The sequence below is a fragment of the Stegodyphus dumicola genome, chromosome 6 (genome assembly GCF_044657685.1).
Source record: "Stegodyphus dumicola isolate Sdum_Otavi_A_Nest chromosome 6, ASM4465768v1".
In the NCBI taxonomy this organism is placed as follows: domain Eukaryota; kingdom Metazoa; phylum Arthropoda; class Arachnida; order Araneae; family Eresidae; genus Stegodyphus; species Stegodyphus dumicola.
The window spans coordinates 138,312,340-138,384,428 of NC_140773.1; the positions used below are offsets into that span (position 1 = coordinate 138,312,340).

At 34.0% G+C, this 72,089-nt stretch overlaps 2 protein-coding genes across 2 annotated transcripts; one reads left to right on the top strand and one right to left on the bottom strand.

The window, feature by feature from the left end:
* Positions 1 to 7,584: 7,584 nt before the first annotated feature.
* Positions 7,585 to 30,647, bottom strand: LOC118192478 (uncharacterized). The gene is made up of 2 exons (XM_035363466.2): positions 30,486 to 30,647; positions 7,585 to 8,313 (listed from the first exon to the last, which is right to left on the bottom strand). Exons 1-2 carry the CDS (start codon positions 30,616 to 30,618, stop codon positions 7,808 to 7,810), a joined length of 639 nt encoding a protein of 212 aa, XP_035219357.1. The 5' UTR covers positions 30,619 to 30,647; the 3' UTR covers positions 7,585 to 7,807.
* Positions 30,648 to 40,666: 10,019 nt separating this feature from the next.
* Positions 40,667 to 41,980, top strand: LOC146996848 (uncharacterized). Its single transcript, XM_085817912.1, has 3 exons — positions 40,667 to 40,777; positions 40,880 to 41,008; positions 41,115 to 41,980. The coding sequence occupies exons 1-3, from the start codon at positions 40,745 to 40,747 to the stop codon at positions 41,907 to 41,909; spliced, it is 957 nt and encodes a 318-aa protein (XP_085674038.1). The 5' UTR covers positions 40,667 to 40,744; the 3' UTR covers positions 41,910 to 41,980.
* The last annotated feature ends 30,109 nt before the right edge of the window (positions 41,981 to 72,089 follow it).

Here is a 72,089-nt window from a genome sequence, read left to right on the forward strand (position 1 = left end):
TCCAACCAGCTGCTGTTCTAGAGGATTTAAATTTCTTGCAGAGGTGACTGCTTTTGTGAAGTTTATTTGCATTCTAAAAGTACTTTCAGAAGTGGTCATCATAAAAAACTTCACCGCAATAATTTCCTAATGTGCTTAGTAGAAAATCATACTTTACATTTATATAAAATCTAATTTTTAATGAAAGCGTGTCAACTGGTATATGCTCATATTTGAGAACTATTGTTATATTTAATAAATAGATTATTTCTGCATCACGTTACTGTTGTCACTGTCATTTATTAAAAATTTCATTCATTACGACGAGTAATTCCTTAATTAATTCCGTAATTCAATTTTTGAAGCAAAAAACAATTACAATTACCTAAAGACAATGTCACAAAGCTATAACTATTCTTTATCATCTTTTCCATCAGCAAAATATGCCTTAAGGCTTGTTACACACCTGCAAATGATGACTACGGAGGGAAATAAAAAGGGCAGGGAAAGAACTTTTCTTCTTCCTGCCTGAGTGCTCTGCTCACTCAGCGAGAGTCCTTTCTGCTACATTTTTACTACAATGACCTGAGAGTACAGCGTGGAACACCAGTTGCAGAATGCACCGTAGGGGCTGTTGAACCAAACAGTTGCGTGCTCATGCTCGTGGAGCGTTAATCAGGACGTGACCGCCTCCTGATCACGCAAGTGACACGAGAAATTTACCCCATTAGGACCGAAAATGGCTGCAGAAAATGGACACTACTTGCATCGGTCAAGTGGTACTCCAGCCACAGTAAAGAACCTTAAGTGTAGTTATCACTTTGGTTTAAACGTATTCGACCACAGTAGGAATAGTTTTCTTAATGAGTTCCTCAATATTTATTTGTTTAAGACTGCTTGAATTTTGTACCATTGAGCCACTTTAAAAATTAAGTCCACTTTCTTAAAAAATGTAAATATTTATTTACAATATTCTTGAATCAGGAATAGATGGTGCTACCAAAAAATTTTCCGAGGAGTCGATGGCTATAGGTTCGCCTTGTCATTAAAGGTGCCGACACCTTTATGCAAATTAGCAGTTATTTGCTATCATAAAGGCGCTGCCACCTCAAAAAAGGTTTTTTTCTTCCAAGTTATAAATCAAATTTTATAATGGTGCCTGTTTCGCGATCACTCCCGATAACGATGCTCTGATATAAAGGTACCAGCACCTCGACGAAAGTTGCTTTCTTCAAGGCATAAATTGCACCCCTTATGCACGTCGGTTACTATTTACTAAAATAAAGACTTGACTATGGTGTTCTGGCATCTTGTTAAAGACTGCATTCTTCAAGGTGTCAACTGAAAGGGTGCCAGACCACCCTTATGTGTTGATTAATAACGGCTAACTTGCAAAAGAGGCCGCAGCTTTTACTCAACTCATGAACTTTTCATTTACATCTTTAAAGGAATGTTGACGAAAGTTGCATTCTTCATGGTATAAACTGATATTCGTATGGGTGCCAGCATCTTTGTTGAAGTAGGCGACTATTCACTTAAATCTTAACATGAATGTCTTAAATCTTAACATGAATGACCTGGACGAAATTTGGATTTTCATGAAACAAATTGAATTTCATTAGAGTGCCAACATTATTGGATTTTTGATAAATAATGGATGGATAACTTGCGAAGGATGCCGGCACCTTTATTGAAGTCCCCGAATGCTCACTTAAGTTTCCAAAGGAACGTTCCGTTCTGCCCAGACGTGTGCAGAACTTTTGCAATAAGTTCCAAGATACTGACCCGCGGATCTAGAAGACTTTGTTCTTTTGTACGCATGATCATTTTAACTTGATATTCCGTATGGATATTTATTTATTTTTAGAAATGGTTACTAGAGTATAAAAAAAAAAATATGATGTAGACACCACATAACCTCCTTGTCTTACGAAATAACACACACTTTTTACTTCATTTCATTTAAACTTATTTCCTCGAATTAGTCTTATTTAATTAAACGATCCCTGAAGGGAAGCTGAAAATGACTTCAAATTCTGCAAATTTTGAAATTAAATAAACAGCTAGAATTCTTTATTTGTCGGAAATTAATTTTTAAAAAAATTTGTCATTGCTGAAATTTGAATATTTTCGCATTTTAAAACACTTCTGAAATTAGAAACATATAGCTACTACGACTAGCGATTGCGAAGATAATTCCGGGTTTCGTTCTGTGCAATAAAAAAGGGAGCTGCCCATTTAGATATTATAATAGTCTCACATACATTTTGAATCCATTTTACAGTCCGTTTTGGAAAAAACAGTCTTTTATTCTGTCCGTACGTACAGGTGTTAAAAAAAAAGTCAAAAAGGGTTAGGGATGGTCAAAATGAATATTTCTGTTGAACTCTGATAGAGGAGAGTATTCATCGGATAAGTACTACTATGAGTGCTGTTCACCTCCTATAGAAGATCATCTATCAGTAGTCATTATTTATAAGAACATAATATCTATCACTGTTGAACCAAAAAGAAGACCAGAAGAAGAATCAGAAGACACAAAATCGTCAGGAACCGAGTTTAATTTTCTTTGGAAAGGTTATGTATTTCGAAATATTACTGTTTTAATAACTTGCAAGAACCTATTTTCTGTTTTTTGTTTGCTATCATATTACCAACATGGTCCTTCATCTTTTGAACCTCCGTTCCCCATGAAACCCAAGGCCTTTTAAACTCTAATGTCTTACTACGAAAATCATTTTCAGGACATGTGGAAACAAAATTTTCCGGATCTTGTTTCCGGACATGAAGGTGAAATTTCTGTAGCATTTCTATTCTTATTCCAACCATTATGAAGAGCTTCAACGATTTTTGTTCGATTGAGAAATGTTCGCTCTTTATTACCATGTTACGTTCAGACATAAAATCTTATTACTTATCTTTTGCCTAAAATGGAAAATGAAGTGTAAGAAAATAACATCCAGTGAAAGAGTCAACGATTTTCATCATATGGGCAAGAATAAGTGCAATAAAAATCTCTCGTGACGACTATCTTCCACAGTTAACCGCTTTTCACAGTAATATGTATACCTGAGGCAAAGAATATTGCCTGAGGCCCCATAGGAGTCGATTGGGGACAACCTTCGGCGTTCTGGTTAAGACGTGTACTTAGACAGACTCGACTTCTGGGGTACACAATTTGTCTTCACAGGACTATACCTACAGATAATTCGATGGTCCTTTCAGGCTCGGCAAGGGATCATAATGGTACTATCAAATCGGTCTCGCGCTGTGTGATCGCTACGTTTTTGATATTGTTAAGGTTGTCCTCGGAAATTCACCTTCGTCGATCAACTCAGGAAGACTGGCGTGTACTGTCTAACGTTGTATTAGTTTTTCGGTGACCGTTTGGTGTCTGGGCGCCCTGTCTTGTGCTCATAAAACTGATGTTGTTCATTGTAACCCAGGGTTGACTACTGGGGCTTGCACCCCCGTGGATCGCATCAAGACGTTTAGGCATCATTCCATGGTAAGAGGTATTTTAAAGCTCAGCGTAGGAAGTTTCTACCTTCTAGTGCATTGTATATCTGAGAACGTAAATAAACATCTGTGGTGAGCATTACTTTTTCAAGGCGACCATTTCTATGTGAGACAAAAATCATAAGGAAATTAATTGTCGTCACAGGAAGGTATTACTATATTGCAATAGCAAAGTAGATTTGGGAAGAATTAAAAGTGGTAAAACTTGCTCGAAATTACTCTGTACTGTGAACCCTCTCGTAACAACCACTCATCTAAGATGATTACTCCTGAAAATAATCTGTGTTTATAAGAACTAAATAAATATCCATACTGAATATAATTCTTCTAAGACAACCATCTCCACAGAAGACCAAAATCGTCTGGAACCTAGATGGTAGTTTAATTTCTTACAGCTTCATTGTCTGTTCAGCCAAAGGTGACCATAATGTGATATCCTAAAAATGTCTCCTTTATGTTGGAAAAATCGAATGGGGTCGCTTTTTCTCTCCCGACTTATGAAAGTAAAAAATAGTTCGTTCATCACTTCTAAATAAACTTTGAAATTTAATAGAAAATAAATGTTAAAACAGTGGTCTCAGACTCAAATTGCAGGCGGGCCTCATGCAGGTTCTAAGAACAGCTGAAGGGCCAAAAATGTTGCCGCTTTCATACCGTGAGTAGGTCGATAAAATGAGTACCAAGTTTGTTGTTGGCTTAACACCAGGGGATGTGCGACAGCTGATCACTTTGTCCAGGGTATATGCTCATGCACCTTGGAGCCCACGTTCAAGACAGCAGATATCAGGACACTGCAGGCTATGGCCCCAACTAAGGACTATTGCGGCATTTAGTTTAAATATTAAATACTTAGACTGCCATTTCTTTCAACTAATTCTTACATGTCTAATTAATAATTAACTTTAATTTAAACTAAAAATAAATAAATTACAAAATTTCCGAAGGTTTTTGTGAAAATTTATTATGTCGGAGAAAATTTGAAAATAAATAATGACAAATTAGTCTCTCTCTGTTATTTATGAAATTGTTCTTCGTTTAAATAAAAATATATATGTTTTATGTAAATAATTACAAAGCTCTTCAGTTCTTACACTCTTGACACTCGATGGCGTTTCGATTCTGATGAAGTTTATAGCCTTGGAGAGAAATTATCTTTATCATGGATTGTATATACTCATCGAACAATCGGGTTCTTTTTTAATTAATTTTCAACTGTGGTGAGGGAAAGCTATTTATTTATAAATTTATTCACAAACAAAGCGATTACTCTTAGTGAAAAAATTCGTAACTTATTTAGTTTTTTTGACTAGTAGGTATAAAATTTAATGAAATCTTCAAATCTTTGAATAAGATTTAGTACATCACACTGTAAGTTAATCATTATAGATTTTCGGATGCAATATTTACTTTTTTTTCCAACGGTAATGAAAATACTATAAACTCGAATTTAGAATAACTGCAATCTTAAAATCTTTGCAACAAATTTATAACTGAAATATCTTCACGGAGCGCATAACATTGCTTCAGAAATGGCATGCACCTTTGGGCCGTCAGTTTGACAGGCCTACACTATATTTTATATGTTACATATGAATATTCTTTTTATATAAAGACTATGTTAACACATTTTTAGAACGATTTCGATAAAGAATTAGAAAAAAGAAAATGTTTTGGAATAAAAATTTCTGGCAACAACTCATGGTTTAAGTGAAAAAACCGTATAGAATATATTATATTCTTTTAAACTTATTCTTCTCTCAAAATTTTAACTTCAAACAAAGTGTGGGTAAAAGGATAGGGAAGGAAAGAGAAATATTCCTAGACCGGAGAGAAATATCCTACTTCGAAGAAAAGAGATCGAGAGAAATATCTTAATCCGAAGAGAAGAGACCAAGAGAAATATTCTAGTCCGAAGAGATATATTCTTAGTCCATAGTTCAGAAACGTTCTAAAATGCATAGTATTAAAATTTCTGTACTGGAAAAAAAAAAAGCAACAGTATTGATCGTAAAAGGAAATATCCGAAATACCATACGAATACCCGAAAAATGGGTGCGTACTGTTTGTAATGTTTCTAAAGTTAAATCATTAATTAGTAACAAGATAAAATGACGCTAAATCATAAATAAATTAAAAAGTCTTGAAAGGCATCTGTAGAAGCAATAAATAAAATAATAAACGAAGATTTACAACTCAAAACAGCTAAAAACCATGATGTTCATCATATTCTGCCGAGGCAACAATGTTTTTATTCCTGTATGAGAGCAATTTAGCAGGAGAAAATTGGAAATATATTGTGACCCTTGATGCAGCATGGGTTTACTTAGATAACTGCAATAAACACATATGTTTGTAACTAAAACGTATGCTATTAATTATCGAAAAAGAAAGTTTACAGACCTAGCAGAGCCATGCCAAGATATTTTTTCACTTGAGACAAAAAAGTAAATGTGCGCCCCTATGTATATATATATATGAAATAATAGCAGCAAGGAAAAGCCGGAACATTGTTGATGCGTAATATCCAGATAAGATAGATCGTAGATCCATATTGAAGAGGAAGAATTCTGATTGCATAGTATGCTAATATGTTGTCTTCGTAATATCTAAAAAAAAAATTGGCAAGTCGAGGCAGTTTTAATTCTATTTTTATTTTCCAGTTGACGTTTGTGTCCACAATCACTTGACACCCTGGTCGAGCCTGTTCAAGAAAATTTACATTTTTGATATTGTTTGAGATAGAAAGCAAGCCAGAGAAATTACATCCAAGCAGAGCAGAGAGCGAAACTAAAGTGCGTAGTTATGCAATATGGAAGCACGGGAAGAGGAAAGTTTTGGTTCTCAATTATTACGTCGTCAGAGCTGCGCAGGCCATAGAATGATCTAGAAATCTAACCGGAGATTCTATTATGATTTTTAAAACAGAGAGGGAGAATTAATATTTTATCCTTTGTTTAAATTATAATTTTGATTTACATATTTTTTATCTTACATATATATATATCAAAATAGCTATATTTGTATTAAACAAAAGTAACTGTATTAAATCAAAATATCATAATTTTTATAGCATAATTATACTATAATTATTAAAGTATTTTTTAATCGTAGCTTCATAAATTCAGAAAAATAATATAGCCAATTATTTAACTTCCAAATGAAAATGTTAAAAATTTCTTTTTTGACAAATAAGAAATAACATCGAAATGCACATTGCATTAATTTTCAGATTTTCTTGAAATTGTTCCTATTGTTTTATTAATTTAAGTATGCCGAAGCATATTTACCCTAATAATAACTGACAAATTTAAAAACATAATTTAAGTAATTTTTGAATTCGTATAGCCAGTTTGGCGCCCCTTCTAGTGGTTCACCTGAGGCAACTGCCTCACTTGTCTCACCTTTGTCCCGGCTCTGAGACCTAGTTCCGTCGATGCAAAGCAAGTTCCTGGAAGGCGTTTATGGTGTCGCAGTTTTACCTTACAAATGGAAAATTTAAAATAAGAAAATTGGAAAGAAGTGTTAATATCAACTCAACATAAAATCAAGAGAATATTTTACACCCGATATTAGAAGAAGAAATTTCTTCATGACAAAGAGAGAAGATTCTTCATGACAAAGCAATAAGTACTTCGAAAAATATCCCTCTATTCCTTTGAAAAATGAAGAATTAAACAAGTATTACATACACACATTTTTAACATATTCCTGCGAAGTCTCTTGACGTTTCACGTGATGACTATTGTGCTTCTGATCTCTTGAAAAGAGCTCTTTAAGCGCAAATCCACCACAATGGATGGATTCTGGGAAGAGGAAGGGAAATCAATATCTTCGGAAATTTTATGAAAATTCCTTTGGAAACTTGTAGTCCCTAAAAATGGCTATCAGATGGAATAATTAGGAAAATACTCTCTACATTTCAATTATTAATTAAATGGCTCCGAAATTGTTCTAAAAATGTGTAAACACCCTCTGTAGCATTATATTGTCCGCAGTTTCTTGTATCCTTGAGAAGTTTTGGAATATATCACCTGCGAATAAACGGGCACTATTGTACATCTAAAGAAAGTTCTCGAGGTAGCTAACAAGGATTAAATTCATAAATTTATTTAAAAATAAGTTCTTTGAAGTAAAAAGTATACAGAAGGCAACTGAAAAATATAAATGATATATTCTTCGATTCAACAAACAATAATGTAAAGCATAACCATATTCAAGCTTTCGATGAAATTCCATCAGATATTAAAGGTCTACTAACAGTCTTTCACATTACTTAGCAAATAGCATAAATATGTTTTCTTATTCAAGTTCACTTAAAAGGGGCCACTGTGATATACTCTGGAGGTGGTGTTTCGAGTTTTTTACTATTAAAAACTTGAGGGTAGTGAGCATATCTTGAAGCTGAATCAGTTGAAGATGTTTTTGAAATGGCAGAATAGTCCGGGGGAACGTCATTTAATGGAGAACTGTTGTTAGTACTGGCCATTGCATAATGTTCTGTTTGACGATCATGGAACCGTGTCCATTGGTTACCATGGTACTCTCTCATCACCCTAGGATTGTAGACCACCACTGGAGGTGGATATACCATTCCAGCGTTTGAGGCCTGGCCACTGAACATTTTCTTCAAGAAAAACTTATAAATTAGAACACAACAGGTCAGGAGTAGAAAAACTGATGCAACTACTGAAACCACAGCTATCCAAATGGTGGCTGATCTATCTGATGTCTTTGGAACAACAGGAGTCCAAGTGTTTGCTTTTTCTTCCTTGTAGATGTGAACAAAGTCGTCATTATCTTCTACCAATTGAAATTCTGCAAACAAATGAATAAAGCAAATTTATTATTAAATACTTAAAGATTAATACTTGAAGCATTATAAGATTAATACCTGAAGCGTAAATACTTGGAGATTTCAAATTTTATTTCGGTAATATGGCGTCAACGCAAAGCATAAATTTACAATCCATACACTAATTTATAATTTTAAGGCTCATTTCTTTTAGCGTTCGAAATATGCGTTCCCTTCCCCCCTACTCAGGATTCCAGGAATTATTAATTGAATTTTGTAGCAGTTGATTAAAGATTAGGTAATCTGTAAGATGAAAAAAAAGGAGGGGACAGAATATTAAATCTCTTTATTTAGAGCTAATGTAAGCTTGTTAAAAATAATAAAAACATAAATTGAATCTGAAATTCTTCTGATGTCCCTAAAATTAAACTGCTGTTAAATCATGTTAGAAATATATGTTTTCCTATTTGCTGCGGTACTGAAGAATGGCATTATGGCGCTTATACAACTGGGAGTAGCCGTTGTAAGATGCTTGACTTCATCGTTATCCTTGGGCTTTGAGTTAACCTTGCGTTACTCTTCCGACACCCGCTTCGGTGCCTCTTTGACGTCGATCTCTGCAGTGTGCGTGCAGTTCTTCTGCCGGTCGACTAAAACTGATAATGTAAAAGAATGTGCTGTTACTGGATTCTTTTTGAGCAAAATGAAATAGTATAGAAGCTTTAAACCAATGATCTCAAATTCAAATAGCGTGCGACAAATGCACGACCGCAAAGTATCAGACGGGCCGCAATAATGATAATAATAAATAAATAAAAAGTTCATTTTCCCTTCTGTTGCTAACAAAATAAATTTTTCTAACTAAATTAAAAAATTTTTATCACATACTATAGTGTACAAATTAATCTCCAGTTCATTAATTGGCTACATACTACAGTATGCAAATTAAAGCGATTTTTTCACAGAATTTTAAATTGGTTGCCAGACACAGTTTCATTTGCTTTAATGCTGTCTGGATGTCTGCTTTCGACTATTTAGAACTGGTTTAGATAGTAAATTAGGATTATTGCACCATTTTTTAGCTTGTTTCTGTAAGAAGAGGAAGTTACTTTTGCATACCTTTTAAATACGTTTTTCATTTTAATGTACTAAAAATGGATATAACGCTTAGAGAGTAAAGGTAACCGCACTTAACAGTCACACATCGATGACTACAAGAAATATTGCTTTCGTGTTTAGTGTCGGAAAACAGAGGGTTTCTCACATTTCGAGGAGACACAATGAAACTGGATAATTTTTTTCCAGAAAGGAAGGGCAAATGTGAGAGAAAAAGAGAAACAGCTCTCAAATCTAATATATTCCTACTCCGAAGTAGCACTATTTATCTAACAAAAACCAGTAAAGACCTTAAAAGAGATCTATATTGTCTACTGGTATTAGTATTCATCTTTCAAACCTGTGGCGTACATTTCACTGCTGGTCATAAGGTGAGAAAAATAATTTAAGGGGAAAAAAAAAAAAAAAAAAAAAAAAAAGGACACGTCCAATGGAGCAAAAAAGATTATTGTGGGCCAAAAAATACAAATCTTAGGCCACAAATGACTGGGAAAAGGTCAATTTCAGCGATTAGACTCTTTATTTTATTTTATTTTATTTATTTATTTTAGTCCAAAGGGGCTTTGTCCTGAAGGACTATTGTTTTCGTTTTGCGATTTTGCGTTGAAAACTTTAAAAGGCTGTATCACTTTTCAAATCATCGCCACCAAATACTATTGCTCTGTATTATATTTGAAAAAATTAAATAATGAAGAATCTGCATAAATGTATGTATGTATGTTTCTCGCATTGTGATAAAACAACGTACCTAGAGCCATCCAATTTTGAATGATGTAATCCTACTGCGATTATGGGCAGCTGAAAGCACAAATTTGGAATTTGTTTTATTATCGATTTCATATTTTGTAAAACTTTAACGAATTTGTGATTAACAAACTCAACGATTTAAAAGCGAGCAATGGTTGTTGAGCTGAATTTTATGGTTTAGGTGCAAAGAACATGATATTTAATAAATAAAGGTAACGGTAGCGCATAAAACGTTAAAAAAAAAAAAAAAAAAAAAAAAAAAAAAAAAAAAAAAAAAAAACGACCCTTTGCACGTAATTTAAAATCCGAAACCTTTCAGATTTTATTATTGTTATTATTGTATATGTAGGTGTGTGTTCATGATTACAAATCTAATGTCAATTAGATAAAGCAAAGGTAAATGAATTTCAGATTGATACCCCAACATATCCAACAAACCGTGAAATATCCTCAAAAACAAATGTGTTAGGGTTTTTTCACTGAAGAGATGGCACTGGAAGTCTAGTTTCTATTGACGGAATAATGAATTTTCAAAGTATAAATACATTTTGAAACCTAGGATTGTTCCATTTTTGAAAACATTTGCATTAAGGGAAATTTTAACATGACTTGGCTCTATACCACAATTCGAAAAATGTGAGAAAGTTCATGGTTAAAAATACAATTATTGAGCTAGATCGGCCTGGAAATTCACCAGACTTAAATCCGATCGAAAACTCGTTGCACATTCTTAAGGAAAACCTTATCAAAATGAATTATATGACAAAAAAGGTGCATGATAGGAGAACGCTATAAGGGTATGTTTCATGATAAAAATGTATGCACAAGATTAGTAGATTCAGTGCCTAAGCACATTATAGAGGCCCTTTCTACTAAAGGAGCACATATTTCTTATTAATTTATTATCACTGTAAATGAAAGTAGGTACATAAATTATAAAAAAAAATCGCTTTGTCCCAATTTAATTTGCACGCTATAATATTTGCTAATGCGTACACATAAAAGTAATGCACAGAAAAATTCAAATTTATACTTATTTTCTGCCTGAAATCGTAAGGTTGGTATCTGAAAAGAAATTTTTATTTGTCACAATTTGTAGTGACAGCTAAATATTAAAGTTCAAAAGTGTTGACAATTAAATCTTTAAAATTTTCAGATTGATATTTATTCGAAGAATTGTAATGAAGTAACTCATCAGTAACTTTTTTTAACTTTATTTAAATAGACGTCTTAAGAATAAATGATCACAACTTATTATTATTATTATTATTATTTACTTCCTTGTACGAAGTAAAAAGGAAGTATTTTATTAGATTTTTCTATGAGCAAACAGAAAAAATAATATTGTACGTAAATAATTATAAGCCGCCCAAATGAGATAGTGGTTAGTGACGTTGACTGCCGTACCGAAGGACCCGAATTCGAATCCCGAAGAAGGCATGGATGTTTGTAAATGTATAGTGTCTGTGCGGCATGGGGAAACTCTAAAAATGCGGCGAGTTGAAAGTCCTCTCTAGAGGTTAGTAGGAAGAGAAGAAGGGGGAGACCCTCGGACCCGCCCCCCCTGCGTGCTCCCCATTAAAATTGGGGGGCGAAATTGGGCAAAGTATTACTGTCACCTGTATGGTACTCAAGGCTATTGCCAACGACAAGCGCAGTCTTTCACTCCTTGGCACGATGAATTTCGTGGGCTTGTTCTGATGTTACTGTCAGGCAAGTGAGATAAGTCACAACAACAAAAATATTTATAAACTAAATAGTTTCGTACTATACTTTTCAGTGGCAACGCCTCATGGCGTTTCAATTTTCATAAAGTTTGCAATCTTGGAGAAAGTATCTTTATCACAAACAATAAATACTCGTCGGCAGTCTGGTCCTTTTTGTAGACATTAATTTTCAGCTACGGGGAAAAAAAAAAAAAAAAAAAAAAAACTGTTCACATGTACTTCTAAAATTAAGAGATTATTTTTATTGCAAAAATTCGTAGCTGAAAATATTTATTTTTTGACAAGTACTAATAAAATTTAATCAGATTTGTATTTTCAAGTTTTTGACTAAGATTTATATCACAATGTAAATTAATCAGCTCCATATTTAGATCTTCCACAAAATTAACGTTCGTTTTTGGCAATGAAAATAATGTAAAATATGACTCCAAACCATTAAAGTCATACAATGTTTTCTTCAATTCTTGTCATAATAATGCTAATTACTTTACGGAAAATGTATTCGCAAGCCTCATAAAACAGGCCGCCAGTTTCGGACTACTGCTTTAGACCATCTACGGTACTAGACCTTGGTCTTCTATGAAGGTGGTCATCTTATAGAGAATTGATGCTCAGTACCGATGATTTTTATGTTCTCAAGAAGTACTAATAACTTTCAGCGGGATCGTGTTAGGTAAATAGTCACTAAAAGAGGATTTACTACAAAACCAACCCTACAAATGAAGTCATAAAATGCTTTGTCATGCCATAAATTGCCTGAATATTAGCATTTTGAGTATTAATTCACTTCTTTTTCAGTGACTTAAGATACCAGCTTCAAGGTAATCTAGATCAGGGACTCTCAGCCGTTGATCCAGCAGCATAGAACCGGTCTGCTGAAAAATTTGACCGGTCCTCGGAGGATTTTACGGAGATGTCCGCGTTAAAAAATTTCTTATTAATAATAAAATTTTATACGATATTTTTAATGCCATTAATTTTAGAAGTTAGAAGCCATAATTTTGTCTTTGAAGGTTGGCAACAATAGAATGTGCTCACAGCTCACATTTGCCACTTGTTACTTCTCTCTTTGTTGTTTTAACTGGACGGAGAGAATGGGTTGCCATAATGGTGGCTTGGCAAATGCGGTCAAGAGCAGGAGACTGACGTTAATTACGGAAGGGGAAAGTAAACGGCTGTGTCAAGGATCATAAGGGGAGATATATTTAAAAAAAAGTGTTTTTAGGTCTCATTCAGTATCAGTATATCAGAAATAAATGATGCACATGGTATCAGAATGGAGACAAATTACATACGATACGAAAAGTTATATTTATTTGTTTATTACCATTTCATTATTACATTGTTTTCGTTCAGGAATTTCCTTCCACCCCCCTCTGAGCAATACATACAGGTACATGTAAGTCGGCTGCTATAAACAAAAGCACTGCTATAGACAAATAATCCAACCCAATTCCAGTTGAACAGCGCTTATTAATACAAATTGTTTACGGAAAGCATCCTAGTTTTTGAAAAGCTTCGTATCATCTAACATAAAATTAATTAATTAATCATCTTAAGAATGATTTTGTGTTGAATATGGCAAAACATATGAGGGTTGGCTAGGCATGATTTCATGGAGAATTTTCTAAGGAAAATGGGCTCATATTTACATACTTTAAGGAAATCCATGAAAATGCTTACACAAAGTGGTACGTTGCAGTAGGGTTCCTTCAATCCATCTGTTAAATTTGCATCTAATTGTCAAGTGCTCCCATCTGTTAAATTTGCATCTAATTGTCAAGTGCTCAATTTTTTTGGCTAGTTTATACATTCAAAGGAAAATACAAGTTACTCACTGAACTTCGCACGTTAGTCTGAATAACCTTTACCCGATGAACAGTATATTTCTGTGACAAGGCGAGCTTTCTGACTGTACAATCTGTTTTACATTTAGCGAGCTTGTGCCGAATAAGTTTATTCGCTATTTTATGGAATTTCTGCAATATTTTGTAATTCTTTTATTTTTTTCATCTGTCCTGTGTCGACCACTTTAGTTTAGTGATCCGTATTGATGTGCGCTTTTTTTAAAAAAAAATTTAAATGCTTCAAGAATAATTAATTAGAAAAGGGCATAATTCTCTTCTTATCCTTAAATTCTTCAATAAAAAAACTGCATTTTCAGCTATAACCAAGTGAAATAATTTTCTAAATATAATTCAAAGCATGAAAAATAAGGTACATAAACAGCTTGGAAATGGAACTAGCATTGAGATTCTCTTTAAGAAATATGGTGAAGCTTAACAAAAAGTCTACGAAGCGAAGTAATTCCGTAGAATATTTTCTAACTCTTTATGATTAAATTGCACTCAATTATACTTTATAATGTAGATAATTATACTTTATAATGTAACATGTAAATACTATTTAATGTATATGTGTGGATGTGTGTGTGGCTCACTAGCGGCTGAGCTGTAAAGTCGTTGAACTCTGGCAGGTCGATCCGGGGTTCGAATCTGGATCGACGGGGATGGCTGTATTGGTGTTTTCGAGGTTTTCCCCACGTGTAACGTGCATAAGAGTCAGTTTTGCTTAGAAAGTTCTCCACGATGCACCCTTACCCTTAGGAAAATAACCGTCGAATGCTTTGCTATAATCAAACAAACCAGACCAAACAATAGATATATAAATAAGTAGCTTAAAAAACTGCTATATTTTATGTATACTCGTTAAGTAGTATTTCAATATATATAATGATTAAAAGAAAGGAAAAGTCGGATCCTAACTGATTGTATATAATGTAATCCCTATGAAGGCCCTAACAATTCTTTCTCACTTAAAGTCGTAACCCAAAAAGAGAACAAATTAAACTTCTGATACATATACAATACTGAATCTAATACAAAAAATACAAAATATAAAAATAAATTATATATGTACGAAACCTAACTAACTATTTACATTGATATTACGTAAATATACGTATGGTAATGAACATTGTATAATAAAGATATTTTATACCTTGTTCTATATTTGGTTCCATTTATATATATACCTATGCATAGATATATTGTATGATCTTAAATTCATTTAGTGCGAAAACAAGTTATTACTACTTGCGCAATTGCTGCAAAGTTAGTTAATAATAATTTATTTCCTAAACAGTATTGATTAATTGATTATATTATCTCCTAAGTTTAATTAAAGTAGAAATATTTTAAAAGAGTGAATCTATACTGGTAAGTTATATTTTGAAAGATGTTTTGAAGTAATTTGAAAGCAAAATGTTAATAATGTTTTAACGGGGACTGGAGTTAAATCATCAGGATGAATAAAATTTCAATTGTAAAAGGAAAAATTAAAAACATGTAATCATTGTCATTGATCGGAAATTAGTTGACTTTTCAAGGGGAACAAACCAACTCCCGTTCAATGAACAATAATTGAAAGAAAAAAAAAAAATACGTAAATACGAAAGTGTTTCGTCTTTACTCGAGTTATAAGTTAAAGCTTAACCGGCAATTCTAGTCAGGCCAAATATTTCCGCGAATAGAAGGGATTATGATCCAATGCTGATACTCAAAGATCTTATTCTTATGAAGCATTTTAGTCAATTCAATTTGGAGTAAAAAGCAATTACTGTAGAGAAATCCTAATTAACCCGAGTAACCATCCCCGACACTTTCATGTTTATGTATTTGAGTTCTATATTATTTGTAAAAATTAAACATTGGAAATTGTCATTATGAAATCGAATTCAAATTAAAGTTGAAATAAACATAGAAGATTACAAAATAAGATAAATAATGCAAACTTTGTAAAAACAAATCAAAGACAATATAAAAATAATATAAAAAATAATATATAATAAGAACAGTGAATGTACATGAAGATATAAAGGCCAGAAAAGGTATCAAGTAACTTACATTCTTTCTAGTGGGGGAGTTGGCAAAGTGTTCTCTTCGTGTCTGACTCATAAGTGTAGGGTGTCCGAAAATTCTTAGCGGCAGTGGGGGCTTTGAATAATATCAGTCAGTAAGACTTGGTTGAAGTAATTTATGGTAGTGGGTGGGACTTGGAATTCTTGAGGGATGTATTATGTGGAGTTCTTATTTGAGTGAGACTGTCTGTTAAGATTTTTTTGAAAATACCAGTGAATGGAAATTAATTAATTTCTGGCTAATTGTCGTGTCGTAATGATTAAGAATTTAAGAAAGGAAAAAGGAATTTTCACTGTTCAAGAGCTATTAGACAGACTAAAGTCATGAAATAAGCCCATTTTTTTAGTAACTGTATGGTAACAGTAAAGGTTTGAAGACAATTAGCTTTTTACAATATATGCAATTGAGTAATTACACTATATACAAATCCTTCAACTGACAGTCATCCAACTTATACCGCCTTCTCAGGTTTAGGAGCAAATTATCATATCCCTATCAGTTAAATGATTTAGAGTGAGTATTTAACGCCTGCTCTTTTAAGGCAATGGTTGATAAATTGAATGGGAATTAGATTATTTTTGAGAATTTTAATAAGGAGAAAAATTTCGTGTTGTAAATCTATTGTATCTGTGCATATAATTTTAATTCGTTGTATTTGATTAATTATAGTATTGTTAATTACTTTTTTGGATATGTTGGAGTTCCAATTTATTAATTTGTTAGTATTGAAATTGAAGTTTCTTGTTTTGTCAAAAAGTAAAATTTTTTTGTAGTTAATGATTTTGTGATACATAGCTATTTGTGATACATAGATATATATAATTTAAGGATTCCGTTTAAGGATTCTAGTAGTAGTTAATACTACTACATATAAAACACAAAAGTGCATCAATAATGTATTTCTCAGTATTATTTAACTTCATTCTTAGGAATTTTCTGCAGTCTAGTTTGCGTTATTTTATTTATAAGTCTCAAATAAAAACAATTGTTGTTTATATGCCATTAGAAAATTAACCAAAAAGCAGCGACCGCAATGTAATTGAGAAACAGTCCTTAGCCGTGAAAAGTTTGAAAGCCATTCGATTATGACTATTATCTCGCATACTCAGCTACTTCGCATACATGGAACATAGCATTCGAAATGAAAAACTCAATATTTACTACAAATTCATTCGTGTAACAAATACCTGTCTTTCTACACCTATGGCTTTAAAAAAAAGATGTTATTTATCTTACAGTTTGTCGTTAAGTAATACATTTTCATTGTACAAAATTGCATTCATTCGAAGAATTCAATTTGCATTTTCCTCTGTATAAAATTGAATGTAGAGAAGTTAGATGTTTAAACAACCCCCACAATTTCTTAAGATCCCGAGCGAGATTGTCCGCTCCTTGTCTGCTCTCCTCCTGAAAAAAGGGATTGTAAATTTACGACCTGACCGCATATGAGGGTATTTCGCCATAATTCCACTGCGCAAGAAAGTCAATTGCGCCCAGCTGTGTAAATGAGAGAGTCGCCAAATGTGTCAAACCTTCCACAGAACGTTCAGAGGTACTTTTCCCTCAGAGCGCTTTGCTTTCCGCTTTAAAGTTTGGTTTGATTAATTTGATTATGACAAAGCGCTCGAGAGCTATCTGCCTGAGGGAAAAGATACCTTCGTGAAGACTTTCTATAGGAACCTGGCTCGTATACACATTACATACGCGGAAAACCACAAAAACGCCCATGCACATCGCCCGTTCGCCTAGATTCGAATCCCGGACAGAACTACTAGTGATCAGCGACTATACCGCTCGACCGTTGGTGGGCTTTTCCGCTTTAAATTTATTAAAATTAATCATTGGGCAATACTTACAATCTTTAAATAATAGTTTCGAAAGTTAATTCCCATATGAAATAACCAAGTGTGAAAGAAATTTGTGGATAACAAACGCTTTCAAAACACATGATAGTAGCTAGAAAAATTTAAGCAACAGAGAATATGAGTCTGTCTTTGAGATTTCAGATGTTACTTTAGAAAGTAGTTTTTCAATAATATCTATAGATAACTTTCGGATCAAAATGAAAAATGAATATCCATCTCTGTCTCAGAAAGCGATGAAAATGTTAGTCACCTTCCAAACATCATATTTATATGAAGCGGGATTTTAACAAAAGAGGTTGTTAAGTGGTTCCCCCCTCCTCGCTCTGGCTGAGCTTGCAGTCAATAAGTCTGCTGTTAACTCATTCCTACTAACCTCCTTTTTTTTTTTTTTTTTTTCTTTTTCTTTTCTTTTTTTTTTTTTTTTTTTTTCTTTTTTTTTTTTAATCTTAACTTAGTTCATCAAATCAATATTCAGTTTTCTAACCAAAATATATTTACTTTTGTCTTTTTATTATTAACGTTATGTGGGTTTACTTTATGTGGATTTTTCCTATAGTGTTGCCACTGCCCGATTTGAAATCGTTGAGTTTATTGACGGAAAATTCGTTAAGTTTTACAGAATCTGAAATAGGTATAAAAAAAATTCGAACAAACTTCGGACTTCTAGATGCCTATATTTGGATACGTTAAAATTTAATGGCTGTAGGTGCCGTTGTTTTTTCACAGTGCGAGAATAATGCATACATTCATGCAGATTCTTCGTTATTTAATTTCTTTATAATACAGAGCGACAATATTTGATGACAAAAATTTGAAAAGTGATACGCCGCTTATAATGATTCAACGCAAAATGTGATTTTGAGACTAATTCGGGAATAACGACCCTTTTAGATTAAAAAAGCTCTTAATTAGGCACTAGTTTGTTGCCATTTAGTAAAACCTGAGGTATATGTGTTTCAAATCCAGGCTGTTATTGATTAATAAACCAGGCGATTTAAAAGCAATAAACGCAGTTCTTAATAATTTTTAATTTACATTTTAATCTGATTGATCTAAATGAAAATGCATTGAATTCACGTTGTATCTAACTGAAAACACTAATTATTTTTTATGAAATAGCTGAATTCATCAAAATCATCATGCATTTTTTCTTTTTTATAATAACTATTTAAGCGTCTAATTATACAAATAATAAACTCTACTAATTGAGGAAGGACGAAAAATTAATAAATAGCACTTGTTTTTCCTATTCCTTTAATTTTGTACTTTCATTAGAAATGTTTCTTAACGTAATCATAATTGTGCAATGTTAAGGCACAATTCTAGAACAAAATGCGATATCTAAACATCATCAGAATTTCCGAAGTGAAGAATAACCTGAAACACAAGTCACTATTCAAGATGTCAAAACTAAATCTTCTTTTTTATTTAGCTGGTAGACAGAAGTCGCACGTGCAATGAGGTTTGCCTCGCCAAGTTTCCTCTAACAATCAACGAGGAAAACAAAAAGGTCAATTTGCATTTTTGATGGATTTAAAAAAAACAAGAAAAAGCAGAAAAAAGAAACACAGACGAAAACTGGAAAGTTCTTTTATCGTGTTCATTATTTTTCTGTTGATGCTGAAAAGTTTATTTCCTTTATATATTTACAAGCACTAGAATGATGCTACTTGAAGCAGCTTGAAGGATTGTCTTGCTATTGTTGTTCATTTAAATAATATTTAAATAGTACTAAATGCGTAAAATAAGTTGTGGCGACCACATCACCAAGACAACAACGATTGAAAATGATTTCCGATTGCAAATTAATACCGCCATAATGTAATAAATCAAAATAAAAAATTGCTCTAAAGGAAAAATGATAAATTCCAAATAAAAATTTAATATACACCGGTTCTTCGGTATACGTTGTATCGGTATACATTAGGTATCTTTTTGGAAGCAAGAGAGATGAAAAATTAGCAAACGCCTTTACCGGGAATCGAACCACGGACTTCTGAAATACCGGCTCAGTGTGCTGAGCACTATACCATGAAGGCACGCTAGGAAAGCGGGAGAAATACCTTATATACTCCCCTTTTAAGGGGCGACTGGGGTTTTTAGGGGACCCAATAGCCAAATCCTGGGTGTGGAGAGTCATCATCTATCACCCTTTTAGTTCGGGCGCCAGTGTAGAGACATTAGGATTAATTGGAAAAGCCGGAGAGATGTAAAATTAGCAAACGCTTTCGCCGGGAATCGAACTACGGACTTCTGGAGTACCGGCCCAACGAGCAGAACTACTACACCACGAAGGTACGCTAGGAAGGCGGGAGAAATACCTTATAACGTCATTAATCTGTTTTCAGATTCCTAGACATTATCAAACTGGAGGTACACCATACGAAATTTTCCAATAAGAAACAAAGGAAAATGTGAATTTATTCTTATAAAAACAAATTCTGGTGTTATTATCAAAGCATTCTTTAACACTAAACTACGTGGTGAAATACGACGTGGCTCAAAAGTACTTTCACGATTTTAATTTCAGGAATCTTTCTAATTCAGGAATTCTTTCTGGAATTAACATTTATTGAGTTTCTTTTTTTAGGTTAAAATAAATACTTGGGAGTTTCGGTATGGAGCGATCCACGTCTGCAGAAAGGATAAAGATAGTAACTATTTTATTTGGGAAACAGATGAAGAGTTGTTTCTACTCAGAGAAACTTTCTACGATATATTAATGTCAGACGCGCTCATTCTAGCCAAATTTGAAGAGAAAGGATCAGCCGGAGACGCATGGAGGGCAAGAAGACCGTGAACAGTAAGATCCGTTGTGGTGAAAACAGCTTATAATTTGACATCGCGAAAGAGGACATCATTTGTTAGACATCATTTTTCATAAGTAAAAACATCAAGAAACACATGTTTTATTATGAGCTTCAAAATATAAAATTACTTACATTTCATATCCTTTTTTTAATTTAAAACCGTGAAGGTACATTTGTACATAAATGAAGCACTGCACATGATGCTGTACAACAGTGGTCTTCAAACATTGTTGACTCAGGGAACCCTTAAAACTGTAAGTTTTTTTTTTAACGGAACCTCATCCCACTCTTAGAAAAGGGCATCTTAAAGCAATATTTATATGTTATAGGTATTTTATGTAAAGAGAAATTAAACAGCAGTTTTGTGTTTTTTAATAAAAATACTTTAACATAAAATTAATGCAATTTACTCATTAATAGCATTAACTCGTGCTCCACGTGTCAACGTACTCTTGCGGTACAGTGTTTAGTGACTGGGGGTGTTGAGCTTGCTTTTTTACACACAAACTGTCGCAATCTAGTTGTACTGATGTTATCTGCAGTCTCATTTCATGTTCTGCATTTAATTCGTGTATATATTTTGTTTTGTTGCTACATATGTTGAGAAAGAATTTCCACTTAAATAAATATGTTGTTTCGAAGAGTATAAAAATGGTTATAGCTGTATGGAGAAATATTTTTTTATAGCTTTCTTCAATTTAAAATATTTTTTGGACAATTTTTAACACTGTCGTTTAAATTCAAATCATTTTCCATTAGAAAATTGTTTAAAAGCGATGAACATATTATGTTGACATATGATGGCCACATATTAAGTTTTAAAACTAATTTATAACTAACTGTATATTTTTAGTTGATAAATACTAATCAACTAGTTTTAGCGCTTTATAATTTTTTTTTTTCGAATTTTTCTTTTGGCTCGTGGAATTTTGGGATTTGATTTGCGGAGACCCGGGTTCCGCGGAACACAGTTTGAAGACCACTGCTGTACATAAAAGATATTTCAGCTATCCACTTCAAAAGTAATTTTTCAACTTGATGTTACTTCTCTGATCTTTGTTCTGATCTAATCCCTTTCCACAATGTTAGGCGATTTAATAGCGTCTTTGAATTTTCCCATCGTAGACACTATCATCCTGGGCATACAGTACGTAATAGACCAAGTACCGGGTACGCATGCAATCTTCACACCTTTCAACAACCTTTTTTAACTTTAATGGTCTGATAGCAAAGCAAAAATTAAGACGCTAATCGACATGTCCTCTAGTGCTTATATCTTTGAAACTACAAATGTTACAATCAATCTAAATTGGTCATTAGATAGATGGAAGAGCCCATTAGCAAACACAACAAATGTTTAAAATCGGACAAAGGTATATGCATAGTAACGTGTCAAAAACAGCGAAAATTTAGTGAAGCTTCGTGCGCATGCGTTACCGCGCATAAGTGGCTAGATCGTCTGGTACATAGCCGCGCATCCTCAGTCAGTGTGTTCGGGTGGTGCTTTCTGTATTTTATTTTATTTTGCCAAGTTAATGGTGTTGCGATTTACAGAAATTTGATGAGTGTAGCAGATTGTGTACCAACAGAATTTGCCGTTAAGCAACGTAAGAGAATACAGGATTCAGAGGCAAGCGGTATTTATATAGTTGCTGTAATTTTTAATGGATAGTCAAGATTTATGACATTAGGTATTTTTGGAAGAAGGCAATATGAAAATTAAGCAAGCGCCTTCGCCGGGATTCGAACCACGGACCTCTGAAATACCAGATCAGTGTGCTGACCACTACACCACGAAGGCACGATAGGAAGGTGGGAGAAATACCTTATAATATATATTCATTCAACTCTTAATTCAGAAGATCTGAAGATGTTCTCGTTTAGTGTATTGATGAAATAATCTGAGACTACTTTATTGATAGATGAAGAGTATTCTGTAGATACAGATGGTCCTATTATTACGATGGGAGATTTCAGTGTAGACATCAAACGAAATGACAAAGCATCTGATTTTATGAAACCTTATTTTTAATCTCAGTAGGGTGCCAAATTTACTAGGAATATAACTGCAGATATCTTAAATTATGTATCAGATTTCTCATATCATCAAATAATTTTACATAGGTTCATTCTGAATGAACAAATGTAATAAAAAATAAAATAAAATAATGTGTGAGTGTGTAAAACCTTTTGCTTGTTTTATTTGTTCTACAGCATCTCCACACTTCCGTTAGTAATCAACGCATTAAAGAGCTTGACCCTTTAAACTAAAAGAGAGGGCTTACCGTCAATTGTTTTTCGCCTCCATGGTGATCCTAACAATTTTCTTCATTGCTTGACTCATCTCATTATCTTTTTTAAAATTAACTGATAATGAATTTACAAACAAATTAAGCGAAAATGAGAAACATTACTCGAAATGCAGTATTACAGCGCGGGTTATTTATTGAATGATAACAACAGGTGTAATGACGATCATGGGCAGTCGTAGCATTGTCTCGAAAGAGGCTGAGAAGTATAGCAACAGCACGCGTAGCCGCGACTCATCGAACACGAGTCACATTTCAAACAAAAAATTTCGCCTCCCAACAGGATGTATACCAAGTTGGACATACTCAAACGCTGATGCATACGGAAATAGACACTGTATTTTGCCCCATCTAATATTCTTTTTGCATACGTTATTACAAAATATTATTTACTGACTAATCCCTCTGCACTGGGCTTATACTTACAGCAGAACTCCAGTCACCGGAATTCGAGTGTCTACTAGTCATTTTCAGAAGTGGTCAGCTTAAGCCGGTGGTCGTCACGAAGTGTTTCACTGTACATGATGCATATTTTTGCTCACCAATTACTCTATATTAAGCTTATATGTACAACAGATTCCGAATTTCTAACCATACGAATATTCATTAGAATACTCAGAATGCCAGTCATTTTTAGAGGTAGTCATTTGAAGGAGGTGGTCACCACGAAATGTCCCATTCATACGTGATATTTTGGATTGTTTGTAAAAAGCTTAGAAGGCTTTAGTCATATTACGTATCTAAAAATGCGTTATTAAACCTGAATTTAAATTAATTAAATTTCTGTAACTACCATTCAAATGTAAAATTGCTTGGAGCAAAATATGAAACTTATTCTCCATTTGAAACAACGTGGGTAGAAAGGCATAAAGCCTAACAGGACGTTGTGATTGGATGTACGGCATAGTTGCAAGTTCCGCCTGTAGAGTATTCGCTTTTAAATGTCAACGATAAGACCATAATGATGGGAGACCGGATGCCCTGTTTAAAATTTCGTTTTCTCAGATTCTAGCTCGCGCTCTAAACATCCGGCTGGGTAGAAACAATTGCCATTTTACGACGGCAAGCGGAGGAAATCGCAGAATGACTCGAAACTAATCAGGAAGGGAAAGACAGAGAGTAAAGTTCAACGTAGTTGACATTTTCTAACTTTCTAGTTTAAATCCAGTTCCAAGTGCGTGTATGTGTTTGTTTACCTTCGTTTACACTCATCAGTTACGTGTTTCATAATTAATACATCCGCGCAATGTTTTATAATTAATTGCAGATTTCCTAAGCCCAATGTTTTATAACTAATTTCAACTTCCTTCTGAAAGTTTACCGGTATTTATGATAAGAAAACTGAAAAATCTTCTAAAAGATAGAACACCCGGATCCTCAATCCTATAAATCTTTAAAAAGATCTGAAGATTCGAATGCAGAGATTTTCGTGGTTTATTTTATTTTATTATTATTATTTTTTTTTATTTAATCATTTGAATACTATATTTCCTCTCGCATTCCGATCTCTTCTTTTTACTAATTTTATCGTCCGAAAATTATACGAATTATTTAATCTTCGAAAGACGCAGTTTCAGAGCATAACCAATGAAACGCAGTCATAAATAAAATGCAGGTAACTATCACAATATTATTTCTTTGAGAGAATCCTACATTCCAATAAAAATACATAGTAATATTAACATTACAATATCTCATGCGATATCTTCATTTCACCTTTTCTGCAACTTGAATTTCGCCCGTCTTTTTGTTATCTCTGTTACTTCTCAGGCCTCAAATCTTACATAAGTAATTAGAGAAAGCGAATGGGCAGACAATGTGGCTAAATCGTAGACTGAATGTCAGTTCTTGTTTGCTTCGCTGGGACGGGTCGGTTCTTGTATTAGGTTGGCGTAAAATTCAGCAGCTAGAAAGGAAAGGTTTGGCATGATCATTACAGGTAGTTTGCGAAGGTTTATCTTTTGTTTAAATTATACGTAATTCTTCATATGAAATATAAACACTTTTTTTTTTTTTTTTCACTAGAAAATTAACTTTGCAGATCGCGATTCTGAGGTACGCGCAGTGTGTTAATGATATAACACCCGCGTTCGGGAAGGATTTATTGTTCGGCTGCCAAACTGGTAAACCGAAGGTAATTTTTTGTGGGTCACGATACTCAGAAATAAAAAGAAAAAAGAACAATATGTTACAACGAAAATATCACGTAGGGAAAATCGAAGCAACAGCGTGCGGCTCTCGGTACATCTTAATAAAATAGCAAAAAGGATGTAATTATAGCATTGTTGCGAATTTTGTATATTGTAAATAATTTTAGTGGAATTATATGTAAATTGTAGTATTTATTGCATAATGTAACATGAAAGGCCTCAACAATGCGAAGCTTCGCTGGAAAAATAAGGTTACAGGAGCAAATCCATAAATGGCTTTGGCGAAAGCGCCAAGTTTGGCGAGGGTTTTGGCAACTATTGTTTGTCGCCAAGGCGAGAATTCTTTAGAAATCGGCAGAACTGGCGACTGTTCGGTCCGATTCCTTAATTGATGTAATCCCTATATGTAACTGTAACTGTATCTGGCCCTATATATCACTTTAACTATATATACCTAGCAATAATTTCGCGAAATCGAAGATATTGGAAATTTCTGGGCGGGTGGTGGAAAATTACATAAGACCAGTGAGAACATCCGTTTACAGCTCAATTGAGGGTTTAGCTCAGAGTCATGAGGGTACTAAGAAATCACTGTGCGAGCTTTGATGCTTTTTTTATTGTGTTGTGTTCAACATTCTTAGTAGTTTGAAGTGGTAACTACTGACTATGCTTTGTCATATTGGGAAGAGCTGCACGAGTACTTTTGTGAAAAGTTCCCAAACTGTAAAGATTTTCTTTAGGAAAAATAAATTTCACCAAGCTGTCATCGGTTCTGTGTGCATTCAAACAACAACCCTTGCGCACGTAACAGAAAATTCACCCCCTCACACACACACACACACACACACAAAAAAAAAAAAAAAATCCAACAATTCTGTGCTATATTGACGTGTATATCGGTTACTTAAAAAGGACCTCGGGTACTTAAAAAGGGCTCTTGCGATGGTCTCTTTCCAAGAATAATTTCTCAGTTTGCGTTGAGGAAGTTCCAATCCATTTATAGAAGGAAGTAGTGGAAACTTAATGCGACTCCAAAGCAAAAATTTAGTGCAGTGCATATTCCCGAATTTTACAAATACATCCCTGCGTGGTTCTCAGAAAGTCGCAGATTTTTCACCATTATTATTAGTAGTAAGTCAGTATGAACAGCCTATCTTATGCAGGAAAAACAACAAATCCTCAAAGAAACGGTTACCAAATTAACATTCATTTGATTTCTGAAAATCGCTGGTATCTCCAGACATACTTGAAAACTAATTGCAGGGAAAGATTCCAACTATCAAGAAACAAACAATAGGTTTCTTCTGCCAGGGTTTCCTTCTGTTCTTCTAATTTTATGAAGAGAACTACGTTAGATAAGATTTTGTGCGTTCACTGACCTTTTAATGCATGCTTTATATATAAAAGTGGCTTTTCCTCCTTTTGGCCTTCATTAATGTAAAATTGTAACTATCTGGCCTTCTTAAGTTGTTGAGTTTGGCACGCCTGCTTTAGTGTATTAAACAAGTGAAATTTAATATTTAAGTACTTTAATTTTGTATTGCATTTATTAACTTTTATTTGGTTCTTGTTAACAAATGTTAATCTATTCTTTAAAAAAATATATCTTTAATCCGGTTCTCGTTAAATACAGATTTTAAACTGTATTAAAATATTCAGTAAAGTTTTCCCCCACTTCTTTTCTTATTATATCCTAATTATTTGAAACAGGTCGCTACTAATTGCAAATCTACCGCATGAAATTAAAAGCGAAAGTAAATAGCAAATTAATCATACCGCTGTGTTAATGCTGTCGATTCTAAACAAACAATTTGTTTTTAATCCCGGGAGGGAGAAATAACAACAACAATAGTACTACTACTACTAATAATAATATTTGTTAATCAAAAATTCGTTAAAGTTTTATAAAATATGAAATATATAGTAACACTAATTCGAAATTCAAAATTCGGGCTTTCAAATGCCCATGTTCGGGTGCAGGACTACGTTATTCATAATACCATGGCTCTAGGTACCGTTGTTTTTTCCCAATGCGAAGAACATGCATAAATTCATGGAGATTCTTAATTATTTAATTTTTTAAATATAATACAGGGCGATAATATTTCGGGGCAACAATTTGATAAGTGATATGCCGTTCATAGTAAACAAATGTAAAATCTCAGAACAATAGCTCCTTTTGGACTAATAATATCAAAAGTAATTGGATAGATTTGAGAAACTTTTAATCTTCTGATTCGGGAAAATCTAGACTTCTTCTTACCTCTATAATTTCTGAGATTATGAATAAACATCGGTATTGAACATCACTTTTCTAAAACTATCTCCTCCACAAAAGACCAATATCAACTGCAAGTATAATGGAAAAATTCATGCTTCTCTTTGCTTACTTAATTGCTGACGGTACACGAATTTCGGACTTTTTTATTAACCTCTAAATTTTTAAAGAGTATTCAGAAATCCTTCTTTTTATTTAAAAAAGCTCTTTTTTATATTTTAATTAAAAGGCAGGCAGTAATTATTTTAAGTCTCGACACTTATGTGTCGAGACTTAATTCTTTACAGCTACATTTACGACAGTTAACATATAGGGTTACATATAGGGTCTGTACATATAGGGTTTAGTTTAAGATTCTGGTTAAAACATGAGTCTTATAAAGAATAATTCGAGGAATAATAAAACGAATCATTTGAAGATTCACTGAGCTTTCTAGTGGTGACCATTCTCTAAGACGACCTAACGCCATTATTTTTTAGAACTTAAATAAATATCAGTATCATTTATCAGCTCTGTAAGATTTCCAGATACTTCCAGAATCGCATCCACAGCAGAGCAAAATCATCTGGAAACTTATAGGTCAGTGGTCTCAAACTGGCAGTCCCCGGAGTAATTTTATACGGCTTCGAATACATTTCAGTTATGCATTTGTTGCAAATATTTCAAGATTTTAGTTATTTGAAGTCTTAGTTTGCAATATTCTCATTACCATTAAAACCGAACATGAATAATGTATCAGAAAATCTATAAATGGAGTTAGTTAATTTGTAGTGAGCTTAAATCTCGTTCAAAGATTTGAAGATACAGATTTGATTAATTTTTATTCCTAATGAAAAAATAAATAAGCTCAGATACGAATTTTTGAGTTAAAAACAGTTGCTTTGTTTGGAAATGCGTTCATAATACATCCTTGTCGAAAACTCAGATCTCATAAAGTGTTTGGTCTAGCCAACGTTAAGGAATAATTCGAGGAATAATTAAACGAATTATTTCAAGATTCAGAGACTCCCATCACCCCAGGACAACCCCCTTTTAAACACCATTAGTTTTGAGAACATAAATAACTATCGGTATCGTACGTCCAGATAATAATCATCATTTCACTATAATCTTGGGTGATCTTCTTAGAGAAGATTCACTGTATTATTTACATTTCTTTAAATTATCTTTTGTAAATAATTTTGCAAATAAAAACCGAGACCAAATGTAAGATTACATACATAAAAGATTCACATTTCGTTTAGATGTTTCGAAATATCATTTTGTCGTAAAATCATTTTATAATTAAAATGTAACCTAAGTTTAAAGAAAAAATAATTAAAAAAAAAAAAAAATGAACACTCGTGTGAAGCAAAATTAATGCAGAAAAATTAATTTTCAGCATTAGCCTATCAGAAATTTTCACATGAACTGTGGATTCACATTTTGTGTATCTGTATATTCTACATGAATAAAAAAATTTCGAAAATAGCGTATGTTAGGAAGTCTACAGTTAATAATAACATTTTTTTTCTTTTAACATCTGAAAGGGTTTAGATGTTAACGGTCACTCAAAAGACATCTTTCTAAGTTTAATATGGTTTATGAGCAGTGATTATCGATAGGAATGGCCCGGGTGGAATATCGAAACATTTTATAGGATATTATACGAATATGCATTTAGACTAATAAGAAAACGTTACATAACTTTTGTCTGTTTGATAAGTGAAAAAATATATAATGTCATTCTATAAAAATATTGAGCTTTTTTAATTAGAGTTATCACAAATTAAATACATTTTTATTAAATCCATCAGATTAAGAAGAAACAAGTAATATAAAAAAATTTTTTTGAAGTCAATTCCTACTTAGATCAACAAAGAAACATTACTAATTTACTTTTCTTCTTTTGTTTCATTTGCAAGCTTTTCTTGGCGCTTATGTTTTTCTTTCTCTAATCGTCGCTTGCGTTATGTTGTAGTTCCTTTTCGCATTCTCAGTTTGTGAAGCAAGGGGCATTTTAAAGGGTTATATTTTAAACATATATTATTATCACGTTAACATAGAAATATGGGGAGAATTTTTGCTACATAATGGGACATTACATCCGCTTCATCCAACTCTGTAAAACTACCAGTCTTTAATTCCATGCACTTTAAAAATCTTTAGAACTCTGTCTTACTGTTTCCACTTATTTTTGTTAAATATTACAATCCCATTTGTCACAGTCATGTACTATTATTTATAAGTTGTTATAAAACTAATTTTTACAGCACGTGAGAATTCCTAATAAACGGTCATCATTTGTAAGTCTTATAATATATTAAAAAAACAGCATATCTTTAATTCGGATAAACAGGAGTCAATAAGTAGGAATTGACTTTAATATGTATTAACATCAAGTGTCATCACCTACAAGTTTAAAAAAATGTATTTGAACTTGAGTGGATGAATAAAATTTATTTTATTAACGACTGAAAATTTGAATAAGGAGTGTGAGCTAATACTAGGAATTTAAAAAGTATTCTTAAGACCTGATAATTGCTTTTAAATAGCTCAGTTTGTTAATAAATCGCAGACAGATTCAATTTGAAAGTTACATATTTTGCATTTTCTGAATGACAACAGAATGAAAATGGAAACAACGCATTTGAGTGAATTAACGCAAAATCGTGCTTCGAGACTAATAACACTATTGAAAAAATAACAATCTTTTGTTGACTGTAAGCGTCGGCCCCCAGCTTCCTATGATCTAAATTTAACATTCGCTTCTACTGCTCTCGCGATTAACTAGGGACACAACTACAATGAAACCTGCCACAATCACCAAGTATCATTGTAATTTTCAACGGCTATTATCATTTAAAAAATGATTGGCAATAATACCCTATTAGGATAATACAATGTAATGATAATACTTACCTATTATAATACATGTTTTTAGCAATTCTTTCTCTGATTACATTTGTAAATATTTCGTTATAGTAAGAATACATTAACATTTTGACTTCTGGTCACTTCATAGCGACAAAATCTTCATATGACTGCCTCGAAAGTGACCAGTATCTTGAAAATGCAGATAAACATCGGTACTGCCTATCACCTGTTTCAAGCAATCATCTTCAAGGAACTCCGAAAGGATACGAAATGTAGCTGATCAATTTAGATTTATTTCTGCATAGATTCTTATACATTCAATTCTTCAAAGTTCTAACATTCGTAAATGCGCCAAAATACTAGCGCTTATTATGAATTATTAAGCTCAATTTTTTAAAATAAAAGAATATAATTTACCTGGATTTTTGTCTGCACGACAATGCAATCCGAACACAGTCGAATACATGGCAATTTTGAACATATTTATCAATAAAGATATCTGATTTTTGAACAACATTTGCCTCTGGGTTAAAATATGCAGTGACTTCATCGTTGGGAGGAATATTTTAAACTACAGGTGCTTGGAGCTACGGGAATGCTTTTTTCATTCTATGCGCGCGGGAAGAGATAACGTTATCTTGCAGGGAAATTAATATTTGATTATAACCCTCCTTCGACCGTTCCTGTACAAAGCCGTCATTCTCAATATCCTCTTGGGAAAAAGTACATTGCAAACAGCATGCAAAACACACGTAAAGGAATTGCGAAGCCCGAAAGAAATGGAAACATTTAAACAAGTGACACAATAAATATCCAAACAAAATAGGACCAAAATCCATCGGGATATTCGTAAAACGAGAATATTTGTTTCCTTATACATTTTACTGTAATGCAAATGCAATATTTTTTTTTCTTTTTGTTAAACGTATTTTAAAAAAAACTTTTTAATTAGCAAAGTACATTAATACCCGGCCTTTATTTTGTCAGCCATTGGTTTCAATACAATAACTGGCTTTTATTTTCTTAATCATTGGGTCTCAGTATAATACCCAGCCTTTATTTTCTCAACAAGTTTCTCAGTATAATACTCAGTCTTTGTTTTCTCAACCATTTGCCGCAATTTAATACCCGGCCTTTATTTCCTCAACCATTGGGTCTGAATATAATACCCGGCCTTTATTTTCTCATCCATTGGTCTTAATATCATATTATCAGTGTCGGATTTCTGCCTAGGCCTACAAGGCCCGGTGGCGGAATCTTTACATAAGCTCAAAAACCTGGCTTGCATTATCAAACAGCTTTATCGAAAATAATATTACATTAAATATTTTTACTACACTTTGCCAAAACAGGGCGCTCATAATATAACTTACAGCCCTGCGCTCAACAAAGCTAGAATTAGGACTCTTTCTTGTTCTTTTGCACAGAAGAAAGATTCTATGATTCTATAAATTTTATAGAATAATGTAACTATAGTAAAATAGACTGTATTATTCTGAATTCTGATGTTTGTTAAAGTCATCAAAGTCGATTAAAAATTATATGTTCTATACTAGTGCATTTAATTTGATAAATTTCCAAAATAGCTTCGAGATGTTGGGGGGCCCAAATGTCAAGTGCCTAGGGATCCTGGGTCTCTAAGTCCGGGCCTGAATACCATCATTCATATTCTCAACCACTGGTCTTAATATAATACCATCCTTTAGTTTCTCAATCATTGGCCTCAATTTAACGCCCTGCCTTCATTTCCTCAACTATTTGAACTGAATATAATGCCCGGCTTTTATTTTCTCACGGTCTTTATTTTTCGGGCTTGATTTTAATAGCATCCTTTATTTTCTCAATCATTGGTCTTAATATAATACCATCCTTTAGTTTCTCAATCATTGCTCGTATACATAAACTTCGAATCACAAAAATGTTTTAAATGGCGCAAAGATTCATGATTTTGAATATTTTGATATATCTAACTTTTAACTATCTTATAAGATATATCTAACTTTTTACATATTCCTCCGGTCCCTATACCTATATTTAGGAAAATTTGGTACTGCTTATAAAAAAATAAATATAATTATAGGAGAAAAAGCCGTTCACCTCCTTCCTTCATGGGTGCTCTCTCTCTTTAAATTGGGGGGGGGGGGATGGAACTGTGCTAAAGCTCGGCCTGTCACCTATATGGTGCCCAAGGCTCTTTGCCATCGACAGGCGCATTTGTCTCCTTGTCACGCTGAATGTGGTGGGCACGCTTTGACCATTGTCAGACAAATGAAATTTCTAACAACAATATATTTGTTGTAAATATGTGATTTGCTGCAAAGAATTCGAGATTTTAGTTATTTGAAGTCCGAATTGACATCTTCCATTAAAAACGAACATGAATAACCACTAGAAAATCTACAAATGGTGGTAATGAATTTACAGAGTGATTTAAATCTTTACATTTAAAATCGTTTACATCAAGCATTTAAAAAGACAGATTTCATTAATTCTATTCGTACATGTCAAAAAATAAATAAGCTCAATTATCAACAACGAATAATTATTACGCTTTATTTGGGAATAAAAATACCATCAAGTGTCAAGCTTTAGTAAGAAATAAAAAAGTTTATAATTATTTGCATATAAATATTTGTAATTTTATGTATGCTTCGAAGAAAAATTTCATAAATAAAAGAAAGAGACTAAGTGCTCATTTATTCTCAAGTTTTGTACTTGGTAAATTTTCTCTGAAAACTTAGAAAGTTTTGTAATTTGTTTAATTTTTAGTTTAAATAAAAGTGAGTTATTTAATGATTAATTAAACATGTAAGAATTGTTTGAAAGAGATGTTATTCTAAGAATTTAATATTTAGCTTTCAATACATCTGAATTACAAAATGTAATCAACAGAAATGCCTTGCAAGTAACAAATAGCAAATAAATATAAATTTGAATTTTTTTCTTATGCGATGTTATTAGTGTTATTTATGTATAATTTGACGAATATTTAGTAAGTTTAACAAGTAGTTAAAATTTATTTAAAATATTTTTTATTTTTATACTAAAGTTTTCATTTTATTAAAAAAAAAAATTCTGGTCCATCGTTTGTTTTTAGATCCTGTATTTTAGATCCTGTATCCTGTATTGCAATTTGAGTATGAGACCATTGAAAATAGTTAATGATTTATAATTGGAATGTACTTATTTTTTATTACTGATATTTATTTATGCTCTAATAAATCTAGTCACTTTCAGAGATTGTCATTTTAGGGGTATAGTCAGCACTAAAAGATTTTCTTGATTCTTGTACAATGAATCTTCTACAAAATGATCAGCCACAGTTACAGATGATAATTTAGGTCTTCTGTGGAAGTTGTTGCTTGAAAAGAAGCAATAATCAGTATTGGTATTTATTTACGGTTTTTGAAATACACCTTCAGAAAGGGTCACCACGAAAAGGTTCACCATAAACTTCTTACAGACATATTTCTTTCCTTTCATACATTTTAAAATTAATAAAAATTATTTCTTTATTTATATTTTAAATTTAATCATTTTTCCCGACATGCAGTTTTACACTCGCGTGTGTAATTTACCTTAAGTTATGCTTTTTGTGAAAATTTTCTGACAGCATTAGATAGTCTAATACTGATTATATGTCTTCGTGATATGTTGCTGTATCGTATCACGTTGTTTAAATGACAGAGGGTGTTTGCACATTTTTACATTGATTTCGATAAAGAATTAAAAAAGAAAATGCTTTGAAATAAAAATTTCCTGCCAATTTCTTATTATTTGAAAGGAGAAATATCGTCTGCTACTTTTAAATTCATTCTTCTTTCTAAATGTCGCACGTAAATTAATTGTGGATGCAAGGATATGTTCTTTCGCTTTCCCAAGAGAGATATACTATTTCATAATTCAATAAAGTTATGAACTGCATCTTATTAAAATTCTAAGTGCAAAATAAGCAACATTTTTAATCGGAAAGCGAAAAACCGCAAGTCATTATTTCTACAGGGGAAGAAGATTCCAAACGTATACCCGTAAAAGATACGTACTGTTTCTAATGTCTCTAAAGTTAAATTGTTGTTAAAATAGATGATCCACCGACTAAAAAATCAACTTAAGTCTTTAAAAACATCAGTAGTAACAATAAATAAAATAATAAACCAAGATTTACAACTTAAAAAAACTAAACTTTAGATTTTTCCGAGGCATGTGGCTCAACGCACAACAATTTTCAGAACTCTGTATAAATATTATTTCTCAAGAGATAAATGGAAATATATTGTGACCGTTGACGAAACATGGGATTAACTATATGACAACAAGGATTTTACTTGCTACTTATTATCGACTACTTATTAACGAAAACAAAGAACAAAAAAAACAAAACAAAACAAAAAAAAAAAACAAAAAAAAAAAGTACAAACCTGGTTCCGTCGATGCAAAGAAAATTTCTGTAAGGGGTTTATGCTTGTCGCAGGATTCTCATCAATGGAAGACTGAAAATAAGAAGACTGCAAAAAAATAGTAAAAATCAACGTCAATCAAGGAAAAATGTTACGATCAATATTTGCGAAAGAAATTTCATTTCTTTACCCCGATGACTATCAAAGAGTGAAACTTGATTAAGACAAAGCAACAAGTTATGCTTAGAAAAGTACCACTCTTTCCTTGACAAAAAGAAGATTGATGCAGATACTGCATATGTACCTTTTCAACGTATTCCTGCAAAGTCACCTGGCTTTTCACCTATGGACTCTAAATGTCTTTGGTCTCTGGAAAACAGTACTTTCTAAGCGCAGACCCACCACGATAAATGGCCGCTGGAAAGGAATAAAAAGAGGAATAAAAGTCGATACATCTGGAAATTTAAGAAAGGAAATTTTACTTTTATCCTAGAAATTACGATGCGGTTTTATAGTCCGTAAAAAAAGTTATCAGACCGAACATTTAAAAAACATTCTTTACATTTCAACGATCAATTAAACGGCCCCGAAATCTTTCTAAAATGTGTAAAAACTCTCTGTAATTTCCTAAGAAGTGAGTCAAAAAGGTCGTTACTTAATTGAGAATACGCAGCAGATAATATAGTAGAATAAGCAGTTCTATAGGGCAGAAACATTGTCAGGCATTCTAACTTTTAGGAAACACCCACTTTCTTCCATGAGGAGAACGTAAGATTTTGAACAAACTAGAGTTGTGAAATTGCTATGAATGCACCCCTTTTGAACCTGCGCGCAAAGCTCCATGCATAATTAATCTCATTGAATTTAATTCTCTCATTCTGAACTGTTTCACCTTCGTTAAACAAAGTCCTTTATCTTTGGCTACGTAGAATACGAAGTTTTCACCTCAGTCAATAAATTCAATTAGTAAAAGCTTTTAATTATTTGCTGCAGAAAATAACTCAGCGTAATTGATTTAAGAAGGGAAAGAGAGAGATTTTCAGATAGCTATTATTTAATTTCTTAATGGCGTATTTTAATAAATTAAATGTATTTCCATCGCAACCTCTTATTAAACACTAATTGCAGACACGTGATTAAAACTACGCATTAATCTTTCACTCGACTAATAAAAGATTAACGCAGAGAGACGACAGGCACGAGGCTGAAGTTTTACAGAATATTTCCTTTCTCGAATTCGAATTCTAATGTTTCCGCTCCCCATTTTTAGCGGGTTTCCATATTTTTTTATCTCTCGCCAACCTATACTATACAGGTAAGGGAGGAAATGTTTTCAGTCCCCAAACTCGATAGAGAATTTTGAGTGAATAATCACAAATTAGGGTTTCCACAACACGTTCTTAGTATTTTTACAATCATGTCTGTCTGTCTGTAGGTTTTTCCGTCAACGATAACACTTATAAGAAACTTTATACCATATTACATTCATATAAACAGTTGATTAGATTTTGTGTAAAACTGAACAACCTGAAGTTCATAACAGGTTTTAATGAAAAACTATATTAAAATATAAGCCAAAACTTTTCAATTTTAGTATTTAAGAGTTTTATATCAATGAGAATAACATATCAGATCTAGGGAAAATCGATAAACCGGAAGTAATACTTTGCTTGAAGGTCCGAACAGATTTCCGTGGTAAAAATATACATCTCGCATGCCTTCGTGGTGTAATACTCGACTCGTATTCGAGAAGTCCAGGCTTCGAGAGTTCCGGCAAGGGTACTGCATATATTTCACGTCTCCGGCCTTAAAAAAATAAAATAAATAAATAAATAAATATATTAAAAAAAAAAAACCACTAATGACAAGTAGCACCCGAACTAAAAGGTGATGAACGGTAATTCATCACCACCAGGATTATTGGGTTACCTCATTCCCAGTTGCCTTTAAGAATGGGAATATATAACGCATTTTCTCTCTCCTTTCCTTCGCGGTGTAATTGGAAGCATACTCGATGCGTATTCGAAAGATCCAGGGTTCGAGTCCAGGGGAGGGCATTGCTCATCTTTTATATCTCCGTCATTAAAAAAAAAAAAAAAAAAAAAAAAAAAAAAACTCTAATGTCTTCATACCTTTATTAGCAAATCCTTTGATTTATCGCAATATTCGGTTGGATTTTTTAGCAAATTTTGCAGTTAATAAACACTAGTCAGCTGGGGTAAAGCTTATAATTTTCTTTTCGAAATTTTGTTTTAGCTCGCAAAACCTCGGAGGAGTTTGATTCGCTTAACCCAAGCGTTCTGTGAAACACAGTTTGAAGACCACTGGGTTAAGTTACCTGAGTAAGTTTTCTTCTGCTTCAAGTTTTATAAATCTTGGGATCTGAAAAACGCCTATAAATTTGACATATGTTAAGTATTATGCAAAGTGTTTCCAAGCGTAGCCTTGAAAGTATGGGCTAGGGCAAATGCCACAACTGGCCTTTGCATAAATTAGGCCTTGTTCGAATTTCCCATACGAAAAGCGTGTATTTTGCTTACAAAGTTGGGAAAATCACCAGCTACTGTTTAATTTTCTCATGAAAAGAGAATTAGAGAACAATGAGGAAAAATGAGGAACAATTAACTTTTTTTACCTTAATTTAATTTCTTGGAAAGATAAATGAATTTTAATATTTTATTTCATTATTCTTAATATGATAGTCTAGAATTGAATTACTAGCTATCAAGTAACACATTTATTTTTTAATGTTTTATTTTTTAAAACACTTTTTCTCTCCCTTTCCTTTTTCTTCATTTACAAAGTTTAAAACATTGGAGCTTATTTAAGAGTTAATAATATTAAACGAAAAAGTGAATTTTCGTTAAATGTTTATAGTGCTTAATTAAGCATAAAATTTCAAATTTTTGGAGTTGCAGTAGACACAACACATACGCACACATACCAAATGGGGGGGGGGAGGAAAGAAAAGAATTTAAAAAAAAAGATCGTCCAAAAAGACTAAGTTTTATATTGTTTATTAATAGAGATTTTCGATAGATATTGCTCAAGCGGAATAGCGAATTTTTTTAAAGGATATTAGTTGAATATGCTTTTAGACTAACATGGGAACGTTGTATATCTTCCGCATAGTTGAAAAGCGAAAAGTGTTAAATATCATTTCATAAAACTACTGAATATTTTTAACTAGATATATCACAAATTAAATGCATTTTTGTTTAAATCGATCAGATTAAAAAGTAAAATAAGTCTTAAGAACAACTGCATATATTCCTTTTAAACAGTTTAATATGGTAATTAATAACAGGCTGGTTAAATATGAAAGAATGATTTTTTTACGTTTTTCCGAATGGCAACAGACTCGATTTACTTTAAATATTATTTTAAGATAGATTTTTTTTGAGTGGGATTCCCTGAAAAAACCTGATAGTTTTAAGAGTTGAGTCGACAACATTTGAAGACCACTGATACAGAGTTAATTACGTGATATTTGATAAAATTCCGAAAATAGCTCGCTGTCTCTTCAAATAACAAAAATGGTGAAATTGTATAAAGATCTTTAGATGTTTTTCGAAACGTAAAAATAGGGATTCGTTTGGTCATGTTACTTAATTAAAGGACACAGAACACTATCTTCTTCCTTGCGTAATGCATTATTATTAACAACTGTTGAAGATACATCGGAAAGTCTTTCTTTTGCAAAAGAGTATTTTTGTTTAACGGAAAGGAAATGCTAAAGGTCACATGAAAGTCTCAGGCAGGCGCTGCAAAAAATATTGTTGAAAGTAATAATAATAATAAACTAGCTTGTTACCAAAAATATATATGTTATAATTTAGAAATGAAAACTGAGATATTTGCAGTCACGGCCGGAAGAGCAATCTTTTTATTTCTTGACAAAAAAGAAGTTTTTTGTCGTAAAATTTTTTTTATCAAGATACAGATAAATTTGGCGCTATGAGTGTGCTCATTGTTGAAGAACTATGTCGGTAACTTTTAGATTTTTGAAATGTATTCGAAGGCAGACAAAGCAACAACCGTTAGCGAGTTGATAAAAGCGAAGCTAGAACGAGAATGCGACGTGTCCGGAATGAAATCACGACTTCGAGTGATTTAGTTTGAGCTCAGATTTGTCCCATTGGTTTCGGTTACCAGACTGGAAGTCAATATTGGCTGAAGCATTATATAAGCATCTTTGGTATAATAACACCAATTAATTTTGAAATGCGGAAGTTTTAGAGAGGTTTATTATAAATAATTACTGTTTTAGGATGGAAAAATGAACTAACGAAATTAAAATGCAAGGCAAGGAAATATTGCACATTAAATTTAAAATTCTGAATGTTCAAATCCGACCTCTTTCAGTTCTTCAGTGTTATACGCTTTCCAACAGTCTAAGTACCATCAATATTTTCTTCAATAACTTTAAGCAAAGTTCTGACAAAGCGATTAGGCACAGCAACTAAAAAACATTCTTCTGTTTCTGGAACCAAGGAGCAAGGCGCTTTGTTACGGAGTACCTTTGCAATTAAATGCAATTACCTCCACATCTTCGTTAATAAAAATTGAATTGGATAAGAGGGAGATTTTTGGCAAATCTCTGCCGCATACCCATTGGGGGCGGATGGATGCAATCAATGTTGTTTTTCAACACGAAAACAGGCTTTCGTCAACTTCGACATTACCAGTGCCGTCTATTTTCACTGACGGTCTTGCTGGACAAAAATGCATGGTCACAGACTTCCCGCATATAACTGTTACATTCAACAACTGTACAATGATTCATATCAAATTGATGTTGACCAAATTCAAGGGGAGTTAGTTCTAAACACCATGCATAAATAAAACGAAGTGCCGTTGAGAAACTGACTCTGGATCCTTCAAACCAGTTTTAAGTTTTCATTTTTTCCCTCGGCTCGTCATATCTTCACATCTCCATCTCGGTGCTTCTTTTGAACTAGGTACAAGTATGCGTATGGTTTTTCGTGAACTTTCTTTCAGAGTCAATTATTCCTCGTTCCTGAAAATATTTTGGCAGATGTTTCATCTTTAGGCAAATCCCAAATTCTTATATCCAAGGTAAATAGAACAGTAGTAACAGAAGTGACTCTTACATCTTTAGAATTTGTATTCTCGTTGCCAAATTTGAAAAAGCATACTTTTAATTAAAAAAAAAAAAAAAAAAGAACGCGAAAACGGTTTAGTTTTTTAATGACTTTAAAACTAAATTTTGGCGACTTAATATGAACCAATCTCTTGGCGAGTTTAGTAAAACATTTGGTGGCGATTCCGGTCCCGATAACAGGGAGCAGTACCAAAAGTAGTTGTCCTAGTTAATAATTTGCACAATGTTCAACAGTATTTACTATAACTCGCTCCATAATTTCTGTTGCTTTGAAGTTTAGAATCATTCGACTTTAATAACTTGCAAGGAATATGGAAATTTTTGTAAAAGCCATCACTAATATTATTTCCTTCCAGATATGGAAGGACCAAGACTAAAATAGCAGAATTAAACGGAAGAAGAAGAAGATGATTGTATCAAAATCAAATTTTACCAATTTCTAGCTTTAGTCTAGTTTTAGATTTTCTGTAAAGTTGGCTCTAAGAACAGAAGTTTGAAATGAAATCTAGTTAATGAAAGAGTTAGAAGTGTATAAGTAGTAACCGGAGGTACTCGTGCTACGGAAGTGACGTCACAGAAAAGGGGCGTAGCTTGGATCACGTGACCGGAAGTGCCGCCATGTTGTCGAGTGGAGTTGAGTGGTTTCGAAGTGGAAGTGTTTGTTTGAAAGTGGAAGTAGGAGTGAATGGAAATTTCAGAATTTAAGTTTTTTGGAAGTTTCGTTTTATGGTGTGGCAACGATTATTTTTTATTTTTTGTGGCAACGAGCTCTTACACCATGTGTTTGGAATGACATCATCAGTTTAGGTGTGCTTTTACAAAATGGCATCGGGAGGATGACATCACCTATTCCTGTTTGGGCATGTTATTTTTCAAAATGGCGTCTGCCTTATTACATCTTTATGTGCTTCCGCTTAGGCGAACGAATACATTTTTCTGTGGACCAATCAGATTCTCTGAATAATGGACCAACCGCCTCTTAGCCAATCAGCATTCAGATGAAATAAAGAGTTCCTACCTGATATAGAGTTGTCACGAGAAACGTTCAGCATTTCTTTCCCTGCTCTCTCCTTGAGTGTACGCACATTTTTTGCTTGGACGATCCTTGTTATTTTCTTCATCGGACTTTTATCTGTTTCTTCTCCGCTTCGAATATGGATCAGCTAGGAAACAACAACGCTGCAGAGGTAAGTTACTTTTCGAAAACATACTATTTTTTAGAGTGTTAATCTTTTAAAAATTTATTTGTGAAAGTGCAATGTGGGCTTAATTTGCCTTTTATTTTTCAGATGGAAAATCTATTGGAGAAAGAATCCATGCCTTTGAATGATAAAGTGTTGAGCCATGATGTTCCAAGAGAATCAGATAGCTCTTGTGCCAAAAGAAAAGCAGAAGAAACATCCCATTTCGAGAAAAAAGTACGTATTTACGAAAAGCTTATAAATTTTTTTTATTTTTATGTTACCTCATTTTTATGTATGTTCTTTTATCTGCCAACCGACTTACCATTTTTTTCCTTTTCAGCGCAAAGGACTTTTTACTGAAGACACTATTCCAGAGGAGCTTACTCACATGGGAAACAATGTCTTTGTGGGACCCAGCATTTACAAGGGAAAAGTGACTGTGCACATCCGAGAGTATGCCAAATATGGCAAATCGTACTATCCGACAAGACGAGGAGTAAACTTTGAGCCATGGTGTTTGAATGTTCTCGCAACCAACATGACAGTGGAGGAACCAGACCTGCTGACACTCAATCTGGAGTTACCCAAGAATTTTGTAGTTACATATAAAGATGACCACTTCACTTTGAAGCAACTCTCTTCGACAGGAGAGGCAAAATGTAGCCTCAGCATTTCGACTGCGCAGTGGGAAGAACTGCTAACAAACTTTAGCCGTATCAGTGACATTGTCACCAACCTCGTTTATCAAAACATGAACTTTTGTGCAGCTTATGAAAGCGTATCTGACGAATCTATTAGTGAGGAAAGTCTTCCAGAATCCTTCGATCTTTCTATGGGGAAAGCATGCCTTCAAACGATTCTAAAAACATCGCTTGAAGAGCTCCTTCAGCAGCAAGGAGAACTAAAACATCCAAAGCTCATAGACTGTGAAGAACTCACTGTTCATAAAACAGAAACTGTGAATTCACTTGCTGTGAGATTACATCCTATAGACATTGCCAGACAATTTTATGGAAATATTTGGGGTGAAGAACCCTATTTAATGTTATTGAAACCTGCTCACTATATCACCAAGGACTTTTTAAAATCTGTATGTTTAACTGATGTATTAAACGAAGTAAGAGAAACTTTTTGACCAACAAACTTAGAACAGTATGGTGTCTTTGGTACTGAATATTATGAATATTTGTAAAAATAGATGCTCAATAAAATGTTATTTTATTTTACAATGGCCTCATTCTTTGATTCAGACAATCTTTAAATGAAAAAAAAAAAGGTATATTATTGTATTTGTTACATATAGTTTTTATTTAGTACGAACCTATCAATTAGAGAGAATATAAATATGGTTGTTCGTAAACATATATATCATTACTTGTTCAACCTTTAAGTTGTTATGTTCATTTTCTTTCTTGTTTATGTCATATTTATAAAATCTTTATATAGGCGAGTTATTATTTTCCTGTTAAACATATATAAATGAATATCAATGCACGTTTTGATCATGATAATTGTTGCAATGAACTCAGCTCTAGCTCAGACCTATTGGAATCCTCAGATCCCCGCGAGTTTCGGGGGTGTTGCTGCTTTACATCGTGCTTTAAAAGATCCCGTAAAAACAAAAGACATACAGAAATGGTTGCAAACCAAAGATTCTTATACTTTACACAAACCCGTGCGACACAAATTTCCCAGAAACAGAGTCATCGTCGGAGGCTTAAACGAGCAATTTCAATCTGATTTAGTAGATATGCAATCGTTAGCCTCATTTAATAATGGGTACAAATATTTACTGACTTGTATAGATATCCTTTCTAAATATGCCTGGGCTATTCCTCTCAAAGATAAAACATCGGTGTCTATCCAATCCGCTTCCGAAAAGATATTTTCGGAACGTACACCCGAATCTTTGCAAACAGATGCCGGGAAACAGTTCACCAATAAGCAAGTTCAAGACTTTTTGTAAAAGAAAAACATTCACTTTTTCACGACACATAATGCAACCAAAGCTTCTGTCGTGGAAAGATTTAATCGCACCCTTAAAACTAAAATGTGGAAATACTTTACTGAAATGAATACACGAAAATATATTGATGTTATAGATCAATTGATATCCAGTTATAACAATACATGGCATCGAAGTATTAAGACGGAACCCTCATCGGTTACATTACAAAATCAAGAAAACATTTGGAAAACATTGTACGATCAGAAATCAGTAAAAAAACATGTTCCTACCGATTTAAAGATTGGAGACACGGTGCGCATCAGCCGAGCAAAAATGCTGTTCGAGAAAGGATATGAACAAAACTGGACAAGAGAAATTTTTACAATCTATAAAATTATTCGGAGGACTCCTGTCGTCTTTAAACTGAAAGATTTAGCAGGAGAAGTCATACAAGGGACCTTTTAAAACAAGAACTTCAAAAGGTTTCCGACTCTGGTTATTACCCCGTAGAAAAAGTTTTGAAAAAGAGGAAACGTCGAGGGAAAGTGGAATATTTTGTGAAATTTCAGGGGTACCCTGAAAGCTTCAATGCTTGGGTAGAAGATGTTAGAATGCTATAAAAGGCCTGTACATTCTGCTTACTTCTCATTTGAAGAAACATGTCTTCCTTTATCACACTGATCAGCGACAGCTCCATGCGCTTTTTCTCAGACAACAAAATATCGCAATTTACCACTCAGCTTCTTACGCCGATTGATTTAAATAATCAGTGGGAATTATCTCTTGTGGACTTTATTTACCCTCACACGTGGTATAACGTCCGAAAAGACAATAATTTATTTGGATTTGATTTAGGAGATGGAAAACTGGAAGGGAGAAGAGTTCCTCCAGGATGTTATGAAACGATACCAGATTTATTAAAAGCCATGAAAATACCCTCCCATAAAAATAAGATTGAATTCAGTTATCATTCTGTAACGAAAAAAGTGACCATTAAGACGGACGAAAAATGCAGTGTCATTCTTCATGAAGGATTAGCTGAACTTTTAGGATTCGAGCCTGGTGTTTACAAAGGATTGGAGCAAAGTCCTTTTGTAGCCGATCCAAAAGCCTCTTTTCCTGTCATGTATGTATATTGTGATCTCGTAGAGCCTCAAATCATTGGAGATGTACAAGCTCCAAATCATTGGAGATGTACAAGCTTATAAAGCTTGTACATCTCCAATGATTTGGAGCTTAAAAAAAATGATTACATGCTTAAAAAAGTTTATAAGCTTTTCGTAAATACGTACTTTTACAAGGCGAGAGCAGGGAAAGAAATGCTGAACGTTTCTCGTGACAACTCTATATCAGGTAGGAACTCTTTATTTCATCTGAATGCTGATTGGCTAAGAGGCGGTTGGTCCATTATTCAGAGAATCTGATTGGTCCACAGAAAAATGTATTCGTTCGCCTAAGCGGAAGCACATAAAGATGTAATAAGGCAGACGCCATTTTGAAAAATAACATGCCCAAACAGGAATAGGTGATGTCATCCTCCCGATGCCATTTTGTAAAAGCACGCCTAAACTGATGATGTCATTCCAAACACGTGGTGTAAGAGCTCGTTGCCACAAAAAATAAAAAACAATCGTTGCCACACCATAAAACGAAACTTCCAAAAAACTTAAATTCTGAAATTTCCATTCACTCCTACTTCCACTTTCAAACAAACATTTCCACTTCGAAACCACTCAACTCCACTCGACAACATGGTGGCACTTCCGGTCACGTGATCCAAGCTACGCCCCTTTTCTGTGACGTTACTTCCGTAGCACGAGTACCTCCGGTTACTACTTGTATAGTTTAACTTAAGAAAGATTTTAGACTTTAAAGTCATAAACAAGGTCTTTTAGAGACCTTTAATTTTCGACTATTTAAAGTGTGGTCGAGAGTTATGTAAGGATTATGTTAATTTTATTAACAGTTAAATTTTGAGTTAAACTTCCTTTCCTATCGCTTCTTAATTTCAACTTACCACTTCCGGCCAGAACTTAGTTTTAGAATCACATTTGAATGCAAATTAAGGAAGAGCGGTAGTTAACCGCGAAGTTTTACTGTCTTAGTCAAAGAGAACCAGAGATTCTGGCTAGCACGCCTTTTTAGGCTACTCTCTCTTAAGCTATTCTCCTAAGCTCTACGCTCGGCCATACTTTAGACCCTTGATAGCTTCGCAGTTAGTTAGCGTTAAGGAGCCAACTTCCTTAGAATCTTGATAGCTTCGGCTATATCTTTTTTAGTTAAAAGATTAGTTTAGTTTAGTTCTTAGTCTCATAAGTTCAAGCCCGAGTGTCAGCTTTACTGTACAACTCCAAGACGGAGTTCTGTTACACCTGATTGGAATAATAAAGGGTTATTTCACCCTTCTATCTTGTTGTTTCCTGTCACACGAACTCAACTGCAGAGTGTGAAAATGTGCATTCTCCTGTACTAACATTGCCGCATCATATGCATCACTACAACCACAGCCAGCTGCACCCTCCTGTTTCCTCCATCAAAATTCTCGCAACGATCTGTGAACAGCGAGCTCATAAGTGCACGTACACAAACAGAGACCTCAAGCAACTGTAAACTATGTGCAAATTATGAACAACACACGCAAACAGCGAATTATTTGCGACTATACACATGTGCAAACTGTTTACCTATGTGAACTACGCAACCGTTGACAACCTTATGTGCAAATCCTCATGTAATCTATGCCCTACGAACTCCTAGCGCAGAACTCAACATATTGTGCACCACATGCCAATTGAGGACATTATCCTAGCAGCTTAGTTCATCACATGCCTTAATTATATTTCTTTGCGTGCTTTAATTCTTGCTCTTGCCCTCTTTGTTCTTTGTTCTTTTTTTTTTTTTTTTTTTTTTTTTTAAATTCTGCAACATTTTTGTTTCCTTGCCTTTTCTATTCAGTCAAAGTCTCTCCAAATCTGTAAAACAAAACACGAGCGCCCTTGTTTGGTCATATACAACCTTTTTCATGTCTCAATTAACTCCCGACGCAGCCTCTTGGGGATCCAGGGAGTTGTTGCCGCTAGATAGGGGAGGACGTGGGACATACGCCTGTTTACCTATGTTAGACACCAGGCGTCTCCGTCCTCCATAACCTGTAACCTGTCACATGAACTCAAGCGATTATTCGCTTATCAGTTCTTAAGATTCTTCACATTCAACTGGTACTTAAAGTAAATAGAACAGAAACTTTATAAACTGATTGAATTAGTATAATTAAAAGATCAATATTTTTGGTTTGTTATTAAAATCATTTCTTCAATAATTTTTATTAAATTATGCTAAGTGGGCTTCTTAAAATCATTGCATACTTTTTTATAATAACTATTTCAGGCAACTACAAAATGAGAGCAAACCAAGCTTAATAAAAAATCGAAATGTTACATTTCTCGTAACATCTTCTTCAGGGGGTTGGTGCCACGAGAAATACAGCCATGAGTCTTGATATATTAAACAATCAAATAAAGTCAAAAGAAATTTTTAATAATAAATAAATATGTAAATTGTTAGTCAAATGAAGTTAAACTTATAACTTCATTTAACTAACCATTTACGTCTACCTCTTCGCATGCCTTCGTGGTGTAAATGAAGCACACTCGACGCGTATTCGGAAGGCCCAGCGTTCGAATCCCGGCCAGAGCACTGCACATTTTTCGCGTCTTCGACATCGATATAATCTAATGACTTTGTAGTAGCGCCCAAACTAGAAGGTGGTAGACAGTAATTTGTCACCACCAGGATTTGGGGGATTGGGTCCCCTCGTTACTAGTAGCCCCTTGAAAGGGGGAGTATATAAGATATTTTCTCCTCGCTTTCAGCATGCCTTCGTGGTGTAATTGAGAGCACTCCGTACATATTCGAGAAGTAATTCGAAAATATGGATTTTTTTCATTTTGTGTGAGTTTTATTTTAAACTGACACTCCCTAAGACGACTACTTTTAAAAGGAATCAGTACGTCTAAGGAGATAAATCAACATCAGTCATAAAGTTCAGCTGTCAAAAAGAAGAAATCCTAAATCATCTCGAATCGTGGGTAGTCATCATAGAGAAAGTTCCCAATATTTAATAAACACTATTACTGAAAATTTACTATCCTGTAAATACTTAATCTCGACTTCTCATTATTATGCCCCTTTAACCTCGTCATACGCAATTTTATTTCTCTCCTTTATTTTCCTTCTTTGTTCGAAAGAAACACTGAAGTGAACTCTAACTAATTGATCCCGTCTAGACTATTACTTATCTGTATCATTTGTATGCGTGTCTTCTAACTTTTTAGGTCTCCATAGCAACAGAAAGCTTCTTATTTATATTCCTGGGTAATGCTCCAGTTTTTGGATAGGTTTTACCTTTGTTTTCCAAACCACGTATTATTACAGCATAAAACTCTCCGAACAATATTACGTAGCTTAGAGGGTATGTGCTTAGTTGTGACTGCTGACATTTAATGATAAAATATATTTAAATTTTTGCATTATAGCATTAGTAACAATGTTTTAAATCAGTGCTTCTTTAACGTTTTACATTCAGGACGCCTTTTTATCAACGAGATTTTTTTGCCCGACAGCTAGCTATTAAATACAGAATAAAGATGTAAAAATGAATATTTTTCTGTAAATAATTTATTTCTTTGGCAAACACTATACATACGAAAAGAAGTTTCAGGATTTGTTTTAAATAAACAAAAATTGATGAAAAAAATTCACGTTTTAAATAAAACGAAAATGCTTGTTTTTTGTTGCATAACAAATTAAATCCTTGTGCAATATTTGGGGCTTCTAGACATGAAGCATCTTCAATTTTTTTAAAGCTTTGAACGATATTTGGATTCAGTAAGCATTAAAGATGAATACGTCGTTTCACGTAAGTATGTCATTCTAAATGACACAAAAGCATTTAATGTAATTTCAGAAATTGTAAGAAATTCAGTTCAAGCTCCGATCTAGAATTCATTCAAGGATTTTGCGGAAATTCTGTAAGGTATCTTCTCTTTCATTTGCGCATGGCTTCGTGGTGTAATAGGAAGCATAATCGACGCGTATTCAGGAGGTCCGGAGTTCAAATCTCGGCGAGGGCATTCCATATTTTTCATCTCTCCTGGGGAAGAAAAAAAAAAAAACTAAAGGGTTTCATATTTTAAATTACGTCCAAAGGGGCGTTTTTTTAACATTCTGTGTGTTCTGTGTTTATTTATTAAATATCATGTTCTTTGCACTTAAATCATAAAATTCAGTTCAATAGCAATGTCGCAAAATAATTTTAAAATGAGCATACCTTTAGAATTTCCGATACACAGTTCCGCGCGCTGGAGATAAAAAGGTTTTTTTTCCCTCCGTAGAGTTTTGCGATTGCTCACTTTTAAATCGTTGAGTTTGTTACTCAAAAATTCCTTAAAAGTTTTACAAAATATGAAATTGGTAATAAAACAAATTCCAAATTTCAAATTTGGTCTTCCACATGCTCATATTCGTAGGAGGACGTCATTCAAAATTCGATAGCTCTAGGTACTGTTGTTTTATCACAATGCGAGATTTTATACATATATTTATGAAAATTTTTCATTATTTAATTTCTTCAAATAAAATGCAGGACTCTTAAGATTTGGTAGCAACAGTTTGAAAAGTGATTCGCCGTTTATAGTGATTCAACGCAAAATCGCAAAGCGAAAACAATAGCCCTTCAGGGTCAAAGCCCCTTTGGACTAAAAAACCTAATGACTCTAGAATTTGAGTGAATCGGTAGCTCAATTCCTTTTGAGCTTTATATGACGCATGATTGATATCATTAATGTCAATTAATGTAATTTCTTTCAATCCATGTATCTGAATATAGTTTTTGCGACTCCATCATTTGGCTCTGCTATCCCATTTGAGATCGTGACCCACAGTTAATTAATTGAACCACAGTTTTATTAAATGAAGAAAAGAGAGTAAACTCTTTCTTAGAAGACCGTCAATGCTTTCAGATGATTTCCCAACGGGGTCGGTATTGACCCCTTGGTTTCGATGAAATTTTAGGGGTGCTAATGATGATCAAAGTGTCGATAGCCGAATATGCATCAGCAATTGATCGGCATAATCAAGATCCCATTGATTATAATAAATAAATAAAAATATTATTGATAATTTATTATTTGTTGATAAAAAGTTAAGTCTTATTCAAAACGCTTTATTATGCTAAATGTTAGAATTTAAAAATCATTCGAAAGGAATATGCTGATATAAAAGTTATCACAGAACCAACGTTAATGACTTTTCTCAAAGTAGGTTTTTATTAAGTCAGTAATTTACTCGGGAGCAATAAACAGGCTGAATATTTTTGATTTAAAAATTAAGTTAAACAATTTTATGCCAAATATTAAAAAACTGCATCCATCACATTAATTAAAAGCGAATTTTTTTTGCAATTAGAATGTGAGATTTTACTCCTAAAAACTTGTTTACGTTTCTAAAATTTAAAATAATAATAATACAAAAAAATAATGAAACATAAATGTAATAAAGTATTTTTCCAAACTTTTGTTCATACTCTTTAATAGTTATCTTTAAGTTATTTTTGTATAATTATTTGTATTATGGTTATGTCATATGTTGTATAGTATTATAGAACAACACTTCTTAAACTTTCTTCATTTACGACCTCTTTTTAACACTGAGACTTTTTTTTCACGACCTCAGGTGTTATATACAAAATAAAGATATAAAAATGCATATTTTACCAATAATTTATATCGTTGTAAACACCATGCTATTACGAATTTTGTATGTATTTAAATAATTTGGTACTTAACGTATCAACGCAATCACCTTGGCGCAATCTGGCGATGTTTTACAGATGAAAAGATAAAAGTTACTTAGAGGGTGCAAGCTATTGGTTTTCTCGCCTTTCCTGAGAAAGATTTCCAAACTATCGATATTTATTTAAATCGGTAAATATTATCAACAGATGAAAAGAAAACATATTTTATTAATTGGAAATACAAATTTGAATCATTAAGTAAGGGTTACGTGATACATTAAAAAAATAAAACACTTAGATTCTTCTTCAAAATCTTTCTATAATTTTTTTGCACCGTTCTTCTCTCGAAGTATACAGCGACCTGTTTTTGCTTAAAAAAAACATCAGAGAATTAGAGATTCCGCTTCGTGCAGTCCTCGCAACGGTAGCTATCTAGGAAATGCATTAACTCGTTGTTCCCTTTAGAAAAATTTCAGCAAATTTCTGTATTCCTACAAAAATTTACCGCAATTTCTTCTATTGCATTAATTCCACAACCTCATATTTCAGAATAAACTTAAGGCTAAAAATATCACGATTGGTCTATAAAATTGTTTGAACTTGGAATACAATAAAAAAGAACGCATACGAAAATGGCGAGGTTGCTTGACTGAAGGACTGTTACGAGAACTGGTTCCCAGCAAAATATTATGCGCATGGTTGCCAGAGTTTGGCACATTCTGAAAATTCGTCGACTTCTGCTAAGGTGGTTGCGTTAATACGTAAGTATCAAAAATTTTATTGAAATTATACGTCAAATTGTAATATTTTTTCTATAATTTAATATATGGAATGCTTGAAAAAGACTAAGCTTTGCCGGAAAATTACGATTACACGGGCAAGTCTATTTAAAATTGAGATAAAAGGCTACTGTCTAAATTGATAAGCTATCGCCGAGCTGGCTAATATTTCGGTGACTAATTTTTGTCGCCAGATTTGGTGAAAAATCGCAAAAGGTCGCCAAAGTTGGCGACATTTGGGTCCGGTCCCTCTACAACTGTAACTGGTATTGTAATTGATTAACTGTAGTTGATCTCTATATGTAATTGTAACTGTAATCGTATACGGCCCTCATATGCCTTCCAGTAATTTAGAGAAGTAGAAGGTATCAGAGATTTCTCGGCTGTCGGGGAAAACTATATAAGTCCGGGGAAGAACATCAGCTTTCAGTTGTTTAGTTTAGCGTGAATTTGGAGTGTTGAGATATCCCTGTTAGCTTTGTATTGCGTTGTGTTTAAGGTTCTTATTAGTTTGAAGGGCAACTACTAAATACTCTGTGATACTGAGAAGAGCTGGATGAGTATTTTTGTGGCAAGTTTCAGAACTGTGAAGTATTTCTTTTAGTAAACTAAATTTTATCGAGCTATCGCCGATTCTGCGTTCATTTAATCCATTATTAAATTCTACACCCGCAACAATACTGATAAAAAGTAATTTTAGGATTTGTTTAAAATATACAAAAATTAATAAAAGAAAATTTTGATGAGACGGATGCATTTCTTTTTTTTCTGCATAATTAACTCTTAGTACAATTAACTCTTAGTACAATATTTGACACTGCTGGAGATAAAGGATCGAACGTTTTTCAGCGTTCAGCGAAATTTTGCTTTAATAAGCGTTAAAGTTGAAACAGTCATTTGACATGTGGTCCTGAATGGTAAAGTAATTCGCTTTCAGAAAATGTGAAAAAATTCAGTTCTAGCTACGATCCAGAGTTCAGTCAAGGATAGGATATTTATGAAAACTCAAGATTTGAATCCCTCGACAGTTCTACATTTTTTTTTTAACTCTGCATAGCAGGTGATTGATCTCATTAATGCCCATTAATGTAATTTCTTTAAGTTCACGCATCTGAATTGAATTTTTGTTACCCCAAAATTCCACTTTAGAAACCAATCTAGGTTTGCGACCCATAGTTTAAGAAAGGCTTTTATGCAGCAAAATGTAAGGCGGATTAAAATAAAAAAAATCATTCTTTCAAAAGAACTCGATGCAAGATAAGGGCTGGAAATCCTTGTCTTAGGCAAATGTTCACTACCGATTCCGTGTATTCAAGAACAAAATTACGGTAAATCCTCTTTGAGATACTATTCATAGTTCTTGATGACTGTGGTTCCCTTTGGAGGTATGTTCAATACCGACTGGTCGTCTTAGTTTGATAGGTTAATATTAATGTTTATTTAAAATTACAGAAATAGTGAGTCATTTTTAAAAGTAGTCATCTCCTAGAGGTAATCTTCCGGTAAAATTTCGTGGAAATATTTACAGGTTAGCTTTTGTCACGTTACTGATTCTTATGTTTAATGTTACTAGCCACCCAAATAGGTATCATAAAAAAAGAAATATATATGTCATAATTTGAAAGCAGAGTCGCGATGGCTGAGTAGTAGGGCGAGAGAAAGAAGTTGATACCAAACTAAGTTCAGCTAGGTAATCATCTTTATTTCCACGCCTATAAAATCATCTCAGTTGATATTTATCCAATCATAATGAAATCCGATATATTTCTATGATTCAGTCATAATGAAATATGATAAATTTCTATGTGCATTGATTTTTAACAAGAAATGACGCAGACATTTTAAAGAAGCGAAGCGGGGAGATATTAGCAATGTAGAAGCTAGCAGAATAATGACGTAATTAGATCGCCAGAGGTATTTATACCAAAGTAGGTGCGATTCTAGAGACAAGCTATGATTGGTTAATATTAGTTTTAGCTGCCCTTTTCCAGTAGCGCTGTATAACGTAGAAAGGTCTCGAATTTGGGAGAACAAATTAATTTAGGAAGAGATCACCAAATCTATAATCGTTAATTTTGAGGTCGCTAATTATTATTTAAAAGCAGCTGTCGTATTTTGTTATATCTTACACACACATGATTGCTTTTAAATCACTTGGTTTAAAAAAATAGCTAGATGTAAAGATATTCTTAAATAATGGTTTGAATGCACACGGAAATGATGGAAGCTTGATGAAATATATTTTCCGCCCCAAGAAAAATACTTTACAGCTCTGCAACTTTTCGCACAAAAGAACTGGTACAGCTCTTCTTAGTATGACTGAGCACAATTAAATAGTTACACTTAAAACCACTAAGAGCGTTGAATACAAGACAATGCAAAACGTATCTAAAAGCGAAGCTTGCACGGTGATCGCTCGATACCCTGAATTCAAGCTTTCTCTGGTCTTATGTAGTTTTCCCCCGTTCGCCGAGAAATTTCCAGTACCTTTCATTTCTCGAAATTGCTGAACATAGTTACATAGGATAGTTACAGTTACATAGGCATACACAGTCACAGTTACATAGGACCGGATACAGTTACAGTTAACAGCAATCGGACCAAACTGTCCCCAAATTTGGCACAAAATTTAGTTGTTAAAAACATTGCCAACTTGGAGCCAGTATTTCAATGTTAAATGGACTGTCTCCCGCAAACCTATTTTTCCGGTGATGCTTCACACTTTCATGCCTTTTATGTTGCATTATACAAGAGATCTATAATTTACATATGATTTCGCTAAAATTATTTACATCTATACAAAATTCGTAACAATATTTTATTTCGAGTAGCGTTGCCACTGTTGGGTTTCATATCGCTGATTTAACCAAAAATTCATTAAATTCGTACAAAACCTGAAATAAAATGCAAATTCGAAATTACGTCTCCGAGATGCACTTATTCGGCTGATGAACTAAGTTTATTCAAAATTTCATGCCATCGTTTTTCCACAATGCAAAGACCCATACTTTCATACATACATACATACAGATTCTTCATTATTTAGCAAACAATTTATTTGTTTGCTTTTGCAAACATTTCTAAGTGCGGTATTCCTTTCTGTGTTCATTTTTTAGGTAGAAAACATTTATACGCTAGAAAAATAATCTCACAATTTAATGATTTCGAGGTTACAGCAAAAGTTTGGCCCGTAAGCTCTCAAATAATCTCATAATGTTATTTGAAAGAAGAAATACAGTTCAGTATTAATTTAATGAACGAACACTTTCTTCAGGAGCTGCGGTAACAGGCCATCACTTTGCAGATGAATCCATACATTCAAGAACAGTTTATCATCTCGTAACTCACTTCGTGAGAATCACAGGCGCCATTATTCGAAAGGAGGCCAACACATTTAAAAGAGAGAGAAGAGCTTAAAACTTTCCATCCCCATAACAACATTCGCTAGCTTTGATAAAAACCACGCCTGGCAAGTATTCGACGACTCTGGCCAGATAAGCTTCTAAACGAAAAGAAAAGAATTTCGGTAACAGCAGTTCATAAAAAAAAAAAAAAAAAAAAAAGCTCGATGTCAAAGCGAAGAGATAACGTCGAAGAAAAATGATGTAAATAAAGTGAAAGGGGCTGTTTTTTAAAAAAAGGGATGAGAGAAAGGTGGGGAGGGGGCAGGGTACATGGCGTGTTTCGATTGCACTTGGTACTTTTAAGAGAAAAAGCGAAAAATTTTTAAGCTTTCAGTCTGAATCTTTCAGTAGGTTAGAATTCTTGCGCCGTCACGGTTACGAATTGAAGTGATGGTTTATTTACCATATAGCCTGTTCAAGAAGCTTGAAAATTGAATGTGTAATTAACGCACAGTAATTAATGTAATTGTAATGCACAGTGAGCGCTTTCAAGACGATCATCTCTGAAAATGCCCAATATTACTGAAAATATAAATAAACTCAGTATTGGATATCAACTCTCTAAAGTAACTAACTCTACATGGAAACGTAGGTGGTCGTCGTCTTAGAGAAGGTTCAATGTGTTTGTAATCACTGAATGTGCAATAGACCTTCTCGCGACGAACATCCCTGAAAATTTCGGCCTTTGTAAGTGTTTAATATTTCTGAGAACATAAATAAACACAATACTCAACATCGTCTCTCTAAAATGACTAACTCGACATGGAAATGCAGGTGATCATCTTGCAGAAGATTCACTGTATTTGCGTTAATTTACAAGGGAGTGCAGCCTAATTAGTAGGGTGATTAGCGTCTGATGCCGTAGCGTTAGTATTGAAGAAAGTATGGATTTTATACTATATTAGTATCTTTGCGGTACGGAGGTACTTAAAGTACCGTCAAGCCAAATTTCCCTCCAGATGTTGATAAGAAAATAAGAAAACATTAGTCAGTCTGCTGGGGGGGGGGGATCTCCATCAAAACTAGCATGGCTTTCATTTTTGTGCTTCAAAGGATTGGATTTGGGATTCAAAGGATTCAAATTTGTACTTGCAGAGATATTCAGTATGCACAAATGACACTTCTTTCAAAATATGACACTGCGCATTCTGTAGCATAGATTTGTGCAGGTTTTTTGCTTTTTTTCGTAAGATTCAGTGCTATAAATATTTTGAAAAATCTTTAATCGTTACCATTCTCTTTCTATATAGCATGGCAAGTTTTAATTTATAAATTCATGGCAAGGAGAGAAAGATTGCATCTATCTTTGGCATGACCATATAAGTGACACTATGATTTTGCCCAGTTCTGCCCCAGTTTTGCAGAACAGCATTATGCGGGGCACGGGTCCGTGGATCTCCCACCCCTCTTCCTCTACTACCAAAGCCCCTAAAGAGAACTTTCGGATCGCCGTATATTTTGAATGCTCTCTATGCCGTACAGGCACTATACATTTACAAACACAGCAATTTTCAACAAATTACGTTACTGCCACGAGCCAGTAACGTAATTAGTCTAAGCAATATCCTTATGTAAGTTGTTTAGGTGAGGCTATTACTGCTTCTAGATCTGACACTATATGAGGAAGTATTTCCGTATCATTTACACTGTTTGAGCAACTTGATAATTTTAACAGTGCATTTTATGAAGCACTGTTAAAACTACCGAGTTACTAATAGTCACAAATTTGTACTATTTGAATCCGGAGAATTGCAAACCAGTTTAACTTCTTAGTGCCTGTTATCTTTGTAGGGATGCTATATAATGCGTTTAAGTAGTAATTTTTTGTAAATTATGTAAATTCATTTTAGTAGTAATACTAAATATTATATTTTACTATATGGTATTACTCTGTAAATTATATTAACAGCATATTTTACTGTATGCATGAGGGAATTTTATTACTAATTGTATATGTAGGAACGCATTCAGTTGCTTGCAAACATGTCCTGCTTATTTCCCGATGTAGTGTTTCTTTATAATGTAGGATTTTGTGTAGTGACTGAAGAACGGTACTTCCTTGAATTTAACTGCATATCAGCATATTCCCTGTTTTTAATGATCTGCAGCAATAAATAAAGCCATTGCTTCCATTCTATGTATTATACGTATATATTTGCAATGTAAATATTTTGGTACTGTGAATTGTTTTAGTATTTTTTCAGAAGCATTGTGTAGCTAATAATATTTGCATGGACGTTTTTTATATTTATTTAACAATTTTATTGTATTTTATTGTGTATGTATAATATTGCATGCGAGCATACTAGCAGGCATAATAGTACCATCATTCGTACTTACCCTTCTTTCACTAATCTGGACACATTTTGTGGTTTGCTTCCCATTATTAATTTGTAGATTAACTAATACTGAACTACAGAAGTACACTCTGCCCCCCCAAAAAAAGGGACAGTTCTATGTCTCCCGTTCTACCGAGCAGGTTGACGAAATTTAACTTGCGTTTTTCCTGGTTCAAAAGCATGACTTAGGATATATATTAGATTTATACATAGCCATTGTTCTAACAAAGATATTTTGACACAAATCGAATTTTTTATGAAATGACATACCGATTTTTTTTTCATATTTCGAATCTACGATTCTAATTATGCTAAAATGCCAAGTTTTGTAAAAACCGCAAGAACAGTTTTTATAAAATTCGCTCTCAAAGTTTTATATTCTCAGTGTTAATTTCGTATATTTTTATTAATATGTAATTTTTTTATTAAACTTTGAACTTTCCAGTTTGAAATTAATGTTCAATCCAAACAAAATTCGCAGATATTTTCTGATTTATTTTTTAAATTTGTATTTTTTAGTAATTTTTATAAAATTTTTTAAAATTATAATCTATAAAATTTTTACCATCTGCTTAAAATAGATGTATTTTTATGCATACCTGCAAAAAACTTATTATTTTTTATTCAAAATTTCTCAAGATATACATGAATTTGTATATTGGAGCGTTTTAAAATTTTTCCATGGTGGTTATAAGCGATAATAAGGCCACGAACGATGCACCATGTTTTCCGTTCCTGCACAATAAAAAGGAAGGCAAGACCATAAATTAAGAATTTTAGCCAAGTGAATTATTCTTCGCGCAAACCGAAAAAATGCGCCAAGATAAATTCTTTAATTTCTCGCTAAGTTTCTCACCAAATTTTACGAAATTCAATATTTAGGTATATTTTAAGTCGTAAACTCGAAATGCATTAAAAAAATCAGTACGTCGTTTTAGAAAAAATCGGACTTATTGTCAAAATAACTATGTTAGAACAATGCTGTACGTAAATCTAATATGTATCCTAAGTCGCGCTTTTGAGACATGAAAATCGTAAAATTTCGTCAATCAAGCCCAGTAGAACCTGAGACACAGAATTGTTCCCCCCCTTTTTTTTTCATTGTGCAGCGTGTACATCCTGAGACATTAAGGATGTTTATTTTGTATTTCAATAGGATAATAATATAGAAAGCGACTCTAACTCTTTCGCGCAGTGTTATATAACACTGGTATAATAAGATTTTTCGTAATCTTTTGTAACAAGATATCCTGTACTACTGAGAGCTTTGAATGAAAGTATTGCAATTTATGTCCTACATACACTCATTGAGGAAAGAGCTTTGTAATTTTAATGCATATAACATTGTGATTCTGTAATTTTACCTTTGATTCAATAAATGTTGTTGACTCTGGGCTGTGGCTGGCTACTAGTGAAAACGCCTGCTGAGTTGGGCTTCCAATTCGACATGGATCTTTTATATACTTGAGCCGGAAGCCAACTCATTGGTTTACATGGGACAAGTCTTGACATGTTTATGCAGCTATCCAGTGTAATATTGTTTAGCTTGATTCAGTTGTTTAACTGATACAGGCACACTTTGTAGCACTGTGTTTGCAATCGTGAAAGATGCGAAGATCACTCATTTTCTTTTTGTGGGCTTAAAAACTTCAGAAACTGTTCGAAGTCTGCGAGGAGTAATCAGTTTCCACATATTTATTCCCACATTTAGAAAAAAAAAAAAAAAAATTGAGGGCGTTTTCGATTTGAGAATTTAACTATGCCATAAAGAGTGAGGAGACACTGAAAATGTTCTTTGGGGACGGCTTTGAAAAACTAGTGTTTCGTTAGGATAAGTGTATTCAATTAAATGGTGTATGTTCAAAAATTGCATTGTTATATTGATGAACATTGACAAAAAAAGTTACACCTAAATTCCTAAAACTTTGGAAAACCTATCAAATATATCCACTGTTGTATTGCTGGGGGGATAAGAAAACTCTAAGGGGGCGCTAAGCATAATAAAGCTTGAAAGGAGGGCAGTGAGCCTTCTAGGGTTACCATATAATATCCGAAAGAAAGGCAAGTCCTCCTTTCTCATTTACAATATATAGTATCTTCTATCAATCCTAAAAATGTCCTTTAAAAAAATATGTATACGTGCTGTATAAAAATATTGTTTCGAAGGAAGATCAGCAGAACATCTACGACGAATTTCAATGTGTTCATAAAACGTCTCTTGCATTATTTGATAAAATGTATCCGACAACTGTATGAGTTGAGATGTTTGAAATGCATGCTACTTAAAGAATACCACAAGTACAAATTTGAAGATATGATACTAAGAGGGGGTTATTGTCGATGACGTGAAACTGTAGGCCCAATTTTGCAGCCTAATGTCTTTCCTCAAATCGGAAGACAAAGAAAAAAATACAATGTGCTTATTTAAAAAAAAAAAAAAAAAAAAAAAAGCACTTCCCCGATATATGAACTCCTAGTGGGCTATTCACTCAACCATTCGAAATGAATTTTCAGATATTATTATTTGAAGGTATGTACTCGAGATTGTGATGATTTAAAACAACAGAGCTTTCATGGTTACCGTTACAGTGAAGAAATTTACATTGGAACGATACACGTGTTCCCGAACAATGCATGAAAATTGATGGCGTAAAACGTTTGTAAGGAAAAGCACTGTAAAGTATTGCAACGACAACACAAGGGACAGAGAAAAAAACTTTTATTGGAATTATAAGTTTTCGCACAATGTTTTAAGGTAGAGAGTCATCTAACGTAACTTTGCAGTTACGTGGGCATCGCTGTTCCCCGACCTCACTCTGATGAATTTCTGGTTATGGATTACCTGAAAACTAAGGTATGTGCATCAAATCCACGAGACTTTTCAGGATTGAAAGCTACCATAAAACGTAAAATTATACAATTTCTCGAAAATTTTCGAAAATCTTGAAAATTTATAAATGTTTTCACTATAACCGTAACCGTGAGAGCTCTGTTGTTTTAATTACTCACAATCTGGAGTGCATACCTTCAACTAGCAATTTCTGAAATTTCATTGAACGGATTCATTGATTCATCATTCATTGATTCATCATTTCATTGGCAGCGGATAGGACGCTAGGGGTTCATACACCGGGGAAGATTTTCCCTAAGCACCCTGTGCGTTCATCCAAATAATAAATATTCTGCATGAAAAATGAATGGGAGAGAAGAAAGCAATTTTAAGAGTACGCCATGTTCGAATTTTTTAGTTATTTATTAAGAACTGAAGAACTTTTGTCAAAAACAGGTAGCTTTGAAAAGTTTATTTGAAGGTCTAACTGGTATGAGCACTATATTCTAAGAATTATTTTAATGCTGAAGTTATTTATTTCTCATAGTAAAAGTTTATACGTACCTTAAGTTTAATTTTTTTTTAAATGTTTCCTTTTCAAAATAAATGTTCTCCTTTATCTTTTTTGCATCTAGTAATCCTAGCCCCTTCTCAAATGGATGCGGAACTGCTATGAAAGTGATGCTGTGCGAAGGTCTGCTAACGAAATTATTTATCAAAATCACGACTATTATCGGATTTTATCAAAAACATGCATTCCAGTAATAACGTTATGAAAATTTGAGAAAATTTTCCATTTATTAGTGAATGAATAATTTTTTTTTTTTTTTAGACTCACTCCTTTAAAAATCTGGAATTATTTTTAATTTAGGTCACAACTCAGGACGAAATTACGCATCCAGGGTGCTCTGGATAAAATCCAGACGTCTGATAACCTTACATAAAAGTCACAAGATACAAATTTCTGTTTCTCCCGCCAATACCAACATTCTATAATATAGGCTTATAAGCAACTGAATTCAGCAGCAACAAAAATAAGCTTTGCGAAAGTAGTTACTGTTAATTTCTTTCATCCTAATCATCACGGATTGTCCCACGCGTAAAACATAAGGAAGAAAAAACAACAACAAACAAATACTACACCAGTAGAAGAACGCCAAGGACGCCGCAGAACTCATCCAACAGAACAGACATTTTTGGAAAGTTGCCATAGCTTCGAAGCTCGACTTCAAATCAGCGGCAGCTCTTTAAAGAAAAAATGCGGGTATTTCCTCCAAAATCTGTTATCGCAGAGATAGAACGTGACAAGTTCGTGGTATTTTCAGGTTAATTTTCGCATTTTTACCGCTAAAAATAGATGCCATAATGCACGTGCTTTTCCCAAGTTTCTTTGTACTCAGAATTTGAAATAAATAGTATTCGCGAAATATTGCGAAAAATCTCTTCCTGATACAGAATCCCAATTACCTTTCGCTTGGAGGGAAAAAAAAAAAAAAATTGATGAATCTTTCTGTTTACAAAGTAGGCTATTTCAAGCGTTCATTACAAGGCTGACGATTTAACATCTAGATTTACAAACAAGCTCTAATTTATAGCGTGTTTGTTAATTTTGCACTTTCTTGTCTATTAAAGGTTGTTTGTCGTGCTCCAAAATTTGCTACGTCTCACTGCTCATTTTGTCATTGCAAGAAATACATTTGGACAAAAACATTCTTCTAAATGCTTATAATAAGGAAAATGAAAACTAAACTGCGGATGTCTATTGAGAACGATACTAAATTTTATTGTAATTGAAAAGTATTCAACAGCATTACACAAGCATGTAAAATTTCTCATTGAACTAAATATTATTAATATACAGATAACATGAATTTCAATTCTTAATTATACCTGCAGTTTGTTTGTAAGGATCTTAAGTTTTACTAACGTTTATTTTATTTTAAATCTTTACTATCACTTCTTATTTTCTACTTCCGGCCAGAATTATAAGCGTGAAGGTATTTATGGAAAGTTTGTCTGGCGAACGCCAAGTATTTAAGTTGTGGCTTTTTGCCAAGCGAGAGAGAGGAAGCAGTGAGTCGAAGTAGGCCGCTTACCTTAGAAGTTACGCAGTTGCTTGTTGCCTTCCAGGCCAGAGGTTTTAATCCTCTTGATAAATTTTAAACGTATTGTAGTGTTCACAGTTCTCTGTACTACATACGCTTCCTGTTAATATAAGGCCAATCTTCCACGTTTATTATTCTAAAGTTAAATTAGAGTTTAGTTTTATTTTTATACTTTTACGTTTTGACCCCAAGTAGCGGGTCGGTGTATTCCGAAGTACGGAAGTCATTGTAAAGAGAGAAAAATAAAGGGTTTTGTATACCCTTCTTGTGTATCCTGTTTACTTCCCACAGTTTTGAACATAGCTTTAGTAAGCTCTCTGTTCCGAGTCAGGTCCTTGCATGTTCCCGAAGAAGGTAAGAAGGAACATTGACCCTGATAGTGGCGCCCAACGAAGAAGAATAACCATGGCCGAGTTTCAAGAAGAACCTGTGCTGCCTGCAGAAACGGCTCAGAATCCAGAAATGCCAGCTGCCGCCCTGGAAGGATTTGGTTACATCGTCCAGACCATGCGCGCTTCGATGAAACCAGAAGCAACATTTAATGGAAACTCACCGGTAACCAGTTTTTTGGAAAAATTGGATGACCACTTCATGCTCTACCCCGTGCACGAGTTTCAAAAAGTTACCTTAGCTACCAGCGCTTTGAGGGGCCAAGCGCTTAACTGGTTCAAATGTATAGGCAGAAGTCTCTTGGGTCAAGCAGGAAGTCCCACCTATACTTACGAAAATTTCAGACTGCCCTACTAAAAGCCTTCCCTGTTGTAAGGGATCGTGCGAAATTAGAAACGGAACTTTTTAGTATATATCAACAAAGAATCGAAAACCTCTCAAGCTTTATTTTAAGAAAAATTCACGTCTTCAAGCTCTTGTATGGAAACCGTCCGGATCCTGAAATAATTCAAGTGATTTTGCCGAGGTTACTGCCCCAAGTGCAAGACTTTATTGAATTAAGAAATCCGACTACACTGGAAAAGTTATTTGAGCTAGCAATCCAGTTTGAAAGTAGAAGAACGGCGGACATTGAAAGAAGACGCCAATATCAACAGCGAAACCAATTTGGTACGCCAAGACTACAGCAAACTCAAGCACACGGCTACGGAGGCAAAGCGAATCAGTGGGCAAGGAAACCCGAACATTCAAAAACAGCCGGCGAACGTCGACAGTTCAATAGCAACCCAGGAAAAAGTCTCAAGGCCAGGGGAAAAAGAAGGAAAGCACGGAAATGAAAAATAATTTAAACTAAAACGGATTTCTGCTGACGGGAGGGTGCGGAAATCCGAAGGCCACGAAAACCCCTCTTCCTACAAGTTAAATACAGTAATGGTGAAAAATTTGACTCTTCCGAAGATTGAAGTGTTGGTGAATAATATCCCAGCCACCGTACTCCTGGATACAGGCGCGCAGTGTTCCTGTGTGGCAGAAGATTTTTTTAGGAAGTATTTTCGCAAATACCGCATATATAATTCGGATAATACGACAGTGTTAGCGGCGCAAGGAGAAAAATGTAAGTGCATAGGTAAAGTACCGTTGTATATCCGTATCAAGGACGAACAAGTAAAGGTGATGTTTTTTATAGTAAAGAATCTGCAAGCACATTTAATCTTAGGAATAGATTTTCTTTCAGACGCACAAGCAACACTGGATTTTAATGAAGCGTCCCTTAAGCTGACAATGAAACCAGTTCTTGCAGAAAAGGCTGAACCGCCGATGTTAAAACTTGACCACCTGCCTAATGACGAGCAAGGAAGAATCCGACAAGTGGTAAGTGAATTTGCTTCGTTATTTAGTGATATTCCAGGATTTACTCAGGTTACTAACCATAGTACCGGAGATGCAATGCACCGGAGATGCAATGCCAGTTCGCCAAAAACCATACCGGTATGATAAGAATAAGGAAAAAATTATAGAATGGCATATTACCGATATGCTACGTAAAAAGATCATAACGACCATCTCAAGTAGTTATGCTAGCCCGGTGGTTTTATGTAAGAAAAATAATGACTATCCTTTGACGCATCCAAAAAGGTGGAGATTCGCTATTGATTACCGTAAATTAAACTCCATAACTAAATATCCGGTATATCCGTTACCGATCATTGAAGAAATTCTAAGGAACATAAAATCAACCAAATTTATGACGACTTTAGACTTAACGACTGGTTATTTTCAAATAGGGGTTAGGCCTGAGGACGTGCCTAAGACTGCTTTTATAACCAAGTCTGGCACTTATGCATTTTTGCGTATGCCGTTTGGCCTTTCAGGGGCCCCGGCAACATTTCAGCGATGCATGGACATTGTGTTAAGACCTGTTCTTGGAAAGTCCACATTTATCTATTTAGACGATATCATTATTACTAGTGATAATCTCGACCAACATGTACAGGATTTAAGACAGGTGTTTTCTTTATTAAATGAGGCCGGTCTAAAAGTTAATGTCGAAAAGTGCAAATTTGCAGCCCCTGAATTAAAATATTTAGGTTACAAAATATTTCAAAAAGGAATCGAGACAGACGAATCAAAAATAATCGCTGTACAAAAGTATCCGACTCCAAACACGGCAAAGAAGCTCTCTTCTTTTCTAGGACTTTGTTCATATTATAGGTCCTTTATAAGGGGGATGAAGATTTTGCGGCTATCGCTGAGCCATTGTTAAAATTAAAAAGGAAAAAGGCAAGATTCACGTGGACGGCCGAAGCCAATAGTGCTTTCGAAAAATTAAAACAAGCATTAACGCAAGCCCCTGTGTTGAAATTTCCTGAAAAGGATGAGAATTTAGAAATTTCAGCGGATGCTTCGGATCATGCGGTGGGAGCGGTACTTTCGCAAAATCAGCAGCCCGTGGCATTTTTTAGCCGAACTTTAAATCAAACACAAAGAAACTATTCCGCGACCGAGAGAGAGGCACTTGCAGTTCTGTTAGCAGTGCAAAAGTTCCGAGTCTATTTTGGAAAGGAGCCGATAACAGTGTACTCTGATCATGCGGCGGTAACTAGATTGTACTCAGGGAAAAATTTATCCCCAAGGTTAATAAGATGGGCACTCAAGCTGCAAGAATATAATCTGGTAATCAAGCATACCCCCGGAAAGGAAAATATCGTAGCAGATGCCCTATCAAGAATTAAAATAGACGAACAAGGTAATACCGTAAAGGTGGCAATGCTTACAGCATGTACAATAAATTCCCGAGAAACTGTAATAACCGAACTGGGTAAGGATCCTGAGTTTGGAAGCATTTATGAGTATTTAAAGGATCCTGAAAATTTTAGCCACCAAGATATTGTGGCGATAAGAAATAGGGCGGCCCATTACGAACTAATAGATGGTCTATTATTTTATACAAAAACTACGAATTCCAAAAACGAATTTCGACCTGTTATCCCAGCTAGTCTTAGATTAAATATCCTGCAGGAGCTCCATGACAGCCCTTTAGCTTCTCATGCTGGTATTCGAAAAACTATCCAACGCGTACGCGAGTCAGTCTACTTTCCTGAACTGCAAAAGTTAACAAGGGCGTATGTCCAGTCCTGCCCAACATGTCAAGCAGTTAATTATATTAATTTCCGCCCGGACGGGTTTCTAAATAGTATTAAATCCGAATTTCCAAATGAAATAATTGGCATCGATTTATTGGGCCCTTTCCCAAAAAGTCAGTTAAATAAAAGTCGCAACCTCCTTGTTATGGTTGATCATTTCAGTAAATGGACCGAAATTGTTCCCTTAAAACGAGCCTCCGCGAAATTAGTTACTGATTCTATTTTAAATAAGTATATTTTAAAATACGGGGCGCCCCTAAAAGTTATATCGGATAATGGTCCTCAATTTGTAAGTAATATATTTGAAGACATGTGCCAAAAACTGGGCATACGTCATTTAAAAATGGTCCCGTATCGGCCGCAATCAAATATAGCGGAACGGGTCAATAGAAATATAGTGAAAATTATCCGTAGTTATGTTAAAAATTTTCATAAAAGCTGGGATAACTATGTCAATGAATTTGCTTTCGCCCTTAGGACCGCAAAACATGATACAACGGGCAAAACTCCTGCTGAATTATTTTTAGGCAGAAAGATTATAACGCCGTTAGATAAATTATTTTATGTGCAACAAAGAGCCCCAGAATTTAAAATGGGTGATATAGAAAAATTAATTAAAGAAGCAAAAAAGAATACAGAAGTAGCACAAAGAAAACAGAAGCTCTATTATGATTTGAAACGACGGGGAGTAACTTATAAAGTAGGGGATGAAGTTTTAAAAATTAAGCATTCACTTTCTTCAGCACCAGAAGATAAAACTGCCAAATTTTTTCCACGATTTGAAGGACCATATGTTATAGAAAAAATAACTCACGCTGTAGTAGTGTTAAAAGCCAGAAATGGTGAAACCTGCTCCGCAAACATTGATCAAATCAAACCCTACTTTGATCGTAATAAAATGCAAATATTTTCAGATCTTTTGCAGGATCCGGCACGGCAGACACCGCAGGCACAAGCTCCAGAGGTGGAAAAACGACAAGTACAAGGGCAAGCCATTAAGAGGCAGGAGCAAGTGAAAAGAAAATTTCCCCGCGGAAAAATTGAAGGTAGCAAGAAAAAGAAGCCGTTCCACCGTCCAGAAAAGAGAGTTCACGAACACCCCCAGAATGAAGAAGGGAGAAGGACGACGTATGTGAAGAGAACCAGGAGAAATGACGGCAACTATAACCCGGCTCTAAAACGGAAGATCTACTCATCCGACAGGACTCTCCGCAGCAAATGTCGCCGAACTGCGGAAGGGCCATCAGCGGCGGAGGAAAAGTTACAAGGAAAATTTGAACGGCCAGCAACGAGGTCCAAGCAGGCACACGAAAGAAGTTTCCCGATTCCGCCAAGACCAACTGCCATCAAACGGCCAAGACCACAAGCAGAGGAGAAAAAGAAGGTATTCAAGGGTGACCGAACTGGTGAAAAAAGGAAGCTTCCAGAGGAAAGCACTGAAGGGCGAGCCCGTACAAGAAGGAGGATAAATCAAACTACTATCTGCAATACCTTTAAGGACTTGGCCCAGAAAAGGATGTCCGAATATCACAAAGATAAGTAAAATTTTATGTTACTTTGCAAACTTAAGTTAATCTTTCATTCTTACTGCAAGTGGCAGATTTCAAGAAGTTTTACCTCATGCGAGGTTTACCTTTATCGCCAAAAGGGCGAGAAATGAGTTGTTACCGATTTTGGTATTAAGTTTTTCAATTACTCGCGCGTAAAACTAAAGTTGATGTATAATAGCGTTGTGTAAAGACTTAAATATTGTAAAAAGTTATTGTATAAATTTTATTTAAAACATTTTAGCAAGAAAGAAGTTTTAGTCTGAAAGACTTTTTGAAATGTAGTATTTCAATGTAGAAAGAATTGGCACTTGCTTTGAAAAGAATAGAAGTTAACAATGTACTACTAATGTATGTTTTCAAATGTGTAAAATTAACGGCATGTTAATATGTTCTTATATACAATGTGAACTGTTATTTTAAATGTTAAGAAATACCGTGATATGGTAAAAGTGAATGTTAAAATTTTTTTATTCGTGTGACTGTAAAAAGACTAAAGCATGGCGAATATGTGTTAAAGGTTGAATGATGTAGTTAGGCTCTCTGACGCTACACTTTAGAGTTAGCCACTTTTAGAATAGTACCTCAGGGTTTAGAGTTGAAATTAGGGTGTGTTAAGAGGTCTTGTTATGTTGAATTTTAACACGTTAGTGTTTTGATTGTAGGAGGAAGTGTGGAACACGTAGACAGAAACACATTCGTGTTTGGTGTTCTTTTACAACACATGTCAGAGAGCACGGGGAGAGATAATTAAAATAGTCATGAATGAAATAAGAATGTTAAGTGAAATATAATTATACATGTTACTTGCCATTTCATCGTGTAACATTTCATTAAACTAGTTTTCCTTCCAGATCTCTGGAAGGAACCAGATTTGAATAAGAGCTCCTGTTTAGATGCAGTACAGATGAAAAAAAATTGTGTATCCTGGGAGCTGCTATTGTAAAAACAAATTTCTTTCTTTTAAATTTCTAGTTTCTAGCGAAGTATGTTTGTAAAAGATTGGCCTCGCGTTAGATTCTAGAGCTAAAAGTTTTCAACAAGGTCGTTTTAGACCTCAGTTTCAAACTAATTAACTCTGGCGGGAAGTATGTAAGGATCTTAAGTTTTACTAACGTTTATTTTATTTTAAATCTTTACTATCACTTCTTATTTTCTACTTCCGGCCAGAATTATAAGCGTGAAGGTATTTATGCAAAGTTTGTCTGGCAAACGCCAAGTATTTAAGTTGTGGCTTTTTGCCAAGCGAGAGAGAGGAAGCAGTGAGTCGAAGTAGGCCGCTTACCTTAGAAGTTACGCAGTTGCTTGTTGCCTTCCAGGCCAGAGGTTTTAATCCTCTTGATAAATTTTAAACGTATTGTAGTGTTCACAGTTCTCTGTACTACATACACTTCCTGTTAATATAAGGCCAATCTTCCACGTTTATTATTCTAAAGTTAAATTAGAGTTTAGTTTTATTTTTATACTTTTACGTTTTGACCCCAAGTAGCGGGTCGGTGTATTCCGAAGTACGGAAGTCATTGTAAAGAGAGAAAAATAAAGGGTTTTGTATACCCTTCTTGTGTATCCTGTTTACTTCCCACAGTTTTGAACATAGCTTTAGTAAGCTCTCTGTTCCGAGTCAGGTCCTTGCATGTTCCCGAAGAAGGTAAGAAGGAACATTGACCCTGATATGTTCATTCACAAAGTGGTTTTGGTTCTTTTCCTCGAAGCTTCTGAAAAACTCAGACTCACAGTGGACAAGCGGTAAAATCCCTTAATACTGGTAGTTCGACCCGAGTTCAAACGCCGGCTGTATGACAGTTTTTGTAGTAAAAGCCGCCATGATCAATAGAGTGGTGCTTCTGGCTTCTCTGTCGTTGGAGTCTGACTCGAATTCCGAGGAAAGCAGGTATGTTATAGTGTCTGCACAGTATGGTGGCGCTGAAAGTACAAGGCAAGCCGAAAGTCAAATGGATGGTAATAGAAGAAGAAGGGCGGGACCATCCTCCGGGCTGTTCGCCATAAAAACTGGGGCGGAGTTAACAGCTAGCCCGGATGGTCTACACTGGTAGACCAATTGTGAAATTCTGGTTTCCCGCTCAACTTATATCTGTACCTGTAATATGTTCCGAGCCAGTTTACCTTAAAAGTCCTCCACGAAAGCATTCCTCCCCTTTAGCCATATGGCCTTAGTGTGCTTTGCCATGATCTGAATTATACCATCCTTAAGATACATTGTTACATTAATTTAAGAAATTTTCCCAAGTGGCTTAAAAAAAAAAAAAAAAAAAAACTCTGAGTTATTTAAAAAAAAAAAGAATCAACTCTCATCCAGAAACATTTAGATAACATTCTACTATTTTAAAAAAGAGCTGATCGTTAAAAATTAAAATAAATAAATAAAAATTTAAATATTTAAAAACTTAAAAATTATGAAATGTAAAAATTTAAAAAAGAATGAACCTGTACTAGTTACGTAACATACGGCATTAAACGTATCCTTTATTAGTTACAGAGAAACTGTAAATGCTCATTAAGTTAGCAGTTGGATTTATTATAAATTAAACATATTTCAGTTTATAACATTTAGACATATTATTCAAAAGCCTAAAATAAAGCTTTTATCTGCTTAAGAGGAGAGATGCGTTCATGGAGGAATGTATAAAAGAAACTGGTTTGGTATTCTCGCTACACATGGGGAGAATCCTATACAGCCAGCCCGTTTGTGTGTGTTCAGAGTTTTTATCGTTTGGCTGAATGCAGAAGGAAATTACTTGGAAGCCTGAATTTCATTCAGGAATGTTTCTAAATTTTCTTGGATTTTTCCAGTTTCTTTTTATTTAACCTCATTAGTCCAATCAGAGCTGGATTGACCATTAAGCAAAATGAGCAAGTGCTTGGGCATCAAGGAAAGGGAGTGCGACAAAAAGGTACTGGGGACTGAGAAAAACAGGCACCGTAAAAATTTTTCAAAGCTAGTTTTACTATGTAATATATGAATCAAGACTGACAGAGAGGCCACTAAAAGTCTTAATATGGCTGAAGTCCGATAACTCTTTTTTTCTTGACGTTGACTCGCAGTGAACATCATTTTATGCAACCGTAATATAAACTGTAAACCACCGGCCGCTTAATGTGATCGCGTTTATCCATGGCTGATTTAGTAACTGAAACGGAATGATGACATGAAGCGATGAGAAAAATGTCATTCAAACTGCCAATGAACTTAAATTTAACCATCACAGTATTTTAATAAGGATAAAATAATTAATAGTTTGCCTAGAATTATTACGCAAAAGTTCATTTATGAACTGTTCATAATGTTTCTGGAAATTTCTTTCAGAAAGAGACAGGCAGATGTCGTCTTGTGTTATTGATACTGCTACTTGAGTGTTTTCATCAATATCCACCCAAGCGTTATATTCCTCAAAATTCATGCTGGAGGCGTGATTCGAGTTGGATAATAACTAAAAAGTTATTTAGTTTCTTTTATTTCATCAGTTACTAAAAGGCTGACATGTAACAAATAATTCTTTATTATCTTTTTCTGAGATGCGGTTCCAAGACAAGACTTAAATGTTACCTGGAAACAAAATAAAATTCTTGTCGACTTAATTCCTTACTTGGAGACATGTCTTTGTCATTTTTGAATTTCTGTATTATAGCTGGACCTTATTCAGCGATTTTGTCTTTTACTCGGAGGCATTATTTCAGTTTAAAAAATTCATTTTATAATACATTGATAACATTAACAGAACTGTTAATCATTACAAGCCGGTGGTCTTCATACTGTGTATCGCGAAACACCAGGGTTACGCGAACCAAAATAAATATTCGACATATGATATATGTCAGAGAGAAAAACGTGCAATGTTTTGCAAAACTAAGCAGTAGTTTTCTAATGGGAAATGAACTGAATTAGATGCTAGTGTTAAAAATTATATAATGGAACGTATTTTTTTTAGTCGAAGGAAACTATAACAGAATATTTCCCGAAGGGAAAACTAAGTATGCTTGGACAAAAAAATCCGCTCGAGTACTATAATAAATCAGAAGGCTTGCCAATGAAGGAAAGAGAACAACTTATCGACATATCAACAGCTTCGAAGTTAAAAAACTAAATTTAGAGCAAGAGTAACTCGTAAATTTTTGGCTGTAGATTCATGCAAAATACCTAGAAGTTTCTCAGCCAGCTATAAATATTTCAATGCCATTTGGAACAACGTATTTAAGTGAAAAATATTTCTCGACGTATGTGGGAAAAAAATAAATAATAAAATAATTAAATAAAGTAAAGGAACAAATTAAATGCAGACTATGAAATGCGACTACGGATAACATCAGTAGAGCTACACTTCGAATGTTTGTGTAAAAAAAATGCAGGCACACTTCTGCAGCTAAATGTCGCAAGGGTAAGAGTTAATGCTATTAATGAATAATTAAAGTAATTAATTAAATTAAATTAATTTTGTGCAAAAATTTTTCCTATAAAATACAGTCTTTTTCTTTACTTGTTTTTGCATAAAGCATATATAATATATTGATCTATTTAAAATTTTATTTTAAGATATATTTTTGAAAGGGCAAGATGGGTTCCCCGAAAATACCTTACACTTCCAAGGGTTCTGTGAGTCGACAAAGTTATAAGACCAATGCCACAAGTGATGTATTTTCCATGTTTTCGTATACAGACGGGCGGGACATGGACAGTTCGATAACAATGTCCGACTAATAACGATAATCTCGATCACATTACATAGCATAAAATTAATCAAATAGGAACATTGTGTTTGGCGTATATTTTAATCAAGACTCTATCAATTTCGAGGGCGAAAGGTGGTCACTCTTCATTATATGCTAAAAAATCTGCAACGAAGAAATCAAATAGAAACAGCGAAGGGAAAGCCTATTGATTATATTTATACCCAAAAGGAGTAAAGAGAAAAGGTAGCACCATCTGTTGGTAGAAATAGTAACAAAAATTGAAAATTAAGTTAATAGAATTTTAAAAGCGTTAGGAAGGATTGGACTGGAATTGAAGTTATAAACTAAGCGAGATAAATATTTATGAATAGAAAAGCTGCAAGGAAATCGTATTCATTAATGAATAAGCTTTTTGGATAATTTTCTCGGACGTGTAGTCAAAACTGTGATTAAATTTTCAGCTGTGATTAGCTATCGAAGACCTTGTTCATTGCGCGTTTCTGGACATAAGATTCGTGTTTCTTGATGGGCAAATTTAACGCTCTTTTAGTTTGGCCGATATATCTCGAACCACACTGTCAAGATACTATCCAAAAAACTTCTTTTATTGGTGGATTGAATTTTCTTGAAGCTTTTCACATTCACAAAAATTTATCTAGTTTAGTTAAAGACTTTAATTCCAATCCAATCATTCCAAACGCTTTTAAAATTTTATTAGATTAATTTTTCAATTTTCATTTTTATTTCAATGGACAGATGACGTTAACTTCTTGCTAGCTGTACTCCTTTTGGGTATAAATACAACCGAGGCTTTCTTTTGCTCCTTATGATGCGGACTTGTACCTGTTTTTCTCGAAATCGATAAAATCTTCTCTAAAATGTATGCCGAACACAAGGTTGTTACTTTGCCTAATTTTATTTTACCCTTTTCTTCTCTCTACATTAAACAGCTTCTGTGTGAGCAGAAATTCAGAAAGGAATTGTTGTAGTATACGTGACACAGCAAACATAAATTTGAACACCGATAAAAAGGAAGAAAAACGTAACGTTTAAGTAAACCAAGGGAGATAAGAATCAAAAATTGGGGTTAAATTATAGAATTTAGCGACCGTAAACCATGGCGCGGTTAACAAATGTCGAGACATATTAGCTGATATATTTTTTGTCATTCTACCAAGGTTCCCTGCGTCAAAGGAATGCCGATCACATTTACACTCTTTGTCACTGTCCTCTTTTTTGTCCTTATTAATAAGAGCGGAGAAAAAGCCTGACATACTAGTTCTGGTTCGCTGCTTTCCTACCATTCACATTCAACCTGAACTTGTTGGAACAAACACTAGAAGAAACTGGA

Bases quoted from the DNA above. Each gene is read 5' to 3' on its own strand.
- LOC118192478 (XM_035363466.2), bottom strand. From the start codon at position 30,618: ATGAAGTCACTGCATATTTTAACCCAGAGGCAAATGTTGTTCAAAAAT. The intron at 8,314-30,485 runs GTAAATTATATT...ATTTGTTTGCAG, and splicing joins TCGTGCAGACAAAAATCCAG to AATTTCAATTGGTAGAAGAT.
- LOC146996848 (XM_085817912.1), top strand. From the start codon at position 40,745: ATGGATCAGCTAGGAAACAACAACGCTGCAGAG. The intron at 40,778-40,879 runs GTAAGTTACTTT...TTTATTTTTCAG, and splicing joins GAAACAACAACGCTGCAGAG to ATGGAAAATCTATTGGAGAA. The intron at 41,009-41,114 runs GTACGTATTTAC...TTTCCTTTTCAG, and splicing joins CATCCCATTTCGAGAAAAAA to CGCAAAGGACTTTTTACTGA.